This window comes from Narcine bancroftii, chromosome 5 (assembly GCF_036971445.1).
Source record: "Narcine bancroftii isolate sNarBan1 chromosome 5, sNarBan1.hap1, whole genome shotgun sequence".
Taxonomy (NCBI): Eukaryota; Metazoa; Chordata; class Chondrichthyes; order Torpediniformes; family Narcinidae; genus Narcine; species Narcine bancroftii.
The window spans coordinates 245,924,607-245,996,695 of NC_091473.1; the positions used below are offsets into that span (position 1 = coordinate 245,924,607).

Below are 72,089 nucleotides of genomic sequence, written 5' to 3' on the forward strand. Positions count from 1 at the left end.
AAAAGGTGTTAATTGGATATGATGAGAGGAAAGGTGAGAATTGATTTTGGTTCTATGAAAGGAGACAGAGGGAAAAGGAAAGCGAGAAAGTAAAAACAATGTTGGACAAAATCAGCAGGTCAAACAATGTACTTTATATAGCAAAGATAAAGATAAATAACCAACGATTTGGGCTTGAGCCCATCACCAAGGCATAGAAAAATGTTGACAGGCATCTGAACAAAATAGTAGGGGGGAGGAGCCGGTCCCAAAGGCAGGAGGCAATAGTTGGATAAAGGAGGGAGGGCACAGCAGCAAAGAGGGTGAGGTGAACTTGGTGAATGGAGAGGGAGAAGGGGGTGGAGAGCAAAGGGAAAGAAGATAGGGAAAAAGGGAATGGAGAGAGAATGAAACTAGTTAAGCAGAAACTGGAGAAGTCAATGTTCTGGTTGGAGAGTGCCCAGATGGAAAATCATTTATTTCTCCAATTTATAGATGTTCTTGGTGGGATAGTACATGAGGCCATGGACAGATATGTGGGACACAGAATTGAAATGGTTGGCCATTGTCACTGATCTGGACAGAGCGAAGGTGCTCAGTGAAGTGAACTCCCAGTCTGCACCCAGTCTCTCTGATATAGAGAAGGACACAAATGGAGCATCGGATGCAGTAAATCAGTCCCGCGGATTCACATATGACATGTTGCTTCACTTCAAAGGACTGTTTGGGGTCCCAAATTGTGGTGAGGGAGGTGGTGGGGGAGCAAGCCACAGGAGAAGATGCCCGGGTGGGGGTGGGGCGATTGGCCGGGGGGGATGAGTGGTGCTGTGCGCTCCCTCCCTTATCCACCTATTACCTCCTGCCTTTGGGACTGTGCTTCTCCCCCTCTCCCATCTTGTTTGGGTGCCTGCCCACTTTACGTCGTTACATTGATGAAGGGCTCCAGCCCAAAATGTTGGTTATGTATCTTGGCTATATAAAGTACACTGTTTGACCTGTTGATTTTCTCCAAAATTATATCTTTATTTTATCCATGGCGTCTGCAGACTTTTTTTTTGCTTAAGGAAGAGAGAGAATTGGGGGAAATAGAAGGGGGTTGGGGGTTTAATGGAAATTGCTGAAGTCGGTATTAATGCCATCCAGTTGGAGGGTGCCCAGGCGGAAGATGAGGTGTTGTTCCTCCAGTTTGTCAGTGCATGAGACCATGGACAGACATATCAGCAAGGGGTTGGGATGGGGAGTTGAAATGGGTGGCCCCTAGGAGATCCATGCTATTGCAGCAGACAGAGCCCATATTAACATCAACTTTTGAGTAAAGATTCTGATTAAGAATCCATTGGTTAAAATACATATTTTAACCCTCTGTTCTGCTCATTTTCCATCAAGAGGGAATTTTGCTGGCCACACGTTTGATTGACATTTGCAAGGAGAGCCATCGGCCTCTCGCGAGATTTCCCGAGAGTTGGTTTCCCTCAGGACGGGGAACATCTCGCGAGGTTTGCCTGGTGCCCGGTCGGCTTCTCGCGAGAGTTCCCGAGAGTTGGTTTCTCTCAGGACGGGGAACATCTCGCGAGAGTTCCCGAGAGTTGGTTTCCCTCAGGACGGGGAACATCTCGCGAGGTTTGCCTGGTGCCCGTTCGGCTTCTCGCGAGAGTTCCCGAGAGTTGGTTTCCCTCAGGACGTGGAACATCTCGCGAGGTTTGCCTGTTGCCCGGCCGCCCCCAAGCCAAGATGGCGTTAAGTGAGGGGCGTGCTGCCCACTGCATCGACCAGCGGAAACGTACCGGGGATGTGTTGCTGGACGAGGCCGAGCGGGTGGACTTCGGAGCTTTGCTGCTCACCCAGCCCGTGCTGGAGGGGCTGAGGGAGGCTGGCTTCGAACGGCCTTCTCCCATCCAGCTGAAAGCCATCCCACTGGGGCGCTGTGGGCTGGGTGAGGACGGGGTGGGGGGGGGGGGGAGTGAGGAAGACAAGAAGCGGGAGGGGCGGTGACTGGGGGTGTGGGGGGGGGAGAGAGAGAGAGAATGGGGGGGCAAGTGAGAGGCGGGGGGTGGGGAGAGAGAGGATGGGTGGGGAGGGGTGAGGGGTTGGGGAGGGGCGAGGGGGTGGGGAGGGGTGAGAGAAAATGGGTAGGTTGGGGGCAGAGGTGAATGGAGGGAGAGAGGCAGGCAGAGCTCTAGGGGGCTGGGGCAGGGAAGTGGGATGGGGAGACTGGAGGGGGGGTTATGGGGGAGAGAATGGTGGGATGGAATGGGGGAGAGACCGGGGGAGGTATGGGGAGAGACCGGTGGGAGAGTGGAGGGGGAGAGACCAGAGGGGGAGTGGAGGGGGAGAGACCGGTGGGAGAGTGGAGGGGGAGAGACCAGAGGGGGAGTGGAGGGGGAGTGACCAGGGGGAGAGACCGGAGGGGGAGAGACCGGAGGGGGAGTGACCGGAGGGGGAGTGACTGGAGGGGGAGTGACCGGAGGGGGAGTGACCGGAGGGGGAGAGACCGGAGGGGGAGAGACCGGAGGGGGAGAGACCGGAGGGGGAGAGACCGGAGGGGGAGAGACCGGAGGGGGAGAGACCGGAGGGGGAGAGACCGGAGGGGGAGAGACCGGAGGGGGAGAGACCGGAGGGGGAGAGACCGGAGGGGGAGAGACCGGAGGGGGAGAGACCGGAGGGGGAGAGACCGGAGGGGGAGAGACCGGAGGGGGAGAGACCGGAGGGGGAGAGACCGGAGGGGGAGAGACCGGAGGGGGAGAGACCGGCAGGGTGTCAGAAATAGGGTGGGGGGGCACCAATTAGTGGGGGATGAGACTGGATGCGGGTGGGGGATGAGACTGGATGCGGGTGGGGGATGAGACTGGATGCGGGTGGGGGATGAGACTGGATGCGGGTGGGGGATGAGACTGGATGCGGGTGGGGGATGAGACTGGATGCGGGTGGGGGATGAGACTGGATGCGGGTGGGGGATGAGACTGGATGCGGGTGGGGGATGAGACTGGATGCGGGTGGGGGATGAGACTGGATGCGGGTGGGGGATGAGACTGGATGCGGGTGGGGGATGAGACTGGATGCGGGTGGGGGATGAGACTGGATGCGGGTGGGGGATGAGACTGGATGCGGGTGGGGGATGAGACTGGATGCGGGTGGGGGATGAGACTGGATGCGGGTGGGGGATGAGACTGGATGCGGGTGGGGGATGAGACTGGATGCGGGTGGGGGATGAGACTGGATGCGGGTGGGGGATGAGACTGGATGCGGGTGGGGGATGAGACTGGATGCGGGTGGGGGATGTGAAAGGAGGGGGATGGTGAGAAGTGTTGCAGCATCATGGATGGAATATTAGCTAATAGATAACAGTAATTTTGAGGTTTTTTTTACTGTGAGGAATTCACTCCAGGTCTATATTTTTGTATTTCTCTCTTCTGTTGTGTTTATTCCAGTTCACACAGCAGTCCCACCTTTCCATCAATTTCTCTGTTGATTATTATCCCTACATTTCTTCCACCCACTTGTATAAGGTGCAATTTGCATGTCACCCTGTTTGCTTTTAGTATGTTGCAGGAAGCCATTGAAACTTGAGTTGTCACATCCATAAAGTACAAACTCCATCCAGGTCACATTGTAGCTGTGGCTGGAACTTTGGTTGTGAAAGTTGTGAACCAGTGTGTCTAGCAGCTGTGTTACTGCCTCACTTCTAGTGACCTGGGTTTGATCCTGACCTTCACTACTATCTATGGGTTGCACATGCTCTGTGGCTGCTTGGGTTTCATCCCATATCCCAAAGGCTTGTGGGTTGGTAGGTTAATTGCCAATTCTTAGTTGTCCCCAGTGTTTAGATGCGTGATAGAATCTTGTGGAGGGTTGGGAGAAGAGTTGGTGGAAAATAAAATTGGTTAGCATAGGATTGGATTGATAACACTGGACAATGAAGATTTTGGGCTGTATTTTATGGATTTTGGGCTGCTGTATTTTTCTAAAGATATAACCTATTTTGTGATTTCTTTTCCTATTTTAAGTCTACTCGTATATTGCCCACAAAGCTATCTATGGTCAGTCCAAGCATGGGCATGCACTCAGTGCAGGCACAATGCAAATATTGTCTTTGGCCTGGGCATGCTTAGGCTGTAAAAAGAGCAGACATATACAATGCTCTGCATTACATCGATATAGATTGAACACTTGTTGATGTACATGTTTTTCAGGCAATAGCATAGTGAGTGCATTTATTGTCTTCAGGAAGATTGAATACAGCAGAAATATCTTGAAAATGTCAACAGCTGTGATAAATTCTGTTACATTTGTGGCAGGTATATGGTTAATATTAAATGCAATACAAGTTAATTTAATGTTTCTTCAACTTCCTACGTGGTACAGCATATCTGAAATTAATTTGTGTTCATCTTGAAGTTGTCTATCATAATCCCCAAAATTTTTTTCAGGAAGCAAACCTTTTGGGGGAAAAAAAAATTCTTGTCCAGTGTTATCAGCAAGGACTCAGTGGGCTGAGTAGCTGGTTTCCGTGCTGTATATTTCTGTCCCTGTGAGTAGTTACATAGAAAGTCTTGTCACGTTTTGTATTTATTGCTCAGTTCTCTCAAGATGAGAGCACATTTGTAAGCCTAATGGCATGAGAGAAAGTTCTTGATTGATGAAAAATTTTGAGCATGGTAATTATTTTGCCCCATGACTTGTGAAAGGAGTAATTAATGGTTAGTTTCCCCCAGTAAAGGTGCTGGTCGAGGAATCAGTGGGTTGTGGCCATTGACATTAATGGGTGCACTTTAAAACTGAGTATTGAAGAGTAGTTATTTGGTTGATTGTAATACTTGTTACCATGATTCATCAAAATATTGATATCATGAATGCACTGTTGCACTTGGAATGCAGAATTGTACAGCGCAGAACAGGCCCTTCGTCCCATGATGTTTTGCCAACATATGTCATCCTCCATATTAATTGACCCGTCTTTCCCTGAGGCCATGAGCCTTTTTACATGCATGTACCTATCTGAGTCTTAAATATCTCTATTCCCTATTGCATTAGCCTTTACTACTATTCCTGGCAGTGTGTTTGGGGTGGGGGGGGTGGTGGGCTGGGGGGAGGGAACAAAAACCTTTGTCTACCCTAAGCTTACTGCCATTCACCTCAAATTGATGTTCTTAGTATTGGCCATTGCTGCCTTGGCTTGGGCGTGGCGGGGAGAGGATTTGGCTGTTCACCCTATATCCCTCTCATAAACTTGCATGTAGACAAGAACTATAAATTGTGCAGTGTTTTCCACTTTGAGGCAATTTTATGAATGCATTTTCTATTGACATATTCTGTCTTTCAGATCTGATTGTACAAGCCAAGTCTGGAACAGGGAAAACATGCGTGTTTTCTACTATTGCACTGGACTCTCTCATCCTGGAGAATCCAGCAACTCAGGTTTGTGTTTGTGTAAAATGTACAGGGATTACTTGTTTATTTATTTGACTGAAGTACGCAAATTGTAATGAGGAAAAATAGTTGAGTGACTATAATATTGTCACCAAAATTTGTATCTTCTGTTGAGCTTCTCTCTGAGATTCTGGTTTCTTCTGAACAATTCTCTTCTAAGTTTAAACTATCTGAACATCACTTTTTTTTAGATATTTTCAGATTAGGAGCTTTTTGAATTCCTTGGTATTGAGACTCCCTCAAGATCTGGAATTAAATATGATAGAGAAGAGTTATAATTTTAAACCTAATCATAAAATGTTGATATCGGTTCTTTGAGTCTAGTGGTAATTCCCTGGACAAGACTAGGAAATTATGGGAGCAAGATTTTCGACAATGATTTTCTAATGCTACATGGGACTCTATTTTGAAATTGGGAAATTCATCTTCTCTATATGCCCAACACTTATTAGTATAATTTAAAATAGTACATTGAACTTGCTTCTCCAAAGTTCAATTGGCTTAAGAAGGTACATTGTTTCATATGTTTTGGTGATGCCCTTCTCTTTCCATTAATTGGCAAAGTATTTTTCGTCGCTTGTCTTTAGTTCTTTATATTAATTTGATTTGTAATCCTTTTCCCTGTTTGGAACGAGTAAGCTAACTGACTTGCCTTTGCTTTCCTTATCGCTAGAAGAGCTATATTAGTGAGATGGAAAGATGTCGTTCCTCCTACTCGTATTCAATAGCTTTCAGATGTGATGGCATGCTTGACTTTGGAAAAAATTAGATGTTCTGCTACTGAAATGAATTTTAACTTTGCAAGTTTATGGGGTCCTTTTAATTATTTTCATAATTTATAAGATTATTTAGATCTTTTTGTGGTTTGGTTGTTTTCCCTTTTACAGTAGTGGAACATGTGTTCAACCAATAACTTCACAAGGGCGGAGTTAGATTAGTATAATTTTTACATGTTGTCTTTTTGTCGTAATGTATCATGGGTTATTTGTAACCATATGGAATAGTATATCTACTTTGTTGGATGGTTATTATTACCTATGTGCGATTTACTTATACAACTCAATTTTATTTCCGGTAATGATTTTTATCTATTCAAAGCAAGTTGATTTCACCATTATTCCCATTTTCTGTTACTTGCAGATTCTTGTTCTGGCACCCACCAGGGAAATTGCTGTGCAGATCCATTCTGTCATTACAGCAATTGGCATTAAAATGGAGGGCCTAGAATGCCATGTTTTCATTGGAGGGACCCCGCTGAGCCTGGACAAAGTTCGGCTTAAAAAATGCCACATCGCAGTTGGATCTCCAGGTGAGGATCTCAGAGAAAGGAAATCAATTAGCAAGGATGTAGAGCCATTGAACATTACAGCATAGAAACAGGCCTCTTCGGCCCTTCTAGTCTGTGACTAACCTTTTTTTCCCCTAGTCCCACTGACCTGCACCCAGTACGTAGCCCTCCATACCTCTCCCATCCATGTACCTGTCCAAATTCATTTTAAATGTTAAAATTGAGCCCACATTCACCACCTTAGCTGTTTTGAAATATAAACTTGTTTGATTTTGCACATTGCTTCTGAGACTTGTTGGTCAAGTCTAATCCCTGTGCCACATTGAAACAGTACATTTTATGAATCTCTTAGCTAAAAAATATATTTGACAACAAATAAAAAATCATGTGGATACCTTTTATGCTGTGTATTTGTGTACCAATTTGCTATAGAGTCTGACCAGTTGCAAAATTGTTGCAAGTGTATGTTACTTTTTACATTGGTGAAAATTCCCTAACTTGATGAGAGGGGTCGTTGTGGCTTCACTTTAAGATTTCACCCTGTAGATGGCTCTTGGACAGTGCACCTCCCTCAGTACTGCACAGAGTTTCAGCTTGAGATGCTATAAAACATTCTGCATTGGAATGTGCACCAGTGAGTTTGAAGGTTTGAATCAAACTATTTGGTACATGGGTCGAACCACTGCATATCTGGTGTTGTAGTCTTCTTCTTTCTTTGTCTGTCCTCTCTCTGATTGAACTTCAAGGGAGAAACAACACCAGTAGGTTATTGACCTCCCCATCCCTGAACCTGTTCATCTTTTCATTTAAGATCATGGCTGATAAGTTTTCAGTCTGTTTGCCTCAATATTGTACAAAGTATGCCATTGGTGAGGAAAACATTACTAGTCCCAGTCTTACAAAGATTTAAGAAGTGAAAAAGAATCTCTTGCAGCAGTGGGTAGGTTGGATTTTTAAAGAATGTTAACTTAAAGGTAAAACTTTTTAATCCCCTGCGGAACCTTCCAATTTAGAGTGATGCCCAATTTTACTAATTAATTACTTCTCTTATTTCAGGGCGCATTAAGCAACTGATTGAGCTCGGCTTTCTGCCAACGGCCAGTATCCGCCTCTTTGTACTGGATGAAGCAGATAAGTTGCTGGAGGAGGGGAGCTTCCAGGAACAAATCAAGTGAGCAAGCACTTATCTCTGGAGATTAAAAAAATATTCTTTGTGATTTTTATTTTGGGAGCTGGTGATTTAATTGGCAAAATGACTTAAAAATAAAAAATATCGAGCTCTCATTCTGTGGAAAATCACCCAACTTTAGCTACAACACCTAAAGAAAGAATTTTGCTCCTGGAATATATTTTTGAATTGAAATGGTGCAGATAAACTTGTTTGAGCAATGCATGTTTGTTGATAATGTGAAGCAAATAGGAGAATAGAATGACATGTTTAAAAGACTGGCATGAATCAAGTAGAATAATTGAAAATTTGTGACAGAAAAATAAACTACTGTATTTGATGGCATATAGATGTCGCCCCCCCCCCCCCCCCCATTACAGCAAGGAATATTTAATTTTTTAGTGTATTTATGGATAAGCATTTAATGTTATTGAAATATGTAGCTACTGTATAGCAGAAAAAAATCTTGGACAAAGCATGCAACTAGGGCAACAGGAAAAATCGTTTCAATAATAACGCTGTCATTTACAAGAGAGAACAAAAGCAACTTGGCTATAGCAGAAAACATTTTATAAAAACAAATTGCTGCTGTTGGTCCCCGCGCTGGTCTGGCAGTCACCCGGCGGCCCGCTGTCCCATGTTGGCCCTGCTCTCTCCTGGTTTTTTTTCGGGGGGAGGGAAGGGCGGTGGGATTAGTGTGGGGATGGGATGGGAGCAGGGCAGTGGGATCAGTGTGGGGACTGTTAGCGAGCTGCCGGGAGAGTCTCCCGACAGCCTGCCACCAGCCCCTGCATTAATCCACTGCCTGCTACCCCCAGCAGCCCGCCAATAGCCTCCGATGATGGACAGTGGTGATGCTAGTGAGCTATGCAGCAATGATTGATGTCGGCGTTACTCACCATTATCACCCTAATTTCAACTTCGCATTCAAGACCTGGGGCATATTTTTGAGCCATTTTTGGGGGGGAAGGGGGGGCGGGAAGTGGACCTTGTATGCCATCAAATATGGCACTCAATCCACTGTTACCAAAAAATATGTTAATCCCAACTTCATATTTGTGATCCATGTCCTTGTGATAATGCATATCTAGTCATCTTTTACAATTAGTAAGATTCTGTATCTTCTTAGTGATTTCCAGTCACATACCATAAAATGGATTTCTCCTCCCCCAACACGTTAGTCAGGTAGCACGGAAACAGGCCCTTTAACCTGCCCTATTCATCCTGTCATCAAGCGCCGATCTAGACTAATCCCATTCAACAGAACTTGCTCCATGGTGTTTATGCTTTAGTGATTCAATTGTCAATGTTGATGTTGTAAGATGTCTACTTCCACATGGGAGAGGGGGAGACTTAGACCCTCTAAGTTTTCTATCAATTACCTAATTATTGTGTTGTCAGTAAATTGGGGATTTATCAAAAAGAAATGCAGCCAGGAATCATAATGCACTTTATAAACTATTATATGGCAAGTTAACACTGGTCTGCACTGCGGAATTTGCCTACTACTTCTCGCACTAAAACTGATCCTTTTTAAGAGTTTCATGGGATCTTTTGATCCACCCAGTGAGTCTGAGATTTTCAACCCATTTAAGCACCATTGCTTTTGTTTTGTAGCTTGCTTCCATTTTCTCTATTCCTTGATGCCATTATCCAACAAAAATCCTCTCACTTAAAAATATAATTTGTTTCCCACTATCTAGTATTCTGGAGGATAGGTTAAAGGTAAATACAGGGTGGTGCGGTCAGCGCAACCCTATTACAGTGCCAGCGATCTGGGTTCGAATCCAACGCTGCCTGTAAGGCATTTGTATGTTTACCTCATGTTTGTGGGTTTCCTCTGGTGCTCCTGTTTCCTCCCACTCTTCAAAAATGTACCGGGGTTGGAGTTTAATTGGGGTATTTGGGCAGCGTGGGCTGGAAGGGCCTGTGACCATGCAATATGTCTAATTTAAAATAAAACTAAACCTGATGGATTTTTTAAATTCAGTAAATTTGTGCTGCTTTCTGGCTGAGGACTGACAAATGTATTGGCACTTGACAAACTAAAGCCACCATCTTTTGTCAGTGGACAGAATCCAAGTCGTGCCCTCGTGCTCTTTCAACGACAGTTCTCCAAAATATTCCTAGTGTTCGCCTATACCATTGGATTATTGGAGGTTGCTTCTGTAAAGTGTTGACCTGGCATTGTTACTTGTTTTTTTACACAAAACACACACTTGTTTACACAGGTTGGCTGCAGATTGAGTAGATATAAACAGTTATGTTCAAACATTCACTTATTAACTTTCAACAGTGGGGATCCTCTTCAAATAAGATCCTACATCCTGTGCATACATTAGTTTTCTAAAGAGTGACAGTGCATTGATGACATTTCTGAAAGCTTATAACCTTTTAAGTAGTTCTAAAGAAACTGCTGCTGGAGCATTCCTGTGTTAGTTCTTTAGTTGTTTGTCAGATATGTGATCATACATCCTCATGCAGAAGCTAAGATTTGTACAGATGACAGATTATATTTACCTAACAGATGTGCAAATTCTGGCCTTTGCCCCAGGCATTCCTACATTTTGGTTTCCTGATCACCACTGCCATTCCAGAAAAACTGCCAGTTTTAGACACTTACAAATGTCAGCTGTGTTGCTAGCTAGGGTCTGACCATAGCACCCTGCTGACTGAAGCCTGAGAAGGAATGAGGAGCAATTGGGTGAAATTTTTTTGTACAGAGGGAAGAGGCATGTCTGGGCAAACGAGATGGAAAAAATACTAGTCATCTCTTGCACTTCTCATAATCTAACCTTTCATCTTATTCATTGTTAAGTCTGAGTTACATTGTTGCACACTCCCTTCCTCTTGGATTCTCCACCAGCTACCCTGTGCACTTGCAATGCCTGAAAGAACATGGTGCAAAGTTTTTTTTGCTACCTACATATGTGGCCTTCAAAACCAGATCCACTGAATTATTGTAGATTGAGAGTGTTTATTGCTGTGATGAAACTGATTTTTACCAAGGCAGAAGGTGAGCCAGGATCGACAGAGCAAAGAACAACACTGTCACTTCTAGTGGTAAACTAAATAATCATGTAATTTAGGGTAAAGTTGGTAACAGTGCCAAAATGTTTGGCCTGAAAGTCAGCCTGAAGAAAACTGAGGTCCTCCATCAGCCAGCTCCCCACCATGACCACCATCCCCCCCACATCTCCATCGGGCACACAGAACTCAAAACGGTCAACCAGTTTACCTACCTCGGCTGCACCATTTCATCTGATGCAAGGATCGACAAAGAGACAGACAACAGACTCGCCAAGGCAAATAGTACCTTTGGAAAACTACACAAAAGAGTCTGGAAAAACAACCACCTGAAGAAACACACAAAGATCAGCGTGTACAGAGCTGTTGTCATACCCACGCTCTTGTTCGGCTCCGAATCATGGGTCCTCTACTGGCATCACCTATGGCTCCTAGAACGCTTCCATCAGCGCTGTCTCCACTCCATCCTCAACATTCATTGGAATGACTTCATCACCAACATCGAAGTACTCGAGCTGGCAGAGTCCGCAAGCATTGAATCCATGCTGCTGAAGACCCAACTGCGCTGGGTGGGTCACGTCTCTAGAATGGAGGACCATCGCCTTCCCAAGATCGTGTTCTATGGCGAGCTCTCCACTGGCCACCGAGCCAGAGGTGCACCAAAGAAGAGGTACAAGGACTGCCTAAAGAAAGCTCTTGGTGCCTGCCACATTGACCACCGCCAGTGGGCTGATATCGCCTCAAACCGTGCATCTTGGCGCCTCGCAGTTCGGCGGGCAGCAACCTCCTTTGAAGAAGACCGCAGAGCCCACCTCACTGACAAAAGACAAAGGAGGAAAAACCCAACCCACCAATTTTCCCTTGCAACCGCTGCAACCGTGCCTGCCTGTCCCGCGTCGGACTTGTCAGTCACCAACGAGCCTGCAGCAGACGTGGACATCCCCCTCCATAAATCTTCGTCCGCGAAGCCAAGCCAAAGAGAGATAAGATGGTAACAGTGGCATGATCTGCATATTCTGCAGTCCTTTGCTTGCGTTGAATACTGGATATAAGACTCGTGATGAGAGACCCATCAAGTACTTGAAGCACTGCTGTCCATAAATAGCAAAATGATCTTAAACGTAATGAGTGACCTGACTGACTACTTGCATGTAATTGACAGCTGGTATTTGAACTTCAGGTGTGTTTTTCCAGTGAGATCTCATAATACAATAGAAGTTCAAAAATTTAGATGCCAGAAATCCGGACTACCCGAGAATGCGGGCTTTGAAAATTTAGCGAGTTTTTGTGTGAGTGCGCAAGTGCCACAGGGTGCTCAACCACTTGATTGTTTAGATAAATGAAGCATGCTGTATTTGCTAATGAATGAACTATCAAAATTTACCTGTTCATCTCTTTATTCCTCAAATTTGAATTCTAAAAATACTGCCCAAAAATCTGGACCGACCCTGAGCAGTCCGGATTTTTGGGCTTCTCCTAAATTTTAAGATTTGTGCATCAAAATGTTAGTCAACTCAATGCTTTATGTACCAGATTCATTTTAACAGGAGAATATGCACCATGAAGTCAATTGCAATTGCTTCTTGACATTCAGCACCTTCAAAATAACTTGTAAAAATTTATTTTACCTGAGTTAAAGTTTAATTTGATGATTAAAAACTATCAACCTCTGTCAGCATTGTAAAACATCCTTTCATTAATTCTGGAGGCGAATTACAGGTGAGCTACAAACATACCTAAGGATTTGGTTTTGTTTTGTTTCCATGCAGTTGGATTTATTCCTCATTGCCATCAAACAAACAGATGCTGGCATTGTCTGCCACATACCCAGAGTCTTTGGCCCAACACTTAATGAGGTACATGCGGGACCCCAGTTTTGTTCGACTGAATCCTACGGATCCAGCTCTCCTTGGTAAGTTTTCCTCGATTTTCATAGCTTGAAGTGTAAAGGAATCAGTAGAAAGGCAATAGAAAGGTAAAGTTTGGAATCTCAAACTTATTGCAAAAGAGGATAACTTGGTGAGAGATCATTGCCCCTCATGCATTGCCTGTTATTCTCTTCAGCTTTGTTTTTGCCACTGGTGGAATGCAGTGCTTTTCCTTTTTTACCTTCTCCAGTTCAGAATAACAGTCCTTAATTCAACCAAATTGCAAGTTCAGGCCAGTAAATTTTCGTGGCTGCAGAATGCAGAATTCTTACATTATACATCACACTGATGGTATAATTCTATTTGAGGTGTTGGGCCATTGTGGTTGTAGCTTTACTCTGCATCCCACCTGCTCGTTCCCTTCCCAGCATTAATTCTTGGTGGAATTGAAGTACCTGAGGTGCATATCAGCTCATTAACCTTTGGGCATGTTTGTTGTCAGTTGATTTGTGTTTTAGCCCCATTTATTTGACTTGGTCTCATTAGTTGCTTTGAATGCAGAGCAGCTTCTATCTACAGAAGGGTGTCCAAAGACTCTTATTGGACGTGTAGATCTGTTTTTAATATTTGTGTAACTGTTGAGTTTTGGGGACCAACTTTTCAGGTGAAATTTAGCGGGTTGACTTTGCACGGATTCTACTTTTGACCATTTTGTCGTTTAAGGCGTTGGGAGCTTGGATGGGCAGGCGGCGGAGGTGAGGATTTGCGGTCGGAGCATCGGAAACTCTGGTGGGCGTGTGGGCGAGGATAGGATCCATGGTCGAGGCAGCGAGAGCCCAGTTGAGCTGGTTGGGTGGCCAGTGCCAAAAATAGGGTGGTTAACTTTTACACAGGATATATGGGAAATGCAAGATTTTTGGGCCAAAAAAAGGATATCCGCCTTTATATGGGATCGGCTATTACATGAGTATATACGGTATTAAGTGTGAAAACCAAAAGGGTGCATGTTTGAATGCCTTAATACATAGTCATTATGGGATTGGGACGTTTAATTTCTTTGGTTGGAATTGCTGCTATTTTTCCACTTTGATTTCCCAGAGGGAAAATGAACATATTCAAAATAGTTAGAATTTCTTACATTATCACATTGGCTGAAATAATTGCTCTGTGAATGTTGTTAATGCTTCTATTTGAGTCAATATAGTAGACTTTTTGCGAAAGGAACGCAGGGTAATTACTCTTCCCATCTGTGTCCCTGTGATGGTAGATTGTACGCTGAGATTATGGAACAAAATCCCTTCTCTGCTCTGATTAATGTCATGGGATTATTTAGCTGCATCTGCAGATGATTAAAAAAAAGATGAGTTTTTAATGCCTGTCTGAGAATGAAGCAATTAGTTCACTACCCCCCCTTGAAGGTGACGGGGAAGTTGAATTTTCCATTTTCATTTATTTCTGTGGCCCTGGCTTGTAAATCTCGAGTATTGATTCTTTTGAGTGAGGTTTCTGAAAGCAGTACATCAGTGAGGAGTGAAATTCCTTTTGTTTTTGAGGAGGAGGAAGTAAACTCGAGTGGAGAAGGGTAAAAAAGCTATTTCCATAATAGTCCTACTTAAAATGGTAACAATTAAATGTGATTTCTTGCAAGGCAAGTTGCTGGATTTTCCACTTGTGTGTCAAAACCTTTGTGTGTTCCTTAAGCTCTTGCCTGCTGTTTTTCTATAGTTCTAGTGACAGCTTTGACTTGAAATAGTTCCCTGGGTCACAATAGTTATCAATGGTTTTTAATTCACCCAAATGCTCTTCTTGCATTTAGTTATTGGGTGGTAGGGCATTTGAAGACGCTAGATCCAAAACTGAAATGTTAATTCTTCATTTTTTTTCCCCTGCAGTTCCGGATTAATTTTTTTGCTTTTTATTGATGTTGCTGAATGTATTATTCCAGTCAGATGTTAACTAAACATGATGCCTTGCACATTGGACATGGTTAAAACAATTTCCAAACATCTGCCAGTTCTTTTTGTCGAGCAGGAGCATGATAGTTGAAAAATTCATTTTGTTGAACAGGAGCATGATAGTTGAAAATTACTTTAAATACTGACTTGTATTGTTCCTATCTGAACTTCACTTTTTCATGAATGCTGAAGGAACTCAACAGGTCAGAGGTAAAGACATAACACATTTCAGTCCTAAGCCTTTTTCTCAATGTCTGAGTGAAAAGCAGACAGGCCTTTCTTTTAATTCAGGCACCTGCCTGCTTTTCACTCAGACCTCGAAGAAGGACTTGGGTCGGAAAGTTTGCTAATATATCTTTACCTCTGATGGATGCTGCGAGACCTGCTGAGTTCCTTCAGCTTTCCCTGCACTTTTGTTAAAATCACAGCATTTGCAGATTTTCGTGTTTCACCTCACTTTTTCAGATGGGCTTTGACTTGGTGTCAAGCAGCTCTGAATGCTTTACTAAGGATCAGTGCTGGTGATTTGCAATAAGATTGTGGTTATGAATTAAATATAAATTACTGCAGTGCATCAAACCTGACTTATTTAACTTTTATTTTCATGTCAATTATTGTTGATGCTTTTGAGCCAGTAACTTCCTTTAGTGACCACATTGAAGAAAAGGAGTGTTTTGATCCTGGTTAATATTTCTATCCAACAGGACTGAAGCAGTTTTATAAGATTATAAATTTCCACCCACTTCCACACATGATTTTTGAGGAGAAGGTACAACATTTACTGGAATTGTTCAGCAAGATCGCCTTTAACCAGGCACTTGTCTTCTCAAATCTTCACAGTCGGTAAGTGGATGTGTTGGCTGTTCTTCTCTATGAACTATAATGACATGTATATAAATGGCTATTATGTATGTTAATTTTCCTTGTTCTCTGAACCATCTGATATAGTCAAGTTCCTCTGCCCATTCCTTGTAGCCACTGCAAGATGTTGTCTTCCAAGTACAAGATCGATTCTCTTTTGAATTCTAGAGCTGCTAAAAATAGAAAAGGATTCTGGAAATCTATAACAAAATAAGGAAAAGAGAGGAATTGATTTTAATGTTTCAACAATCATCTTCAGAAATGAGAATAGTTTAACACCTAGGAACAGGGAGAATGGAATGAGGGAAAACTGAAAAGGAGGAGCTGGAAGGGAGGAAAGTCGGTGTTTTTACAGAGTTGTTGGTGCCTGGAATGTCTTGCCAGGGGTGGTGGTGGAAGCTGGAACAATAGTGCCTTTTAAGGTTCTTAGACAGGCACATGGATGAAAGAAAAATAAGGATTATGAGGTAGGGAGGGTTTTGTTTTTGTAGGCATATATAGGTCAGCATAAAATTGTGGGCTGAAGTCTAATGTGCTCTAGTGTTCAGTGTTCTAGGACAAGAATGAAGTTGATGGTAGAGGCCCAAGTAAAGAAACAATCCTTCTGTGCTCACTGAATCTTCAGACAAAATTACTTTGGAAAGATAAGACTATAAGGTGTAGGAACATGACTAGGCTATTCAGCCATTCAGTTTGCACTGCCATTCGAGGCATGGTTGAAATACTTTCATCTCCACCCCATTATCCTGCCATCTCCCTTCAATATTTGACACTACTAGAACCTATCAATTTTTCCTTTAAATATATCCAAGGACTTGGCCACCACAGCTGCTTGTGGAAAGGAATTCTACAGGTTCATCACCCTGTGCATAAAGAAATTTCTCTGTTTTTGTTCTAAAGGGATGCTCTTTTCTGAGAGTGTGCCCTCTGGTGCATGACTCCCATCACTGGATGTCTACTGCCACTTTCTGTCCACTCTATTCTGGCCTTTCAGTATTCAACTAGTTTCAATGAGATCACCCCTCCCATTCTTCCAAACTCTAGCAAATATAGGACTAGAGCCATCAAATACTTGTACATTAATCCTCTCATCAATGGGATCAATGCCATCACATCCTTCCTTAAATGAAGTTGCTCACCCCTTACCCGCATCTCTATATCCTGCACATCTACCCTGGCCCTTTCTGCCCCTAGATGTAGCAAGAATAAGATTCTCATTGTCCTTGCATACTGCCCCACCTGCCTCTGCATCCAGCATATACTGCAATTTCTGCCACCTCCAGTCTGATCCCACTCATCTTCCCCTCTCTTCTACTCCCTTGGAGATTCTTTCATCCCTTCCAACTAATTGCCCCCTCGGTGCCCACCTCTGTAGCTGCAGGAAATGTGACACTTGCATCCACACCTCTTCCCTCACCACCACTTGGGGCCCCAGACAATCCTAAGTGAAACAACACGTGTGAATCTGTGGGGGTCATCTTCTGCATTTGGTGCTCTTCTTGAAGTGTCCTCTATGATGGAGAAACTGGACACAGTTTTGTTGAGCATTTGTGCTTTCCCTCCTAAAATATGGCGACGTCTCAGTGGCTAACCATTTCAGACGATAGATTAAAAATCTCAACATTTCTTTTATTTTCCCCATTCATCTCCCCTCTTTTTTTGCTCATTGGTCATCATACTTCCTTCCAGTAGTGAGCAGATCAAACCTCTTCAGCATTTTGTGTTTGACTTCCATGAGAACATTCTTGGCTCTTTGGATTTTGTACATCAATGCTGTCTTACTACCTTGTCTGTATCATGAGTATGAGCAAAGCACAGATTTCGTGCACTAGATTCCCTTGGTTGATTGTTGCAATGAGGGTGATTAAGGTTGAGAGGAATGAAAGACAAGTATGGGGATCAGATAGATGCAAGTGAACTTGAAGTACTTGTTCGTTGATGATCTAATTCAGCCATTTTTCAGTTATGGACTCTGCTCTAAGTTTATGGGCCCCCTTCCCTGTGAAGCAGTCAAGTTTTGATTTCTTCCATCCTTCTATCTTTCCAGCTACACAAAAAAAATGAAGCGGGCGGTTCATCCCGAGGATGATTTGACCTCTGCATGTTAACCAGTAGATTGGCAGTTAATTTCTGGGTTAAAGTGCTAGTGTGAAATGGACTCTTTATGTATTAATAAAGATTTTATTTTTAATGTAATTGGATAGTTTTGCCTTGGTTTCATTGTTTTTCTAAAATAACACTTTTTGTTTGATCAGTCTTTAAACAAGTTCTGTGCTTTAGTTCAGAAACTATAAATTTTTAACCACCTTACTGAGAAAGTTTCTTTCACTTATGTTTTTGGATAGAGCCCAGCGTCTTGCAGACATTCTCACTTCAACAGGACTTCCAGCTGTCTGTATATCAGGTGGGTGAATTGTGTTGTAGGTATATAATTCAAATTTGAATTTCAATTAAGTCAAAAACCAAAGCCTGCATCTGATCAACAATTACTACTTTTGCCTAAAGTTACTGAAACTTTGGGGAGCATTTTCTAGTACTCTGGAAAATAACTCTCATCCCACCTTCATTCAAAATGAAAGTCTAACTGTTAAACAGATGTATTGATAAATTCATTCCAGAGTGCAGCCCATGGCTCGTAATATGTTACTTTGGCATTCATTCATGTTGTTGCTTCTATTTAGGAAGTATGAACCAGAATCAGCGGCTTGAAGCTATGTCGAAACTAAAGCAGTTCAAATGTCGTGTCCTCATTTCAACTGACTTGGTGAGTTTTGTAGACAAGATCGTAATAAGAAGATAAGAAATAGGAGCAGGCCATCTGGCCCATTGAGCCTGTTCCGCCATTCAGTGCTGATGGGTTCATCTCTGTCTCTCTGTCTTTTCCTCGTATACCTTAATTCCCCTACTATGTAAAAAATCAATCCACTGTTATCTTAATTATATTTACTGAGGTAGCCTCCACTGCTTCCATGGGCAGTACATTCCATAGATTCACCATTCTCTGAGATCATCCACAAGCTTTGTTTGTCAGAGCGGTACGTCTTGCCACCTGTGCATGAGTCTTCCCAAACCACTTCTCATTGCCCTATAAGCTAATTAAGCAGTGCAAGGTAAACTTTGGTCTGCATAGTATGTTGCATTGTTTATTGGGTTACAATCCTGAGGCATTGAGAAGTTGCATTAAAGGGGAGAGTTTGAACCTGAGTGAACAAGTTGTGTTTATTTAGATAAATGGTGCTCATCTGCAAAGGAGAAACTAGTCAAAAATTCTCATAATATAGATGTGATTAACCCATTTGACTCTATTCATTGTGCATGTTGTAAGTCAACTATCTGCTTCAATCCCATTCTTACCCTTTACGCTTTCCTCTTAATATTGTCATTTTGCCTTCTGCAAGTCAGACAAAAGCGCCTCTTACAATCAGACTTAGTCAGAGAGAAGCCCCGAGTGTCTGTAGATTCGCTTCCAGCGCTTCTGCTGCCCCCGCAGCTACACACAATCCAGTCCAAACCATTAGCAACTAGAGCTCAAGATCCCAACCTCCAACACGGTCAGGAATCCTTCAGCGCCCTCGGCATTTCCTCGCATTCCAGTTCCGATACTGGTACCCCTCCAGCCAATTCGAGCCAGTCTCCAACAGCCACAGCCTGGCACGAGTCTCTCAACAGTAGCCCACAGTTTACATGGGTTCCTTGCCTTGAGTCACCAGCAGCCCCAGAGCCCCCTCACTGGTCCCCCACCATGATCACCATCCCCTTCCTGTCCTCTGGTGCCCTGCTCCAGTCCTCCACTTCCTTGGAATCTGTAGCCCCTCGTGGCTGATGCCGATTAATAGGCGCCACCATCTTGGGTGCAGACCCGCAGTTGCAGGATTTCAAATAAAACTACTGTTGGCTCCCTCAACCGGCTGTTCAAAGCCCGTGCGGAGCTGAGGGCAGTCATCTCGGCGGCTGGACCCTGTGGCAGCGTTGCATCTCTGCTCCCTTGCTCCCCGTGGGTCTGCACCAGCATCAGTTTTGCCACTACAGCTCCAGCAGTGTTGCCAATTAGGTGTCAAACTAACAAGTTGCATTGACTTGGAATCCTAACAAAACTCTAATAAACTTTGTATTAAAAGAACAATGTCCCTGCAGGGAGCCAGTGTTAATCATAGTTGTTAATGCCTTGTTGCCACACAGGACTGAAACTGGTCTTTGCATTTGTATTGTGCATTTCAACACTTTGGAGTGCCAGTCACTTTACAATCAGTGTAACATTTTTGCAGTTCTTTATAAAAAATATGGGAATCAATTTTTGAACAAAGGTCTCAGAAATATACCTTTTTGGTATCTCAATAATGGCTATTATTTGCTTTTGAGTTGATTGAGGGGTAAATATTAGTAATTTTCTCCCATTCCTCTTCAATTTGTGCAGTAGATTTTTTTTAAACTGTTCAACTTGGGAGAAGAGACAGATGTTTAGGCGAGTTGGTGCTGAACATCAAATGTGATTTACATGTAAAATTAAGGTGATGATGGTTGGGAGCTGCCACTGTTTGAGCCCGAAGGTGAGCGTTACTTTGATGGTGGGTCTCACTGCTGTTACGTTGTGGAGCACAAACTGCCTTCTCTTATTGGACAATGTTTACAAAGCTCATGGGCATCCTCTAGTGGTGGTGAGTGGTTACTTTAATATTCATTGCCCTGAAAATTCATGCTCTTCTGTGGGCTCTCTGATTTCCTTTGGCAGAAGCAGCTTGTGGGGAGGGGGGAGTGCGAAGCTGATGTAAAAGGAGTGCTCCAAGGAAATCTCTGGACATTTTGGCTATAGCTGACTTCAAATACAGTTGTCCACTTTATAACAAATTGAGCTGGCTAACTCTGACCTTAAGTAGTAATGAAGTACTCTCACCTTAAATATTCATTTGCTTCACTGGTGTACCAAGTCTGCACTGTAGACAGTTAATAAAAAGCACTGCAGCAACTTTATCAGCCTTCCTAATGATGCTTATTAGGGTTAAGGACAGAAAGTACATCACCTTCCACATTGCCTTTACTCGGATGTATGTTCATATTGTTGAATGTAAAAATCCTGGAAGTTTCTACCCAACACATCTGACCTTCATATAATGATATCAGAGATTTAAACATTTGAGAAACAAAAGCACGAGTAAACCACTTGAGTCTGCTCCATAATTCAGTAAAGTTGTGGCTAATGTTGGAAGTTGACTCTACCACTTGATTGCAGTGTCCCTTGATTTTTATCTGGCTGAACATTTGTCAATCTGCATTTTAAATATTCAATGAACCACAGCAGCTTTGCAGAGGCTGCCAACTTTTTAAAGGGTGCTTGGTGCTGAGACTTGTCTTTCTGTACCTCTCCTCGTCCAAGTGAGTGAATGGTGCTGAACACTTCCAGCATTTTGCTTTTATTTTAAATTTCTAGCACCAAATTATAATTTGCTTCTGTCTTGATGTTTCCATATGTGACTTTTTCCAAACTTCTAGGGGAATTGATCCTGAAAAAGTGAATCTAGTTGTTAATCTTGATGTTTCTATATGTGACTTTTTCAGACTTCTAGGGGAATTGATGCTGAGAAAGTGAATTTAGTTGTTAATCTTGATATTCCCCAAGACTGGGAAACGTACATGCATCGAATTGGAAGAGCTGGTCGTTTTGGTATGACTTTCTATTTACCACACGGAAACTGGGTTTTGTTCTGGTTTCAGTGCCAGTAGTCGAACTGACTCCATGTTTTGCTATCAGTGTCTGCTTTTAAGCTTTTATTTCTTTCTCGTATGTATCGAAGGCATACTGTGACTTTCTGAAATTGTGCAAAGGGTGGTTCATTAAAACCTAGCTGTAAAATGTAGCTCAGGGCTTCTAAAGAGATGAATTAAAGGAATTAATTTATGGTCATGAATGTTGAAAAATTTTTTTGATGTTCCTTTTAAAGTGCCTCTTGCTCTAGCTTATACTTAATGGAATTTGTTTCCCCTGGCTAGGGTATTTAGAACTGATGAGCAAGAAAAAAAATTCACTAATAAAAAACTATTTTTGTTGTGGGGGAGGTGAGCGAAAGGCAATGGAATTGGCATTGAAGCTCCAAGGTTCTTTGTTCATTCTTGACTAGGTGCTCTCAGTCAAGAGTTTATTCAATTTATTTGTGTGTGTCAGGTTCCTCTCACATCCCCAAGATGTGCTGGGATATGATTTGACTCTTTGAAGCAGGGTTTTCACCAGAAGTGTGGACTGTCCATTTCTCACTATGGATGCTGATTCCCTCAGTAGTTTTGTGGTCTAGATTCCAGCATCTGCATTCTCTTGTATCCTCTTTAATGCCTTGTGAGGCATTTCCATTTGCACAACCTTGTTCTTCACATTTGCAAATTGTGGAATGAGCACAATTGGTCGACTGGAAGGAAAATAATATCATTCATTCCTGTAACAAAAAAGTGGGAGTAAAATTACAAGGTGACATTTTAATTTTAATAAGGGTGAACAGCAGAGAAACCCTTTTGCACTTTAATTTTATTTTGCTATTCATTTAGGCACTCAAGGTATAGCTGTGACGTATTGTTGCCGTGGTGAAGAGGAGAATGAGTTGGGATTGATAGCACGGCGTTGTAATCTTCAGCTTCTCTCTCTCCCTGGTAAGTGAAGACTCCATTTTGATTCACAGACAGGTACTAAATGATACCTATCCGTATCCAATTTGTAATTTGAACGTGTCAGTTCCTTCTTGCTATTAACAGCCAAAATACTTAAGCGGATTGTTTCCAATCTTACTAGCATGAGAATTTGTTTCCGAAAAAACTGCATATCACACTAATACATAAACATTTAAATAAATTTCCCAACTATATGATGTCATCTTACTCTTTTTAAATAACAATGTTTTGCACTCCAATTCAATATTTTAAGACTTAACCACAATATAAAAACTAAAACAAATTCCTGTAGATCATATGAAGTGCCTGATCTTCATAGCATCAGCCTACAAAAATAAACTAAATAAACTAAATGTTTTTTTCACAGATGCTATGCTTGAAATAAAATTAATGCAGTATTTTATCTGACATAGTGGTTAGATAGGGGAGCTACGGTATAGTTTAAAAAACACAGTTCGAACCAATTATCACCTATAAACTCGTGAGGACTTGGGGCTCGGATTCTCTCCTGCCAGCTGATGCAGCGAACCTGTGATCAAAATAGCATCAGAACCCAGCCTGCCAAGTTCAAGTTTCTTTTTGCGAAAAAAAAAAAAAGAAATTTCTTAATGTTCAATACAGGCAAACCCTGTAAGAATCAATGGGAATAATTATGATAAATCCTCATCCTTTCAGAATGTCCATCAAGACTTACAAAAAGGTTTTTTTAAAAACAACATTTAGCTCCATATAATGGCAAAACTATTAAGGTTAATAAAAATAATTGATATTTTTCATTTATTTCATAATCATAATTACATCATAATTAAACTATTTTTTAGAAAAATATTTGTCCAAAGTTGTGATGTACTTTAAAAAAAAACTTTATTTAATACTTTCAAAACAAAAACTTTTACAAAATCCATAATATAAGAGAGCTACAACTACCCCAACCCTCCCCCCACCCTCAACAGACCCCACAAGGGGAAAAAAAATGCATACAGCAGTTTATGATATTACTAAATTCACACATTTTAATTAAGACGACCACATCTTAACAAAAAAATCATAATTATCATGCAAATTGTTATTTTTTCCATATAAATACAGGACCTCAACTCATTATGCCAGTGATTTACATTTATCTTACTAATACAGTAGTAACATAATTGCAAGCATTGTTTTTTTCCAATAAACATTGATAAATATTGGTCAATCACTTTTAGTTCAGTCGGAAAGCTAGCAAGGGCAGTGGGATTAGAGTGGGGGACTGATAAAGGGCTGTGGGAGAGAGCAGGGCAGTGGGAGCAGTGTGGGGACTGATACAGCGCTGTTGGGAGAGGGCAGGGCAGTGGGATCAGTGTGGGGACTGATACAGGGCTGTGGGAGAGGGCAGGGCAGTGGGATCAGTGTGGGGACTGATACAGTGCTGTTGGGAGAAGGCAGGGCAGTGGGATCAGTGTGGGGACGGATACAGGGCTGTTGGGAGAGTGGGGCAGTGGGATTAGAGTGGGGACTAATACAGGGCTGTTGGGAGAGGGCAGGGCAATGGGATCAGTGTTGGGAATGACAAAAGGTCTGTGGGATGAAAGTTTGATCAGGAACCAGATTAGGATGGATTTTGACTGAATTTCATCCAAATGTTCGCTAGTCATTACTAAACCAGGAAAATAAGTTTAACATTGCGGGAATACAAACACGCCCAAAACAGGAAATGGTCGCAGATTTTCAAATCGTAGTGAATGAGGTTGCATCTTGCAGCGTTTGCCTGTATTTTTGATGCTGAACGAGAATTCTGCCTGCACAAATAAGGATTAAGCAAGTTTACTTATTTCTTGTGGAGTTGTTCATAAGTGACAATGGTATTGTGCTTTTAGGCACCAATTCTTTCTATTACTTATTCTGTACTGATGATGAGTAAGGGAGATCTGTTCCTGGTCCCTTGCGCACAATTTCTTCACCACCACCACTTCTACTGGCTCCATCATAATTGATAGTTGTTCTTTGTCCTTTTGAACAGCTTGTGAACCTCCAGAATTTCATTGAATATTGGAGCCTTTAAAGCAGTGTTTTCTCCACCTATTTCCCCCACTATATTATGCCACAGATTCTCTGTGGTTAGTAAGGGATTATCTAAGGTTGGGGGTGGGGAGGTTGAGAACCACTGCTTTAAAGCAATGATCTACTACTTCCAACATCAATTATTTTAAACCACTTACAGTATTTAAAGGATCACTCTTGGGTTTCTAGAGAAGGGTCCCAGGAAATAAATTATTTCATATTTTCTTATGACCTCGGAGTCTGTTTATGCTATTCAGAGCCAATCTCATTCCTTCACTAATTTTACCTGTAATCTGTTCTCCCACATTACCCTCAATTCTTGTACATCCCTCCTCCCATCTTAAATGTGCACATTATGTTCATTAGGCATTATACAATTTTTTTTTTACAAATTAAATATCTCTGCTTTTCAATTTTATTCTAGAGATTGGAACAACCTATTGCTATTTTGCTTGATGATTCTGTACCCATGACTCCATTTCACCTTTTCTTCCAGACATTTCCACCAAAACTTACTGCATTACTTCCCAAGTTTTCTTCCACCTTGCATTTGACATGGGCTATTTGTTACCTTTTATTTATCGCCACTTGATTACATAATGCAACTCTTCCAAATGGCTCCAAACCACATAAGACCACAGTGAGAAAACTGATCCTTGTCATAGGCTGCTAGCCTGACAATGCTAGCCTGTGAATCAATTGCTTTTGCAATTATCTGTAACACGAAATCTCATTTTGAAGGGCAAGGATGGAATGGCTCATGAAATAATTAAATTCCTAGTTGATCTGGACATTTACAGCGCCGGCGATCGAGACTGGACTGGGGTCTATAAGGAGTTTATACCTTCTCTCTGTGTCTGTGTGGGTTTTCTCCGGAGGCTCCGGTTTGCTCCCACCATTCAAAATGTACCAGGGGTGTAGGTTAATAGGGTGTAAATTGGGAAGCATGGACTCATTGACTGAAATGGCCAGTTACTGTGCTGTATGTCTAATTTTTTTCTTTTTAAATATTTTTGTTGATTTTCACATATAAGCTTCCGTCTCTCCCCCCCCCCCCCTTACCCGCCTGAATTGTGCTGCCGTCTACCCCCACATCCCCCCCCCCCCCCCCCCCAAAAGCTGTACCAGTCCCAGGAGAACAGCCCCCTTGGTTCCACTGTGCTGGATTATGGGAAGCATTAATGGCCATTGAGCCCCACCGGGCCGACTAAAAGTGCTGCAACACTGGACGGGTGTCAGTAGAGGTGATTTGGAGGCCCTTATAAAGTAACAGAACGCGACGGGATACAGGGGAGTTGAGCTAAGGTTATGTTTGGTGATAAATTCCATCTTTGAGCAGACGTCATCTGCAGAAAAAAACGTTTCAGTTTTTGGAATAATACATACAAAACAATAATGGAATGCATAATACTAATGATAAATGAGAAATTAGATAACTCACAAAACAATGAAGCATATAAAACAACCATAATTCAAAATTATATCAAGTAGAAAGATTTTCCACGTGCAGCATGGTTCTAAACCCTATTCCCTAACCCAAGGTTTATGAAATAAAATGGAAAATATTAAAATTTGAAAATAATGTCTTGAGGTTATGAAATTCAAGAGTGGTCCCCACAGCATTTGAAACCCTGTATTTGAATTATTAACTGAATAATGTATATTTTCTAAATGTATGTCTACATGTAAAATTTAAATAATTTACATTACATGTATTTTGACAATATCTGGCATCTTGTTAATTTCCTTTGCCCTACTCAGCTGGTTGAATCTGTGTAGTGAGGGAAAATTGCATCATTTATAGAGCAGTGCAAAATTATTTGGAACATTTGGCTGCAAAGTGAATGAAGGTATCTGAAGCAGAAAGGTTCAGCTGCAATTCCACAGGCATTCAGCTGGGACTGAATTTCCTGGCATGTAATGTGCTGGGTCTTGTGATTGAAATATTTTCTGACTGAGTTCGTGGGTGACTTCATCCGGAAAACATCTTGCTCAAATGAAAAGCTTTGATTAAGAAAAGTTAGAGTAAAATCAGTTTCCTCTTATTTAAATATTTTATGATAGTATCAAGTTCAATTGGAATTGAACTTATATAATATATAACATCATATAACACTGGACAACTAAGATTTTACTTCCTGAACGCTTTTGGATGTATTTTACGGATTTTGAGCCGCTGATCACAAAATTCACCATAATATTTTCCATTTTTTAAAAAAAAGATACAACCTATTGTGATTTTCTGCCATACTTTAAATCTACTAGTATATTGCCTGCAAAGCAAACTGATTTGGTCAGTCCAAGCATGCCTGGGTATGTACTCAGTGCAGGTGCTAATGTTGCCTGAGATCTGTGCATGCTTAGTCAGGATAGATGCAGACAGGCTATAAAAGCAGCTCACATGTACGGATGCCATGCATAAGGTTGAACGCATGGTGATGCACATGTTCTTCGGGTAATAGCCTAATGAACGTACTTAACAATAGCATTTATTGCATTTGTACCTTGGACTTCTTTCCTGCTGATCTTGGTGCAGTCAGTGATGAACATGGTGAAAAGTTTCACCAGGATATTGTGACCGTGCAAAAGCGATATCAAGACCATTGGAATCCATTAATGCTGGCTGACTAATGTTTGACACTGACACAAGAGGCATCAGATGCCGAGTACAAATTAAATTCAGCGTCAAAACATTTTTAGGTCATTTGAACTGTGCAGCGTCAGCATCATTATGCAATTAAACACGCTAAATTCAATAAAAGTTAATGCTTCTCCAACTTCCTACGTGATACAGCAAATCTGAAATTATCTTTGTGTTCAGCTATCATCCCCAATTTTTCAGGAAACAAACCTTTTCAAAAAATTTGTTGTCCAGTGAAATTATTGTTCTCCAGTGATAGAATTAGAATAATAAATAAATGCAATGATGTGTAGATAAAAGTTTGATTCATAAGTTAATTATTTCCATCAGTTCACTTGGATGAGTGGATGGCAACATCAGCCAGTATTAATGTTGCTGATTTTCAGTATGACACTTCCTTTTGGTATTGGTACCGACATTGTTTGATTAGTATTCCTATTTGGGTAATACGGTAGTTCAAGAGCCTGATAGCTGACTTTGAAACTACAGGGAGTGGGCTTCAGATTTCTGTCCCTTCTGCTTGAAGGTAACACTGAGAAGAGATCATGAACATGATGTTGGGGGTTATTTGCGACGTTGGCAGCACTTTGTGTTTGTAATGGACCTGGTTAGGTTTGCCACTTCTGCAGCCTTCTGCATTCCTGGGCATCTCAAGATGAAGGGCTCCAGTCATTAAAGAGCCCTTCTATCCTTTCTCTACCTATCATCTTCTGCCGTTGCCACCGCCCACCCCTCCACCTTTTTGTTCAGACGCTTGCCGGCATTCTCTCATACCTTGATGAAGGGCTCAAACCCGACACGTCAGTTATGTATTTTTACTTTTGCTACATGAAGGACACTGTTTGACCTGCTGAGTTTCTCTTGCATTTTGTTTTTACTTCAACCCTACAGATTTTTGTGATTTATTTCCATCACACCTCAAGACTCCTCTACTCTGTCTGCTCTGCCCATTAAGAGTTTTCAGAAATATAAGGTTCTACTTGGGCACTAAAAATCCTTTACAACTTTTTGTTTTTAAACAGATCCAGTTCCATCGGGGTTACTGGAAGAGGCGGTTGAGTGGGACGTAAATGTTAAGATGCAAGAGGCTGAAAATTCATCCCTTACAACTTTTGAAGAACCTTCAGTCATTGCAAAACAGCAGGTCACAGACCCAGAGCCCCTGACCCTGTCCAGAGTTGAACTTGCTGGAAAGAAACTCACCAAGAGAAAAGTTCTGAAATTGAGGAAAATGCCAGCTGAGAAAGAACATCAGGATCTATTTGAGGGAGGTACAAGGAGGCTGCCAGATGTCGGTGGTGGTTATGTACCTGACAAGGACATCAAAATGAAAGTGCAGTCAAATCTCCGTGACGGCCTATCCAGTGAGGAGTTCCAGTCATCCAGTAAAGAGCCCAGCATCACACTTCAAGAGAAGAAGGCTCTGCAAGAATCACTTCCAAAAATCTCACCATTAACGTTGTTTAAGAAAAGACTGAAACGTGAAAAGAGGTTGTTGAGTTTCTTGGAAATAGTGAAGGATTATGAGAGCTTTCTCACTGAGCGGAATGAGAACCCAGTAGAAATAGTAAGACAATGGGTGGGTTTTCCTGGCATTTTAAAGGAGAAGTCGTTGATTGAAGGTGAAAATTTGGGAACCCCGGAGGTGATAGTGAGGGAGCAGATGTCCAGGGAACAGAACAGTAAACTATTTTTAAACAAAAGGGATATAGTAAGTTTGCATACCTCTCAAAACAGGGCACAGTCATCTGGGTTAGATAGCCAAGACTGCAGTGATTCTAATCGCAGTGTAGGCTCTTCCAGGAGAAGCAGTTCCAGCAGCAGAGAATCTTCCCCTGAGACACCAGTGACTGCACAAGTCCCAAAGGAAGACCTGCTGGCACAAGTCCAGAGCCCAGTGACACAGGACTTTCTCTACCCGAACCAAAAGAGCTTCCCAACTGTCCAACATCCTGGTGAGCAAAGTATGTCTCCACATTCCACTTCTTTCACCAATATATCCTCTAAGAAACGACCTGACAGTGGTAAAGGATTGGGACGTAAAAGCAGCTCACCTGGGAGCTGGTCTGCTAAAGGCGTTGTGAAAAGATCGAAAGGTGATCCCAAGTTTGGATCAGCCAGAACAGCCAAAGTGCCTGGTGTCATGGAAGCGAGTCCCAAGGATGCATCATTTCCTTGTCATCAAAGTGAGCACTTGCCCGCTAACTTGGAAAATGCAAGTGATTATTGGAAGGCTTATTATCATGCGTGGAGAAATTACTATGCTACTATTGGCTATCCTTACTATGGAAGCTCAGAGAGGAATTCTAATTGGCTCAAAGCTTACCAGATGAACTCTGTGTATCTAAAAGAGCTATTTAAACCATAAAAATTCAGCTTTGATGCAAAAGTTTTGTACTACACCTAAGCTACTAGAATAAAGGTTTTGTCATTATGATCGGTTTTGGTATTTTTCTTAGCTGAGGAATTTCGGTGGCTTTGGAACAAGTAAAATACAAAATTTGTGGGCAAGTAAAAGCCATCTGAGCCCCAACAAATCTGAAGAGTTGGGAGCAAGTGAAAGTTTCCCCACTGACCCCTGCATACAAGTTGAATTGGTTCAGGTAATCACACACCAATTAATATTCCATGGATTGGTTGAGTCTGGAATTGCATTCACTTTAAATAAAATGCTTACCTTTTAAATGAATGGTTAGAGTCAAGATTATACTCCCATTACAAGGGGCATGGATTTGAGATTTATTACAATTGTTATGACCACAGAAGTGAAATAAAAGCTAAGCCTCGTTCATGTTGAAAGTTTCCTTTGTGCCAGATCATTTTATTGATCGACTTGTAACTTGATGTGTGACCATGTTGCAAAATGTATAACCCTCTCTGGTCATGTGGGTGGATAGGAAAGGGAATGGGGTAGTAATGGGTGCTCATGATGTTATGAACGATAATAGAGCTTTCCTTTCTACTTGTAATTAAATGGTTTGTTAGAAATACCACTGCACATTGACTTTGGATTACAACATCTTGTCTTTCCTCTTCCCCTCCACCTGTTGCCACTGCAAATTCTTTCGTTTCAGATCCTTATCCAGCTCCGTATAGAATGCGACAGTTGAATTTTCCTCCTCTTCTATCCCTGATGGGTTATCCCAGTCAGGATCTCTTTGCTGAGTTTGAAAACACTGTTTCTCTACCTACCATCCTCATGCGGTGTATTTCTAGTCCTTGACTGTTTTAAGGGCGCAGCTTCTTTATTCATTATTTTTGGACATGTCTATTAAATTTCTTCAGAACCTCAATTCAACACTTGCCAAAACCTCATCCTTCCTAAAGTTTGACACCCAGTACTGATGTGGCTGAGCCCGTATTTCTAAACATTCGGCATAACGTTGCACACTATAAATTCAAGCACAATATCTATGTGAGATGAAGACATTGGTCTGTAGATCCCCCCCAAAATATTTATATTTTAATTTTTTTTATTTAGACATTCGGCAGAGTAACAGGCCATTTCACCCCATGAGTCTGTGCCGCCCAATTTGCCCTCAATTAATCTACACTCCTGGTATGTTTTTGAATGGTGGGAGGAAACCGCAGCCCCCGGAGAAAACCTATGTAGACATGGGGAGAATATAGACATGGGGAGAATCCCTGGTCCTGTCCCGATCGCTGGCGCTGTAAAGGTGTTGCGCTAACTGCCCTGCCAACTGGATCTGTTTAAAAACAAAGTTGTAAAGGATTTTTAGTAGATACTTTTAGTGCCTATATTCTGGCTCCTGCCTGGACTGTCAGCTTGCATTTGATAGATGGCTACAACCTGAGAATATTCAAACTGGTCAGGAAGTTATAACAAAGGAAGCTTTGACAGGGCAAACGCTGACCTCACCAAAAGGACATTACCTGCATCTGACAGGACTGATGTGGCAGAGCCTGCAACAAAAGACGGCTGCTGAGTGCCAGCTACAGGTAAAAGCTAAACGTTCACAAGCTGAGCTCAACCATCTTCAGTTGGAGAAGGTGTCCTGACCCACTCAAGAATGGGTCTCCTGATGCCACAAACATGCCTTATCACCAAATCCAAGGACAACATAGAAATGGTGGAGGAACAGCAGGTCTTGCAGCATCCATAGGAGGTAAAGATACATAACTGAAGTTATGGACTATGGACGCTGCGAGGCCTGCTGTGTTTCTCCAGCATTACAGTGATTTTACTACAATCATAGCATCTGCTAAGAAAAGAACGGAGGGCAAACTTCCCAAATGCTGATTATATAATGCTAACCATCCTGATGTGCTGAGTATCTTCTATGTTTTTGAAACAATTGGTTAGTAGATGGTGACTTTTGGAAAAGTAAATGATGACAGGGCTTTGGGGAAAAGGGTGAGAAAATTGCCAAGCACTTTCAGTGAGCTGCATGTACACATTAGGTCAATGACAACTTTTTTATTAATCTATTTCTTGCCTATTCATATATGTCTTAAATGCCTCTTCAATGATGCTATTTTGTCTACTTCCCTCACCTCTGGATACCGTATCAAGAAATTTAGAAAATTACAGATTAAGTAGAGTCACTGGATTTGTGAATGACAAACTCTGGGAAATAATGTCATCGATGCCCTTGTACAAAAGTTAATGAAAGCTAAAAATGCAGATGGAGTAAGCAATTAAGCAAACAAATGGTATGTTGACATTCATTAGAAGAGAATTTTAATGCAAGATCAAACATCTTAGTATATACGGCATTGGTGAGACCACTTGGAATGCCGTGTGCATACCTACACTCCTGTTCGGCTCCGAATCATGGGTCCTCTACCGGCATCACCTACGGCTCCTAGAACGCTTCCACCAGCGTTGTCTCCGCTCCATCCTCAACATTAATTGGAGCGACTTCATCACCAACATCGAAGTACTCGAGATGGCAGAGGCTGACAGCATCTAATCCACGCTGCTGAAGATCTAACTGCGTTGGGTAGGTCACGTCTCCAGAATGGAGGACCATCGCCTTCCCAAGATCGTGTTATATGGCGAGCTCTCCACTGGCCACCAAGACAGGTGCACCAAAGAAGAGGTACAAGGACTGCCTAAAGAAATCTCTTGGTGCCTGCCACATTGACCACTGGCAGTGGGCTGATATCACCTCAAACCGCGCATCTTGGCGCCTCACAGTTCGGGGGGCAGCAACCTTTGAAGAAGACAGCAAAGCCCACCTCACTGACAAAAGACAAAGGAGGAAAAACCCAACACCCAACCCCAACCAACCAATTTTCCCTTGCAACCGCTGCACCGTGTCTGCCTGTCCCGCATCGGACTTGTCAGCCACAAACGAGCCTGCAGCTGACGTGGACATTACCCCTCCATTAATCTTCATCCGTGAAGCCAAGCCAAAGAGAGAGTCTCTGCAGAGAGAGTTTGATAAAGATTATCAAGATACGTCTGTCATATGAGGGGAGATTGTGCAGGATAGGCAACAATTCTTCAGAGTTTAGAACAGTGGCTTTCAAACTGCCTCCCTAAACTCACATTCCACCTTTAGCAATCTTTATGCCATAGGTGCTCTATGATTAGTAAAGGATTGCTTAAGGTGGGATGTGAGTGGAAAGAAAAAAATGGAAAACCACTGTTTTAATCGTACCTAATTGACTCATGTGCACAGTTTCACAACTCCAAAGGAAATGGGCCAATGACAATTTTTCTCAAGCAAAACATTTCAGTAACAATTAGGTCAAGAACAGTGATTCTCAACCTTCCCTTCCCACTCACAGATCACCTGAAGCAATCTCTTACTCATCACAGAGAACTTGTGGAATAAGGATTGCTTCAGGTAGAATGTGAGTTTAGGTGGGGGCAATTTGAAAACCACTGGTTTGGAACAATGAGAGGTTACCTTTTTGAAATAAAATTGTTTGATTGCTCAGAACTGTAGAACTTTGGAGGATGTTTGCTTGGCTGAGGAGTCGAAAGTGAGAGTTGCAATCTGCAAAATAAAGATGAGGTCAATAGGCTATTGTAAATTGACCCAAGAATGAAACTGAGTTAGATTCTGGGGGAAAGGAGTTGATGGGAATGCGCTGAGAATAAAATTGTGGGATTAAGGTAGGAGTTGGTGGTCACTGTAGACGAATGGCTGAATGCCCTATTTCTGTTTGTTGGGCACTGACTAGAAGGTAAATTTTGCTTCACAAAAGGTGTCCAGCATTGAAAGTAAACCAGTGAAATAAATGTTGGGGTTCTGAAATAAAACAAAAAAAACACTGGAACAAGCATCTTCATCAGGGTCAAAGGGGAGAGAGTGGTGATAACTCATTGTACTGAAAAAAGTTTGAAAATAAGTTTTAATTTTAATTTAGACATGCAGCATAAGCCTGTGCCGCCCAATTGACCTACACCCCTGGTATGTTTTGAAAGGTGGAAGGAAACCACAGCACCCAGAGGAAACTCACACAAACATGGGGAGAACGTACGAGACATGGGGAGAACATACTCCTTACAGTTACCACTGAATTGCAACCCTGGTCACAGGCACTGTAACAGACTTGTGGTAACCGCTACACTAACCGAGCTGTCCCACAGTTTTAAACATTTGATACAAATCGGGGAAGGTGGGGAGGTGAATGAAGATCAATTGGGCAGTCAGTGACAGGGTGGATGCAAGGGAAGCTTAAACAAAAGGTTTAATCTGGTACAAGGCAAAATAGGTGATAATCATGAATATAGAAATGTTGGATTTCGAGGAACTAAATTATTGAGCTTTTAATGTGTTGAGTTGTACTGCATTTAATCAAGAGATGGGACATTACTTTGAGTTTATGTTGAGCTTCATTGGAACATTGGAAGGAGGTGAGGACAGAAGATGGAGGGGGTGGTCAAGAAGAAATTCGTCTTGCGAAAAGAAATGGAATCTGGAACACTGATTTAAGATGCTGCGCTAGAGGGTGGGATGAAGAGAGCAGCTTAAAATTTCAGATTAGCACAGATAAATCCTGTTAGGCGAGTTTACAAAGGTAAGATGACTATCTCGGTGAATGAACTCAAAAGTGCAAATGATCTTCTGTTTTTGTGTGTTGGTCATTTAAGATCCATGGAAGATATTAACACGTAACTTCCATCAGAGTTGAGCAAGTCCTTTCTAAGTGCTTGAAATGTTGGGATACCTTCTGGGATGGAAACTAATTCTATTTTGTGAAATGGTCAGTCAATATTCCACCATATCTTGATAATCATAAATCATAGTGGACTGTGAATAAGGTTGCAAGAGGATGTAGATCCACTGGGAAGTGGGCAAAGGGTTTGCAGATGGATATTTAATTCAGTGAATTTCAAAGTGATGAATTTTGGGAATTTAAACCAGGAGAGAACATAGTGAATGGTTTGGCCCTGGATACAAGTAGATGGTTGCTTGTAAGTCAAATTGGTGAAGAGATATCATTTGAGGTGCTGAGTATATGTCATGTTGCAATTGTACAAGATGTTGGTGAGGCTGCACTTGGAGAATTGTGCACAATTCTACTCACCACGTGATGGAAAGGATGTAATTAAATTATAAAAGATTTAAAGGTGATGCTGAGAAAGGCTTTCTTTTTTGTCAGAAGAGCCAAGCTAGGTTGGGATAGTTTTCCCTGAAGTGAAGGAGGCTTAGGGATGCTTTATAAATCATGAAAGGGCATAGATACAGTGGACAGATTTTTTTCCAGGGTTGGGAAGTCTTAAAAACTGGAGGGGTACAGATTTGAGAGAGGGGAAAGATGAGGGATTTGAGGGGCAGATTTTTCATACACATGATGAATATGCGGAACTACTTTCCAGAGGAAGTGGTAGATGCAGGTTTAGTTACAATGCTGGAAAGAAATGTGGTAATTTAGAGGAATATAGACCAAACACTGGCAAATGGGTTAGGTTAGCACCTTGGCTGGCATGAATGAATTGGGCCAAATGACCTGTTTGTGTTGAATGACTTCGCTTTGCCATTGTTTGCAAAGTGTCATCTGAGAGCAATGGATGCGGTCTCAATCATGACCTTAAATTAATTCAGCTAAATATTTTGGGGGTGGGGTGTGGGGTGGGGGGGGTGGAGGAATATAACTGGGATGTGGGAAGGTCTGGATCGGGAATAGCAGGATTGTTCCTTGAAGGAGCTGGTGTATTTCCTTCTGTGCTGTTTCACGATTGTAGATTCTTAGTAACAAGCTGCTGGCAGTACACGAGGCAATATTCTTTACAATAGTCCAGTTGACGTGATTGTGAGATGATGCATAGAAATGGATGTCCTGTGTAAACCCTGACTGCTCTCTTGCTATATTTAGTCATATTTATAATTGTTAAAATGTGTCACATTTGCCATTTTGGATGGCGACTCAAAGGACACTTTAAATATCGAAGATTTGTGACAAAATCACTACTTGAAGGAATTTTTAGTTTTGTGTTGAACTATTCATGAATACTGCCTTGGGAGGACTGACGTGACTGTCATCTGCAGAGTGCACAACAGCAGGGGGCCACTTCAATGACAATATAGAAAAATATCAGAATAAATTGGTATCAATAAACAGCTCAAATCTCTTGTGTTCCTGAAGTGGGTTCATTACACATGCCTCTCATCACCATCTGTGCTTTGGCTGGAGAGAGAGAGAGAGATTCTGAGATGTAACTAACCTTGTACACATTTCAAAATTTCCTCATTCATATGGAGTAATCTGATTCACCCTACCAGTTTAATTTTGTTTGTTTTTGGAACCTGCCAGCATTTATTGCCCATCCCTAATTATGTTCTCCCTATGACCTGCATGGATTTCTTCTGAGAAGGTGGTGATGGCTCTCTTCATGAACTGGGGAAAATACTCCCCACCGTGCTCTTTGGTGTAGTTTCAGGATTTCGATCGGTTCAGGGCCAGCAATGCATTTCAAGTGAGGAGAATTTGAGATTCCCTACTCATGGTATCCCTGCCCTTGGATGGAGGAGGTTTCTGGTTTGGAAGCACTTTTGGAGGGGCTCAAGTAAACATAGAACTGTTTTTGAAATATTTGGATCATTCATAATCATTCACCGGCAATTCCTATGTGCGTAATGTGCACCATTGCCTTAATACCTCCAATTTTATTATTTGTCACTTTTCAGGCATATTTAATTTTTTTCTGATGAAAACAGCAGGTTGCATGATTAAGTTCAGAATTAAAATATGACCTGATTCTGACCTGATCAGGGCCTTCCCAAACCGAACTTGGCATGGAGGATGCAGATGATCGGGCCTGGTCAAGAAGTTTGGGAAACTCAAATTGTTCCTCTAAAATTGGGAACAGCAACTGACCTCCACTCTAATATCTCATTCAAGGCCAAATTATTTTGAGCTTAAGGGGGTGTTCATTTGAAAAGGGCCTCACACACTCCATGTCTTCATCCACACTCCATGCCTTAATCTCCACCCCGCAGCCTGTTTTCACTGTGGTGATTTTAAGCTTCCTTGACTCCGTAAGGTATTCCTTAAGCAGGCAAAGAGAATTCTAGTTGAACAGCTAATCAAAAAGATGTTGTCAATGCTAATTACCGGTAATACCCAAAAGACTTGGAAATACATTTTCTTTACAGTCGCGAGAAACAAATACATTTTTAAAATTTAAACATGCAGCACAGTAACAGGCTCTTTTGGCCAACAAGCCCCTGCCGACCAAATACGTCCAATTAACCTACAACCCCAATATATTTGGAAGGGTGGGAGGAAACCCGAGCACTCAGAAGAAATCCATGCAGGTCACAGGGAGAACATACAAACTCCTTGCAGACAGTGCAGGATTTGAACCCTGGTCTCTGGCGCTGTAACAGCTCTGCACTAACTGCTACGCCAACCATGTTGATGAAGAGAAGTGGAGAGGTCTCAAACAGAATTAGACCAAAATTCATGGAGTTTTATAAGCATAGAAACAGGCCTCTTGGCCGAACCTGTTAAGTGGTCTGCACAAGTTAGTCCCATTTAGTTTACCTGTCTATATGTTTTTAATGAATAATATCTTCAAAAGAGTAAAGATAATGTGAATGCAAGATTTGGAACTGCTTTCAATTCCTGTGAAGGGCAGCTGTCAATTTAAACTTTGCCACCATCTGGAAACTTCTTGTTGAACTTGTCAGAGTGATGAGCATTTAAGACTGAAGGGTAAATTAGCATTTTTTGCTACTAATTAGCCTACATGCTAATTGCTCTCCACTCCCACCAATCTTAACATCCTCACACTTGATATTTTAATGAAAAAGCAGAGAAGGTCGCCAGGTCAAAGTACTGAAATTTAGCAAGAAATGCTATCACGCCCTCTGACGAGTGTTTTGGATCATTTCCCTTCACCTTGAGCCAAGGATCTCAAGCAGGTTCTACAGACTATCAAGGCTATGTAATATATGGTTTATAATCTGCTTGATGAGGCATTTCATGGTAGTGCAACATGAGGAGGAAGTAACAGGCCAGGCAACAAAAAAAAACACGGTTAAAGAGCTAAGGTTTGAGAGTTCTCACATCGGTTCTCTAGTTCAGCGGGCCAGTGTTCAGCGGGCCAGTCTTCAGCGGGCCACTACCTATCTAGTGTTCAGCCATTCCACTGCAGTGGCAGCACAGTTAGCGTAGAGGTTGGTGCAATGCTGGTACAGCGCCAGTGACCAGCAATTTGTACATTCTCTCTGTATCTGTGTGAGTTTCCTCCCACCTTCCAAAAACGTACTGGGGTTTTAGGTGAATTGGATGCAATTGGGGAGCTTGGGCCAGAAGGGCCTGTTACTGTGCTGTGTGTCTACATTTTAATTTAACGACGAAGAGTGCAGGCTCAAAATGTCGACCATTCTTTTTCTCCCTCTGATGCTGCTCATCTCTCTGAGTTCCCCTAGTTGATTGCCTATTTTTTCCCCTTTGCAGTTGCCCCTTTGCAGTAATACCTGCATGTAGTTAGGCGTAGACTACATTCAAGCATGAGCTGGAAAGCGACCATGTTGCCAGATAATGATTAGCTCCAACAAAAGCAAATCTAACTACCTACCCATGACATTCAATGGGGTTTCGTGTTGCTGAATCCTCCAACTATCAACATCCTGGAGGTCATCATTGACCATAAACAGAAGCAGGCCATCTATGTAGATAGGGTGGCTGGAAGAATAGGTCAGAACAGGGGTGGGCAACCTTTTTTTTAAATTAAAAACTCACATTCTAAGTATGTATTCTAAGTATTCCCTATGCCATAGGTCAGTGGTTCTCAACCTTTTTCTTTCCACTTGCATACCACTTTAAGTATTCCCTATGCCATAAGTGCTCTGTGATTAGTAAGGGATTGCTTAAGATGGGATGTGAGTGGGGAAAAAAGTTTGAAAACCACTGTTTTAATCATACCTAATTAATTCGATATGCGCCCGGCTTCATCACTCCAAAGGAAATGGGCCAGTGACAGTTTTTCTCAAGCAGAATATTTCAGTCACAATTGGGTCTGGCGAGTGGTTCTCAACCTTCCCTTCCCACTCACGTACCACCTTAAGCCATCCCTTGCCAGAGCCCCAGTGGCACAGGGATTACTTGAAATGGAATGCGAGTTTTTTAAAAAAAAGATTGACCACCCCTGAGTCAGAAGCTATTGATCCTGCAGAGAATGACTCACCTTCTGGCACCCAGTGCCTTTCTCTCCACAAGTGCAGCTTGAGAAGTATCAAAGGTCAGGACTGAACCTCGGCAGCAGCACCACTTGTTGCACCATTGTGACACTCTATCATCTTCCATCTTCCAATATGACCAAGCTTTTGGCAACGTATTGATGTTTTCTTTTGTTGCTGTATATAAAATCTTATTTGATAATAATTTCTTGGGACATATTAATAGCAATGATGTTTTATGATGTGAATTACACGAATGGCAAACAGAGGGAATCTTAGTGGGGGGGAGGATTAGATTTAGGCGAGAGGTGTGAGTGGCAAAGATGGAGGGGATGGGTACAGAATAGAGCAAAATACGGGAGGAGAGGATGGAGAAATGTGAAGGTTAACAACGTGATGGAGAATGGGTACAGGGACCATCATAAGACAAGGTACAGTGTGAAGGGCAGTGGGATAAGGAAGTGTAGAATGAGGTGAAGCGAGCAATGGAGAAGTAGAACAAGGTGGACAGAAGAAGGGTGTTTTGAAGGAAAAGCATACTGGAGGTGAAGGGGCAGAGAAAATGTTAATGGGGTGGGAGTGCAGATTGGGAACAGATGAAAGATGTCAGTAGATAGAGATAGACAATACCAACAGAGTGACATAAAAACACATTGCTGGAGAAACTCAGCAGGTCAAACAGTGTACTTTATATAGTAAAGAAAAGGATACAGAACCAACCTTTTGGGCTTGAGCTCTTTGTCAAGGTATGCAAAAATGTTGGCAGGCGCCTGAACAAAATGGTGGGGGGGTGGGGTAAAGGAGGAGCATAGGGCCAGAGGCAGGAGGTAATAGGTGAATAAGGGAGGGAGAGCACACCAGAAAATGGGGAGAAGGAAGAGGAAAGAAAACGGAGTGATGGGGAAGAGAGGGGCAATGGGGAGTATGAGCTCATCCTCCAATTCGCTTTATCCCTGCATCATTCCATAACTATCTCCAAGATCTTTTATTCTGTATCCCTTCAGTTCTTCAGCAAAAGAGATATGGTTGTCGTAGTGGTGAGAGGAATGCCTTTTCAGTGCCACCGATCGGGACCAAGATTCAAATCCCGTGCTATCGGTAAGGAGTTCTCCCCATGTCTGCGTGGGTTTTCTCCGGAGTCTTTGGTTTCCTACCTGTTCAAAATGTACTGGGGTGTAGGTTAATGGGGTGTAAATTGGGTGGCACAGACTTGTGGGCCAAAATGGCCTGTTACTGTGCTGCAAGTCTAAATCTAAAAAAAAACTTGCACCAGTGTTAATGTACTGAAACATTTATCTTCTGAATAATGATACGTATTTATTATGTACACAATATATTGCATTATTATTCAGCACATTCTTAATGAGCTTAGTTATTAATTTACCAGGTTAATAAATCATTTTATTAATTCATTGGGTTAATTAAATGAATGATCAGCCAGTGCCACTCATATTTGAAGGCAGGAACCAAACTTGGATCTGGCAATTGAGCACGTTATCTGGGCAATGGTTCATGATATCAGCTTCCAGCTCAGGATGATACATTGAGAATCTAAATGTGAATAATTTTGTCATAGGATGAACGATAATCTCTTGATCTCACAAACCCGACCTCAGTATTGGACCTTGGAATTATGAGGGTGCTGATCGGAAGCTGGGCCCCCCGTGGGCCTTGGATGCTGACGGCTTCCTAGTTGCTTCAGGGTTTTGGAATGGAGGGCTGAGGAGGGTGACGTGGATGCCTTGAGCTCTGGTTCTTCGCTGGACCGGACAGGAGGTCCTGCGGCTACGGAGGTTAAATTGTGCGCGAGGTGGTGGGATCCAAGGACACTAAAGTCACTGGGGGGGCTCTCTTGCTTCTCTTGAGAATAGTGTTGGAGTGTAGCTCTGTGTGTGCGTTCGCAGGGCAAACAAGAAAAAAGATTTTTGTGTATTTTGTGCACTTGACAATAAATTGGATTGTCGTGTACTGTATTAGCTGTTCTCTGGAACATTATACTCGGCACTTTTATATTTGGACTACCTTTTGCTCTTATGTACAGGATGGTTTGCCTGAATAGGGCCCAAAGCTATTTTTTTTATATCATTACCTGTGACAATAAGTAAATAATTCAACAATTTACCCGAGGCTGTCTCATTCTGCCAAGAGACGATGAATCGACTTCACACCAGTGAAATGTTGCCTTTCCTCTGCTCTATCTGATCTCTTTGTACTGTTTTACATGTATGGGTTGAACAGAGAATATTACAGCACAGTACAGCCCCCACAGCCCAAAATGTTGTCCTCACCTATAGAAACCAGCTCAAAAAAAAACCCCTCCCTACCTCATAACCCTCTTTTCTTTCCATCCATGAGCTGGTCTAAGAATCTTTTAAAAGTCTCAATTGTACTAAACTCCACTACCATTCTGGCAATGCATTTTAGGCATCCACTACTCTGTGAAAGTCAAGAAACTTACTCCGGATTCTCCCCTAAACTTTCTTCCCCTCACATTGTACAGATGTCCTTTGGTGTTTGTTACTCTCACCCTGGGAAAAAGGTGCTGGTTGTCCAGCCGTAGCTCTGCTAACCTTGCTTCATAAGGCACGTTCTCCAATCCAGGCAACATCCTGGTAAATCTCCTCTGCACCTTCTCCATAGCTTCCACATCATTCCTGTAATTCCAGGTAAATCTTGGTACCTGCATCAGCCAATCCTGTTCTTGCAACCAGAATTGAACACAATATTCCAAGTGTTACCTAATCAGAGTTTTATAGAGCTGTCACATTTCCTCTTGGCTCTTGAACTCAATCCCCTGACTAATGAAGGACAGCCTACCATAAGCCTTCTTAACTACCCTATCAACTATGCACCAACCTTGAGTGATCTATGGATTTGGACCCCAAGATCCCTCTGTTCTTCCACTGTTACAAATCCTGCCATTAACCATATACTCTGCCTTCTCATTTGACCTTCCAAAATGCAGTACTTCACATTTATCAGGAAAGAACTCTATCCTATCCTTATCCTGTTGTAACCTATGACAACCTTCTACACTGCACCCCTTATGTTCATGCCATCTGCAAACTTACTGACCCATGCCTCTACTTCTTCATCCAGGTCATTTATAAAAATCACGAAAAGCATGGTTTCTGGAACAGATCTCTGCGGAACTTCACTAGTCAGTGACCTCCAGGAAGAATACCTTCCATCCCCTACTACCTTCTGGCTTCTGCAGGCGGGGAATACTGAATCCACACACCCAAGGACCCATGGGTCCAATGCTTCATGACTGTTTGAATGAGTCTACCATGGGGGACCTTGCCAAATGTCTTATTAAAATCCATGTTCATTGCATCTACCATCCTACCTTCATTAATTTCTTTTGTTTCTCAAAAAACTCAATTAGGCTTGTGAGGCATGACCTATCCGTCTCAAAGCCATGCTCACTATCTCTAAGAAGTCTTGTAAATCCTGTCCCTAAGAATCTTCAAAGGTTTGCCTGCCACTGACCTCAGACTCACTGGTCTCTAATTCCCAGGATTCTCCCTATTAGTTTTTTTCAAAATAAGGGGACCACCCTTGCCATTTTCTAATCTTCCTGTACCTCTCCTGTGGCCAGGGAGGACAAAAAGATAATTGCCAAAGTCCCAACAATTTCTTCTTTTGTTTCCTTTAGTAACCTGGGGTATATCTTGTCCCAGAAACTTATTACTCCTACTGTTTTTAAGAAGGTCCAACACTTCCTCTTTCTTAACCTTAACATGCTCCAGCAGATATGCTTTTCTATTCGGACATCCCCTTGACCAAGATCCCTCTCTCCGCTGAACACTGAAGCAGAGTATTCATTTAGGACCCCTCTGCCTCCAGGCACATTCCTCCTTTATCCTTAAGCTGACCTACCTTCACTCTGGTCATCCTTCTGTCTGAATAGAATGCCTTGGGGGTTTCCTTTAATCCTACTTGTCAAGGCCTTCTCATGCCTCCTTTTAGCTCTCCAAAGTCCTTTCTTATTTCCTTCCTGGCTACCATATAATTCTCATGAGCCTTTCTAAATCTTATATATGCTTCCTTCTTCCTCTAACTAGCTGTCTCACCTCTCTTTTTGAACAATGGTTCCCTTATCCTACTACCTTTTCCCTGAATCAGTGGGACAAACCTATTCAGAACTCTGCATGTGAGCCCTGAGCATTTCTCTACATTTCGTCTGTGCTTTTCCTCAAGTGCATATTTCCAATTTACTGCCCCAAGCTCCTGCCTAATCCCCTTCCTAATTAGCCCTTCCCCAATTAAACACTCTACCATTTTGTCTGCTCTTATCTTTGTCCATAGCTTGCCAAAGGTCAGGGAGATGTGGTCACTTTCAGTGAAATGCTTCCCCACCGAGAAGTCTCTCTCCTAACAAGATTCATTACCCAGGCTATCATGGTTAGCTGGTCCACTTATTCTGCTAGAAATCCTTCTTGGACACACTTGGCAAATACTGCCCCATTTATCCTTCTTGCAGTAAGGAGGTGCCAGTTAATAATTTGGAAGTTGAAGTCTCCCATAACAACAACCTTGTTTATTTACTTATCTGCTCCTCAGTGTCCTGAGGGCTATTTGGGGGCCTGGAGACTACTCCCAATCCAGTTATAGCTCCCTTCCTGTTTCTGACTTCTACTTGCTCAGTAGACAATCTATGCACAATGACCTCCCTTTCTGCAGCTGTGATAACTATCCTTCATTAGTTCTGCTTTCCCCTCCTCTATTTTTGTCCCTCGCATCCTATCCCTTTTAAAACACCTAAACCTTGGTACCTGCATCAGCCAGGTCTCTGTAACAGCCACAACATCGTAATTCCATGTATTGATCCATGCTTTAAGTTCCTTTCCCTTGTTCTTAATACTTGCATTGAAATAAACACATTTCAAACCTTCCAACTGACTATATTTCTGCTTCCTTCACTGCCTGCCCTTCCTCACAAACTCTCAACACATTGCATCAACTTTTCCATCATCTCCTCTATTCTCTGCCTTCAAATTCTGGTTCCCATCCCCCTTCCAAATTAGTTTGAACCCTCCCCAACAGCTCTAGCTACATACCTGCCAGGATATTTGGCCTCTCTACAGTTCAGGTGCAATCATACATTCCTTAGAAGAGTTCCACAAATCTGAATCCCTGCCCCCTCTTCAGCCACATATTCTTCTGCCATTCCTCCCCTCAATGGCGTGTGGCACAGGCAGCAATCCAGAGCTTACCAGCTTTGAGTTCCTGCTTTTTAGCTTCCTTCCTGTCTCCCTATATTCCCTCTTCAGGACCTCATCCCTTTCCCTTTCTATTCTCATTATTACCAACGTGGACCATGACATCTGGCTTTTCACCCTCCCTCTTGAGAATGCTGTGCCCTTGATCTGAAATGTACCTGACGCTGGCACCTGGGAGGCAACATGCCATCTGGGAATCACAGAATTTCCTATGGTCTATTTACTACAGCTCTTCTTCTCCCCACTTCCCTTCTGACCTCTACGACTTGTTCTCTGTAGATGGTCTCACCAACAGCATCCAAAACAGTATATTTATTGTTGAGATGTTCTCTGTGTTGACTGCCTATTCCACTTCTTTCTTCTAACATTCATCGTTACCTTCCTCTCGGGTGTGACCATCTCCCTATAGCTTCCGACTATCACCTCCTCAGCCCCTCAAATGATCCCGAGTTCCACACTCTGTAAGGAATTGCAGCTGGATGCATCTCTTGCAGGTGTAGTCAACAGGGTCATTTTTGCTTCCCCAGATTTCCCACATCCTGCAATTGGACTATACCACTATCCCAGCTATCACTTCCACTACCTACTCTGGGGTTACTAATGAAAGGTCTTACCTGACTTTGCCTGTACCTGTAGCACGTCCTCAGCCTCTGATCACCAAAGCCTCCAACTCACCACTATCAAACCGGCTGCTCCAAACAACGGCCGCTCCACTCGAGCTTCCCTTTTTATTTGCCGATGACTCTACCTGTATCACAGACTCCAACCAATCATCAAGGTTCTTGCTCTGCTTCAATATAAACTTCCCTGAAACAAAGAACAGTTCCTGACACTCACCAATCTAGCTAGACTGTTCACAAAACCAATGTTCTCACTGTAGCTCAGTACATGTGCCAGTAAACTTGATCTTGAACGTTTTCTATATGTGGATCTATTGGCTTTTGATGCCAGTTGGATGGGATGGTGGGTCACCATTGACCGATGGCTTTAAAAAGCCTTCAGCTGCAGAGGATGCATTTTAGCGACAAACAATCAGAATGAGTGGGGTTAATCTACTGCACAGTGGTTTGAAGATTAAATTAGCACTGCTGTAATTAGGACTGTCTATACATCTGCATTAAGATCTTAAGAATTAGTAATCAGTAAAGGATTGAAGAGCCTCTTTAGCAAGAATTGTTTGCTTAAATGTCACAATTTGCATAATTTCCCAAAATGCCAGTGCTGGAGGTGGGAGAACGTGCTGATTTTTAAACCCTCATCAAATATGATCCATTTGTTCATATTGTTTGGACGCTATCATAAACCCAAAGTTTTCTTGCACACATTGAGGTTCCACTGGAACTGGCTATGGTGATAAATCATTGGTCGAGGCCATTTGACTCCGTATTCTCTCCTTATTCTTTGAACAGAGCTGCTCTCAAGATGAGGCCTTCCATTCCAGGATATTTAAAGAAAATATTCAATTTGGAGATGCATCGTGGTATGAGACCCTTCTGGTCTATGAGCCTGTACTGCCTGAGTACACCCATGTGACCAATTAACCTACCATCACTCTATGTCTTTAGAAAGTGTGGGGAAACCAGAGCATCCACAGGTAAAACATACAAACTTGTTACCGGCAGCGGCAGATTCGAACCATGGTCACTGGTGCTGTAATAGCTCTGCACGAGTAGCTATTATTCAACCTTTGCCATCGAATAACTACTATTCTGTATGATCATATATGCATGCAATAGTCAATCCCCTAATTTTGGCCCTGACTGCCTGCCCATCCGAGCTCCTGACACCTCAACCGCTAACCCTCTCATCGGCCATCTGCCCATCCGAGCTCCCAGCGCCCCGACCACGGAATCTTGCCTTGGCTGTCCACCCATCCAAGCTCCCGATGCCCCCACCATGGACTTGCCACCTGGTCTTGGCCATCTGTGTTCCTGATGCCTTGAACCGTGCAGGTATTTACCATGGTCAAAAGTGTGACCCGTGTAAAAGTTAATCCCCAAATTTGACCCAAAAAATTGGTCCAAAAAACTCGACTGTTACACAAGTGTATGGAGTAGTTGTGGAAAGAGATAAACAATGGAATCTTCTTCCTCTTGAATACAAAATAATTAGAATTCCCAAGAAATAATATCAATTTGGATTTTAAAATTGTCTGATGAAGAGCCTAAAAGTTTTCCAATTATTGAGTTTTTCCAACATTCTCTGCTTTGTTTAAATTTCTGGGATCTACATTTTTACATTTTTCATTAGTTGATGTAATCTGTTGATAATTTACTGCTTTTGTAATCCAAATAATACAGTACAGCCAGTAGATAAAAAGCATGGAAGGACTGGCATTGACATGTGAATGATATGCTGATGTTAAATGTGTTTAGAAAATTGGTTATAATCACCAAGAAATCCAGGGTGGAATCAAATATTGGTTCAATGTTGACTGTTATATTTCACCATCATTTTCATTGAGAAGCATAAAAATTGCAGTTCTCTAAATGCCTTCAGATTCAAGGACACATTCTTTCCCGACATTATCAGAGTCTTGAACAGACCTCACATTCATACAATAATGTTGCCTTTGCTCCATTCTAACATCTCTCTCTCTCTCTGTAACTGCACTCAGTACTATATTTTTACTGCCATACTAAGTGTGGGTTGTCGGGCTGGACTGCTCACAAAATGAACTTTCTTACTGTTTCTTAGTACTTGAATTCAACATGGATCAACATTGTGACGCAGTTAGCACAACACTATTTTAGCACCAGCAACCTAGGTTTGTCAGCCAGGAGTTTGTACATTCTCCCTGCATCTACATGAGTTTCCTCTGGGTGCTCCAGTTTCCTCCCACCCTTCAAAATATACAGGGGTTGCAGGCTGATTGGTCTATTTGGGGGGAACAGGCTCATGGACCGGAAGGACCTACTGCCACAAGATGGAGGTGCAGAAGTAGGCCCATCGAGTCTGCTCCGCCATTCTAATCATGAGGTGATCCATCCTCTCACTCAGCCCCACTTCCCGACTTTCTCCCCATAACACTTGATGCCCTGACTAATCAAATACCTGTCAATCTCTGCTGTACCATGCTGTATCTCAAACGAAAAGGTCAATAGAAGGTAAGGAAAGAAATTATGGATGGGATCAGCACATGCCAAGATTTGGGGTAACTCCTGTGGTGAGACTGAGATTTGAGCAGAATGGAAATTTTGAGACCCAATTTGCTCAGAACCAACATTTAACTGGTGGTGATAAATACAAAGGGCCAGCACCTGTGGAATTGGGGCTTCTGTGCCAGTACAAAGGAACCAAATCTGCAGGCTGAGTCCAGCGTTGGGCTCTTCACAAAGTAATCACTCGCTGAATTTCTCATCAGTTACATTTGGGAATCTGCCAACTGAACCTGAGCCAGGAAGAAGAGCAAAAAGTCCTTTCATTTGAATGGAAGAGGAAAGCCACAAGGGAGCAGTGGAAGATAATGATCTGCAATATATGTTTACATTTTAAAATCGTTTACAAGCTCATTAAAGTGAGTTTTATTACTTAAATTATAATTTATTAACTTTAAAGAAATTTTGATTGCTTCTGAATATTCAAAATTTAAGGTTGTTTTGACAGGTAACAAAGTGTATTGACATTGACTCAGCCAACTATCAATGTGTTACTTGGCTGTTTCATGGACAGGATTTTTTTTCTGGTCTTCTCAGGTGAAGGAATTAAAGCATGGAAGGGCCATGTCATTTTGAAGTGAAAAGTGCACGTTCAAAAATGCTGTGATTGTAGTCAAAGCACAGAAATGCTGGAGGAACTCCAAAGATTTTGCAGCGTCCATGGTAGGTAAAGAGGTATAACTGACGTTTTGGGCTTGAACCCTTCAAGGTACGAACAAAAGCAGGTTGGGGGAGGAGGAAGACAGGCCAAAAGGTGATAACTGGACATGGAAAGGAGGACAGAAGAGGAATGATTGGGGGAGGGGGTGGCTCTTCATACCTTGACGAAAGGCTCAGGCCCGAAATATCAGAACTATATCTTCACCTCTTTTAGACGCTGCAAGATTGGCTGAGTTCCTCCAGCATTTCTGGGTGTGTTTTTAGTACAATCACAGCATCTGGAGACCTTTGTGTTTCACTCAACACCTAGGATGCAGAGTTAGCTGCTGGCAGCGACCTCTGGCTTGAAGTTACAAACCAGAAACAGCCAACTCTGCTAAACCAGTTTCAAGAGCATCTTGCTCATAAGAAAATGTCACATTGAACCTTTTCTGTTCTCATGTTTTTTTATCAATTGTCCTATGAAAGCCTGATGTAACTTCCAGTTCCAGATTTAATCCTGGGAGTGAATTTCATTATCCAGAGCGCTATGAAAAGATAAAAAAAAATTTTCCTTGATGAAACTTTCTAAGTCTTTCTGTGTCTATCTATCCTATTTTTCCATTAGTGCACTGTGAAATCTTTGAGATACGTAAAACTGCTAAAATTTGTTCCTGTAAAAGAATGAGTCTTGAACCATCATTGCCAAATAAATCTGTTTCATCATCAGCTGTAACTATTTATGCTGGGTGTGATGTCATAGAATTTGGTACATTTTAAAATTTGCTCACCTTCAGCGCCCGAGGATCCCGAAGGGCCCGGGTGCTGAAGGCCTCCTGATCGTGTCGGAGGTTTAGATCTGGAGCTTGGGTTGTCGATGAATCGATTAGGAATCTGTGTGGCTGAAGAGGCTGGGAACGAACTGGGGGAGAATCTATGGACATCCAGAGACTCTGAAAGGACTCTCTTTTGCTTCTCTTTCTCTCATACTGTAAGGACTGCCGGGCGACACTATTGGTGATTCTTTGTCCGCCTTACAGCAGGCAGAAGACAACTTTGTGCATTATTTCATGTTCTGTACTATTACATGACAATAAATGAATCTTGAAAATAAAAATATTTCATTCAGCCCAACTACTGCATCTTCCTGTATCTATATTACTGGTGCCAGAAAGTGATACACAGCCAAGGTCTCAGAGCTCTTTCAAGTAAAGAGGGAAGATATAAAGGGGAGGAGTCAAGGGGTGATATAAAGGGGAGTCGAGGGAAGATATAAAGGGGAGGAGTCGAGGGGCGATATAAAGGGGAGGAGTCGAGGGGCGATATAAAGGGGAGGAGTCGAGGGGCGATATAAAGGGGAGGAGTCGAGGGGCGATATAAAGGGGAGGAGTCGAGGGGCGATATAAAGGGGAGGAGTCGAGGGGCGATATAAAGGGGAGGAGTCGAGGGGCGATATAAAGGGGAGTCGGGGCGATGTAAAGGGGAGTCGAGGGGCGATGTAAAGGGGAGTCGAGGGGCGATATGAAGGGGAGTCGAGGGGCGATATGAAGGGGAGTCGAGGGGCGATATGAAGGGGAGTCGAGGGGCGATGTGAAGGGGAGTCGAGGGGCGATGTGAAGGGGAGTCGAGGGGCGATGTGAAGGGGAGTCGAGGGGCGATATGAAGGGGAGTCGAGGGGCGATATGAAGGGGAGTCGAGGGGCGATATGAAGGGGAGTCGAGGGGCGATATGAAGGGGAGTCGAGGGGCGATATGAAGGGGAGTCGAGGGGCGATATGAAGGGGAGTCGAGGGGCGATATGAAGGGGAGTCGAGGGGCGATATGAAGGGGAGTCGAGGGGCGATATGAAGGGGAGTCGAGGGGCGATATGAAGGGGAGTCGAGGGGCGATATGAAGGGGAGTCGAGGGGCGATATGAAGGGGAGTCGAGGGGCAACAGTCACATAGACAACAATGCTCAAGTCAGGTAGACAGATACATGGATAGAAATGATGTAAAGTGATATGGCCCAACTCAGGTAAATGGGACTAGCTCAGGTAGGCAACTCAGAGGGCACGGTGAAGTTAGGCCAAAAGGTCTGTTTCCATGGAGTGAAACTCTACCTCCCAGTTGAGGTTCGGTGAGTTTTGATCACCCCGTGTGGAACTGTATTCAGTTTGTAACCACCATATTGGACTATACAGAGCTCTACAGTGCATTAGGCTGGGCCATGGTTCTGAGAGAGCAGATAATATTATTATCTGATAATAATTGCATCAATAACTCTGTCGTGAAGAGAGCGCCAAGTTCCTTGAAGTCTTTTTAATTAATGACATATCCTGGACACATAATCTCCTCACTTGTCAGGAAGAAGGAACAGCGACTGCACTTTCTGAGAAGACTGGAGCAGGTAAGGCTACCAGCCACCATTATGTCAACCTTCTACAGAAGTTCTATCAGTATGGTACAGTTGCTCCAGATAATTGGATTGGAGGTCAATTCACAGGACAGCGAGTGGCAGAGAGGATTATTGGAGTCTTCCTCCAAAATCATCGACGTAATCTACTGGGATCGTTGTCTGAAGAGGGCGTGCAAAATCATCGAGGACCCCTTCCACCCTGCACACAGCATCTTTCAGTTACTCCCATTGGGGAAGAGATACAGGAGGATCAGAGCCAGCACCACCAGGCTGAGGAACAGCTTCTTTCCACAGACGAAAGGAACTGCTCACACTAATCCTCTGAGACTCTCGTATTCATGAAACAATAGTTATTTATTTATTTGTATATGTGAATATTTGTCCTGCATCTGTATTGTTTGTCTGTCTGTATGTGTGTAACGTCTGGTTGTGTGTTTGCATATTTTTCACCAAGGACCGGAAAATCCTGTTTCATTGGGTTGTATGTGTGGAATCAGATGACCATAAACTTGACTTGAACTGACCTGATAAGATTACATCGAAAGCAACACAACACTTGGGCAACATTCAGCTGTCCACTTGCACTAATTCTAAATTGATCTCCTGTTTTATTTTTCCCACATTACTATTAAAACCCCCTCTTCCCATTTGGTAATACATGTGGCCAATTGACCCGCATGTCTTTGAGAGAAAACTGGAACACCCAGGAAAGACGCATGCAGTCACAGACAGAACATGAAAACTCAACGCAGACAGAGCACCCAAGGTCAGGATTGAACCTGAGACTCTGTTCTCTGAACTCCCTCATTGTATAGCTCATCCAGTATCCATCTATACTGATCCCATTTGCCAGCACTCTGCATTGTCAGAGTTTTGGCATCCCCTCACTTCCACCTCCTTTGTGGTCCAAAGTGTATTTTTAATTCATTCTTCACCCTCCACTTTTGTCTCTGAGAAGTGTATAATGGGATTTGATCCTTCTAGAACAATGTTCAGATGTGGAGAGTGTAATTGGCAACACCAATCAGGATTAGCCTTCAAGTACATTAGAAGTTTCTGTTCTGAAAGGCAAAGGATTTATTGTTTCATTTTAAGTTGAGCTTCACTGAAACATCGCTGGAGGAAGTTGGTGATGCTTTGCTATTTATTGCATGTGGAATCCGCTTGCTGATCAGAGTTGTAATTTTCTTTATTTCATTAGATAGAGATCCATTGGAGGGAAAGTATAACCCTGCTGTAGGTGCTGTTTCTGGTCAAAGGCACGATTTGATGAACTGAGGGATAAAGATCCATCTTCAAAGTATTTCTGATCAAAGGGAAAGAGACTTTTAAAATCCAAAGGGCATTTCTTTCCAGCTTTTGTATCATTATTGTCAAGCAAAGTCAGTGAAAAGAGAGAAGTTAAAGTGAAGTGACACTATCCTTGAACGACTGTTGCCTGCGGAGTATTGGCTTGTTAGAATTTTCTGCAATTTTTCTGTTCCCCCCTCTTGCTTTCGTTCACCCAAACCCAACAAGTTCCATGACTGGATTAAGTGCAGCCTTGTCCAATACCTGCCATAGTCCTTTTGTACCAACAGGAAATGTTAACTGCAGGTTAAGAAAATGCTTTACAATTACTTTACAAACATAGTTACAATGTACAGGAAGTTAGGCTGATACAAAAACTGACTTATGAAATATTGAACACAACTGGTTTGTAATTCATGTCAGCAAATAGAACTGCCAGAAACTGAAAATAGAACTGCAGATGCTGGAAATCTGAACTAAAATCAACGGAAAAAGAAAATGCCCAGCAGGTCAGGTAGCTTCTGTCCCACTACCTCTTCTGGAAATTCAGTTTTGGATTTATGTGCCATAATTGAGATCTTCTCAATCTAAATTCTCACTGAAAAAAGCTCAGAGGAGCTCCAAATGCAGTTGATGCAAGGTGTGAGAGACTCTATTCAATTAGATGGCCTTTTCATTAAAATGTTGTAGGTTATCGTGCCCATCTGAAAATACTTGGCTGTTTCACACTGCAGTGTGAAATTTCTCAGGAACCCTTTCGTGAACCTGCGGTGTGAAAAGGTCGGCCCAGAATTTTGAATGGGTCCTTGGCCCCAGGAAATTTTCCTGGACCACCGTCTCCGTGCGACGTGTAAAGGCCGAGCAGCGGAAGCCTCACGACATCAGTGCTTGCGTGCTGCGTCACGTAGCCAATTAAAATGAAAAGATACCTGCCCCCTGATACAGCGGGCCGCTTTGGCATGTTGCGACAGCAGCACATTGCGGGATGAATGGCCATCCTAGTTAACTAGAGTGGCTCCAGCTGTGTGAGGGATTATGGGAGATGAAGTTGGCCATTTATCCAGTATTGTGATGCCGTTGCAACATGCTGAAGTGCGGAGGGAGTGAGGGAGCTAGCAAGCAGGTGGGCAAGTGACAGATGGAGGGGGTGGGTGAACTTACCCTTACTCCTGTGAATGCATAGCATATCATCAGTTGGGGTTGGCGGTGGGAACCCCCCTAAATTGCCGAGGAGGGCAAATTCCCGGGAATTTGGACTATGGTGTGAAAAGCCTGGGAGGTCCTGAATTCCCAGGAATTTCTCCAAGACAAAGTAGGGTTACTGCTCACCTGCGGTGTGAAAATGGTTACTAACTCCAAAACCTGAAGTGCTTTGGAACTTTGAATAATGTGTGAACTTGCTTAACATAAGAGCAACTGCAGATGCCTGAGAGCTTCAAGACATGAATATATAGAACAAAAATGTTGCATAAATGGTTTTACTCTTGCACATTTTGTTACAAAAATTTTAATTATTAAGAAATATATGTATGTAGTAATATTTATTCATATATGTAGATTTTAAACTGATAATCTGTATTTGTTTCAATAATCAAAAAGTACACGCACTGTGTATGTGAGTGCAAGAGTCAAATTTTGTGGATTCAATTTTAGTGTTAAATTTGGGGGGGGTGGACGATTACACACATTCTAATTTTGATCGTAGTAAAATTACTACGATCCTCTGATCGTGTGCTGTTTGGGACATTGAGAGCTCAGGTGGTAAGTTCGTGTTTGGGATGTCAGGAGCTCAGATGGGTGGGCGGATAGCTGGGTAAGTCCATGTTTGGGGCATCGGGAGCTCGGATGAGCGGCCAACTTGGATCTCTCACACTGCTAATTTCTCAGCCACGTGTGCCAGAATCACATGATCGCAGGCCACGCCCACCAACATCACCATTGTAAGCACCAGCTCGTGCAATTCCTGCCTCAGCCAACATATTTCTGCGAGCCGCACATTATATGTCAAAGGGCCGCATGTGGCTCGTGAGTCACAATTTGACCACCTCTGCTCTAAATACAGGGCCTTTCCTTTCCCTTCAGAATATTGCTTTTTTTTAAGCATTGAGGCACTTTTCACTATTTTAAGTCTGCAATCTAATCACTGAAAGAGTTTTTATTTTATTTACAATGGATCTGTTCTGGAGAAGAATGGAAAAGAAACATGTTGTCACCATAAGGAGTGCCATGCTCTGCGGAAGGAAGGCTAGTCCTCAGCCAAGAAGGAGTTGTGCCTTCAATCATTGTTGTACAGTTGGCGTAGCAGTTAGCGCAATGCTGTTACAGCGCCAGCGATTGGGACCGGGGGGTTTCAATTCCCGCGCTGTCTGTAAGGAGTTTGTATGTTATCCCCGAGTCTATGTGGGCTTTCCCCGTAAGCTCAGGTTTCCTCTCACCATTCAAAAAGTATTGGGGGTTGTAGATTAATTAGATTTAACAAGGCGGCGTGGGCTGAAATGGCCTGTTACTGTACTGTATATCTAAAGATAAAGACATTAAAATAAGCTGGAAGAGCCTAGTGGGTTGGGTAGCATGGAGAGATAATCAGATGGGGACCCTTTGTCTCAAAAAAGGGACCCACCTAAAATATTGACTGACCATTCCTCTCCATAGATGCTGCCTGATTCGCTGAGCTAAGTTCTAGCCTCTGCAAATCTTATGGATTTTCTGTTGTAATATCATTGACTTGTTTGGGGCATTTGATTGGTGGTAAGATTCATCCTGTTTGGTAAGTCTACCTTTCCTTGACACTAACTTGCTTCAACTGGTAGAACAGCTTCCTCCTTGGCTCCTTAGATACAAACAAAGTCCAGATGTTTAGATCGGCCATTCTCAATGGGAGCCCTACACCTCCCATCCCCCAAGGACCACAGCACTAATAATTAAAAGCCTTGTTTTCTGTTCACATCATGCAACATGAACACTTTTAAAAATCTTTTTTAATCTCATCGGTAGAAGTATAGGAGAAAACAAAACTTGACTGCTTCACAGGGAAGGGGGCCAATACACTTTGAGCAGAGTCCTAGGGGTGCCATAAAAGAGTTGAGAAGGGGTGTCCTGTGGACCAATGCCCTGGTGGCATAACATTCCAAAATAAATAAATGCTCATTACCAAAAATTCCACGAGGAAATTGCTTGAGATTGCTATTGGGCAAGCTTCATATTTCTGCTAAAGATCATTATTTTTAGTTATTGAACTGGGAACGGTGATAAAATTCTTCACTTGCTCTGGAAGGGACTTGTTCTTGTTCCCTGATCAATGTCGTTCTGTGTTTTTGATGTCCTATCCATTTGTGGTACATTTAAGCTTGAACATTGCAGGTTTGAGCTTTACCCCAAAGATCTGAGTAGAAACATTTCTGCTGTGGGTGCTCTGCAATGGGTAGAGGGAGTCTTCTGGAAGAGACATTAAACCGAGGCAACACTCTCTCACGTCAAGGACTTTTTGAAGGAAGAGGTAAGATTTTCTTGGCTAACAGGCATCTCTCAAAGGGCCTGTTGCTGTGCTGCACAGTTCAATGTCATTAAAATGGATGGCCCTCTCCATTACTATGATGTTATTCTGAGAGTTAGTTGTCAGAGAATTATCTGCCACATTTCCTGCATTACACAATAGCAAGCAAAGGTTGCTGCATGGAGCTGCGATCCTTATGGGATGTTGGGAGGATATGGAAGGAATGGTAAGAATGCATGTTATTGTTCAATTATGAATGCAATTTTTTTTGAACAAGTGGGATCAGACAAGGTCACATGCAATTTTTTTTTTCTTTTCCATTAAATACTTATTTGTGTATCTATAAGTGTGATTATTTGGTGTTGTTTTAATAATCAGCTTTTAATGCATTGAAAATAAAACGACTTGCAAACAAAACTGGACAATGAAGATTTTGCTTCCTGAACACTTGGGTGGTCTTTATGGATTTTGGTGCTGATCTCAAAAATCATCTTAAAATTTTCTTGTCACGTACTGTCTTTTAGATATAACCTATTTTTGTGACTTCCTGTCATATTTAAAGTTTACTGTTATATTGGATACAAACAGGCTGTTTTGGTCAGTCCAAACATAGCTGGGCACGGCCTCAGTGCAGGTGCTAAGCAAATGTTGTCTTAGGCCTGGGTACGCTTAGTCAGGAAAGATGCAGACAGGCTATAAAAACAGCTCACAAGTAGAGATGCTGTGCATTACATTGATATTGATTGAACGCATTTGATGCACCTGTTCTTCAGGCTATAACATAGTGAGTGTACTTAACAATAGCATTTATTGTCTTGAGGAAGATTCAATACAGCAGAAATATCTTATCAATGTGGCAACAACTGTGATACATTCTGTGGCGAGTATATGCTTAAGGCTCAAAGACACATCATGTCTGACAATTGCTGATCGACAACATGCTTCAAGGATACAAAACCATGAAGTGCAACATGCTGATGAAAAATAATTTTCTACATTCAAATTTGGACTTCTTCCCTGCTGAACTTGGTGCAGTCATGTGTTCAAGAATAGGTTTGATGGGTTCAAAGAGAATCAAGGCTGGACACATGTTATTAACAAACAGTGAGCTTCATTTACACACAGGGGAATCCACTCACATAGATTAACCCAGAATAATACACAAATTGCTACACGTCGGGTGTTAATAAATCACTAAAAATTCTCAACATCTGATTGGGAACACGAGGATTAGACACAGAGTACCACCAACTCTCTCTATCTCTAGCAGGCACAGCACCCTAACAAACAGTAAATTAATTACAACTAACAGCTATATCCAATGAACCTGATCTCCAGGCCCATTGCATTCGGGCCTCCGGAGCTGCCCGTGGCCTGCAGCCTGGAGTTCAGAGATGGTCTCCATGCAGCAACACCAGCAAACAAAAGAGAGAGAGAGAGAGAGAGAGAGAGAGCAGAGACTGGACATACTCCACTTTTTCAATGCAAGACCCATCTACTGTAAGGCAAACATGAGCATTGTCCAGTTCCCCTAATATCATGACAATTGTTTAAGCAAGATGGCAAGGGGAAGATACTGGGGGATGTGGAGGAGTGATTGGAAATGGCCAGATGAGCATGGATGAGCACTTAAATCATCAAGGAAATAGGAAGTTATCCTCCATTACCTGCACATCTGCCCAGGACCCCTCTGCCCCCTCTCATAACAAGGACAGGATTCCTCTTGTCCTTACCTACCACCTCACCAGCCTCCATGTCCAACATATCCTACTCCGCCATTTCTGTCACATGCCACGTAATCCCACTACCAGACACACATTCAGGTTGGCACGGTTAGTGTAGTGGATAGCCCAACGCTGGAACAGTGCCAGTATTCGGGACCGAGGTTCGAATCCCATGCAGTTCTCACCATGTCTGCATCAGTTTCCACTGGGGATTGTAAGTTCATTGGGTGTAATTGAGCAGCGGGGGCTCATGGGTTGAAATAACTTGTTATTGTGCTGTATGTCAACATTTTAAAATTTACATATAAATTTTAAAAAAGAAATTCCCCTCTTCACCTTCCACAGGGACTGCTGTCTCTGTGACTCCCTTGTTAAGGCTTCCCTTCCCACAAGGACCCCTTGGCACCTACCCCTGTGACCATGGGAGATGCTGCACTTGCACCAACACCTCCTCCCTCCCCACCATTCAGGGCCCCAAACAGTCCTTCCAAGTGAAGCAACATTTCAGGTGAATCTGCTGGGGACATCGACTGCATCCCCCACCCCGGTCTCCTTTCTCCTAGTTCAAAGTCTTTCTCCCCTTTCCCCCTCATCTCTCCTTTCACAAAGGCAAAATCAATTCTCACCTTTCCTCTTATCATATCCAATTAACACCTTCTGCCTGTTGGTATGGACCCCTCCCCCTCCTATTCTTTCCCCTTTGCCTCCCTACTCTTTATTCAGGTGCCTTCCTTTATTTTTGCTTGTTCCTTGAAGAAGGGCTCAGGCCCGAAACCTCAGTAATATATGGATGCTGCGAGACCGACTGCAGTCCTCCTACATTTCTGTGTGCTTTCAATAGAAAGTTATGGACCAAGTGCTAGTAAATGGGATTGATATGGGTTGGTACCTGTTGGATGTGATGGATGAAGGACCAGTCTCTGAGCTGTATCATTTTATGGTGGGTGAATCTGTTCCTGATTCTATGTAATGCCACACAACCACCACATGGTGGCACTCCAGTCTACCAACGTTGTGGGGGGTGGGGGGGGGGGGAATTGTGGGCAAAGTGACCAACTTACCATAATCACTCATGTTGTTGAAGAGATACAGTATGTATTATCTTGGTACTCCGTTATCAGATTTTAACATATAAATTCAACAGTACCCATACAAGAGGCAGAAAAAAAATTAACGTTAGAGGAAACTAAAATGGAAATGGGGCATTGACAAGATACTGTGGATGTGGAAATTTGAAGAACCTTTGTGGAGGAAATAGTTTCAGGTCAATGACCTACCATCAGAATCATGTGATCCTACACTTTGGAAAGGGTACAGAAAAGGCTTACCAGGAAGTTACCTGATTTAGAAGGTATGGGTTACAGGGGCAAACTTGAAGGCTGAGGAGAGATCTGCTAGAGATGTGTAAAATCACTGGAGGCCTCGATGGGGTGGTCAGTCGGAACCTTTATTTTCAGGATTAAAGCACCACATGCTGGATGATGTGTGTTTAAGGTGAGGGGGATGTTGGAGAGGCATGTATTCTCCACAGACTTATAGGTGCCTGGAATGGGCTGCCCGGGATGCCGGAGGCGGTAGAAGCAGATACAATTGTAGAACTTAAGATGGTTTTTAGATAGAGACATGAATGCAAAGGGGATGGAGGGATATCTATCGAGTGCAAGCTGCAGAGTTGGAGTTTGATTTGGACATCAAGCTTAACATAGACAGGTGGGCCGAAGGGCCTGTACTGTGCTGTACTATTCTATGTTCCCAATGTTGAGCTGACTGAGATACAGTTGTATAATTGGCCTCTTTGATTTACTTGTTTCAAAGTTCTTCTAGTTTTCTTTTTCAAATATTTTTATTGAGTTTAACATAATCCTACATACAAAGTCTACTAATATAACAAAAAGCATGTCATATCATATACCTACCATAAATTAATATAAACATAATTTTAAAAATCTATGCATATTTGTTGATTTAACATTATTTCTTAAAAATAATTCAGGAGTTACATTATTCCAACCCTTGGTCAAAACACAGTGTAATATCTGTCTAATTTGATGATATAATTTAGGGCAACCATAATTTAACCTGTATATAATCAATTAATCTAACAAAAGGAATAAAAATGAAAAAAAAAGAAAAAAGAAACAAAAAACCTAAAACTAAATCTAATCTACCCCCCTCTAATCAGGGTTATCTTGTAGAAAAGGATGTAAAGATATGGATCAAATAGCGACCTTCAGAAACTAGACAGAGAATCACTGGTGCATCCAAATTAATTAAATCTGCCAATCATGATGGTATTTTATGAATGGGTCCCACATCTTTTCAAATTAAAACTTTCTGTCTTTAATGTTGTATCTAATTTTCTCTAATCTTAAATAGGACATTACATCTTGTAACCACTGTGTTTGGGTAGGTGAGGAGTCATCTTTCCAATTTATTAAAATTGCTCGTCTGGCTATCAATCTGATAAAAGCTAAAACTTTCCTTGAGTTTGAGATAAAGTATATCCAGTTCGCGAGAAAAACCAAACAAGGCAATGAAAGGGCATGGTTCGATTTTGATCTAAATATTCAAACAAAGTAATTTTACAAAGATTTATATATAAAGAAAAACAAAACACAACAAACATAAAAAATTTAAAAAAAAACAAAAAAAAAAAATTAAAAACCCTTCCTCTCTCTCTCACCCCTTCTAGCTCCCTTAAGGGGAGCCAAAAATATAAATCATATATATAATTTTTTTAAAAATAAATGTTAATAACAGTTCAAAATACATCCAATTGCATATATTTCAAATACGGAGACCACTTATCAACAAAAAAGAATAATTATCATGTAAATTATAAGTAATTTTTTCCATAACAATACAAGCTTTCAATTCATTATGCCAGCATGTTATATTAATTTCTACATCACCTTTCCAAGTACTAGCAACGCATTTATGCGCTACCGATAACACCAAACGTACAAAAGCAATTTGAACTTTATCCAAACCCATTCCCCTTAATGAATGCAAATCTCCCAACAAAAAAATAATTGGATCCAAAAATAATTTAAAATTATACAATTTTTCCAAAACTTTCTTGCCAAAATGTTGGACTTTCACACAAGTCCAAACAGCATGTAAAAACGTACCAGTAAATAAACCACATCTAAAGCAAGAATCTGAATTACTAAATTCATTTTTTAAAAACTTTTCTGGCGTCAAATATAATTGATGCAAAAAATTATAATTGACCATACCATATCTTACATTAGTCAATTTAATTACATTGTCCTGACACATGTTCTCCCAATCCTCTTCAGGAAAAGTAAATACTAAATCAGTCTCCCATTTAAGTTTAGATTTTTCCCAACCTGGTTTATTCATGTTGTCCTGTAATAAATTATACATAACTGAAACATAACCCTTCTTTGGAATAGTAAAACTCAAAGATTTAAATTTCGACAAAGTAGGTAAATACATCTCTCTACCATAATTATCTTTTATCAACCCTAAGATGATAATACACAAATAAAGAATTTAAAGGAATTTCAAATTGTTCTCTCAAATGGATAAAAGAAAGAAATTGTCCCTCAACAAAACAGTCCTGTATTGTCTTTATACCTTTAGAATTCCAAATCTTTAAATAACTATTAAACATTGAAAAAGGAATAAGCCGATTATTGTATAATGGAGTTAAAATTGATCATTTATCTTTTGACCCTAAAATTTCATTTTTTAAAATCCAAATCTTTAATAAATGTTTCAGTATTGGCATATCATATTCTTGTCATAAAATCAAATTCCAACAGAATATAAATTCATGTATCTCCGTTCTAGGTAAACATGATATCTCTACCTGAGTCCAACTAGGAGGTTGATCTAAATCCATCAGTCTACTAATAAACTTCAACTGAGCTGCCTCATAATAATTTTGAAAATGTGCCAGTTGTAAGCCACCAATGCATATTTCCAAGTAAGTTTGGGCAACGCTACTCGAGCTAATTACCTTTCCACAAAAATTCTCATACTGCTTTATTCAAATCCTGAAAAAAACTCTTTGAAAGTAAACAAGGTATTGATTGAAATAAATATTGAATTCGAGGAAAGATATTCATCTTAATACAATTAACGTCTAATTAGAGTTAATGGGAGATCTTTCCATTTAGTTAAGTCTGCTTTAATCTGTTTCAATATAGGTACATAATTTAATCGGTATAATGATTGATAGTCATTGTCCACAAGCACACCTAAGTATTTGATTTTATTTGTCCCTCTTAATTTTGTAATATTTTAAAATTCAGAATAATCTTCTACTCCAACTGGCAAAATTTCACTTTTATCCCAGTTAACTTTATATCCCGACAATTCTCCAAATTTCGATAAACACTCCTGTCATTGTTTCAACGATCTCTCAGGCTCTATCAAATATATCAACACATCATCTGCAAATAGATTAATTATATATTCTTCATACTTAATCCTCATCCCTCTAATATCCTCATTTTGTCTAATAGCCTGTGCTAACGGTTCTATAGTCAATGCAAATAGGGCTGGTGACAATGGGCAGCCCTGACGAGTTGATTGAGTCAATTTAAAAGGTAAAGATGTCTGTGCATTTGTCACCACCCTAGCAATTGGATTCATATATAAGGCCTGAACCCAACCAATAAAGAAAGGGCCAAATTTAAATTTCTCTAATATCTTAAATAAAACATCCCATTCAACCCTATCAAAAGCTTTTTCAGCATCTAGTGCAACTACCATAGGATGATTAGGTTGCCGGTGATATGCATTGATCAAAGTAAGCAATCGAAGTATATTATCTGAGGCATTTCTATTCTTAATAAAACCTGTGATCAATATGTATTAATTTAGGTAAATATTTAGCAAGTGTATTAACTAATACTTTTGTCATAATTTTATAGACTACATTCAATAAAGAAATAGGTCTATATGAAGATACCTGTAAAGGATCTCTGTCTTTCTTTGGGATAAGAGTTTTTAAAGTATTCAAACATGTTTCTGGTAATTTCTGATCTTCAGTAACTTGATTTAACACTTCCCCAAATATATTAGAAAATTCATCATAAAAAAGTTTATGGAATTCCACAGGAAACCCATAATCTCCTGAGGACTTACCATTAGCCATTTCCCGAATAGCTTCCTTGATTTCAAAATCCATAAATGGAGATTTCAACTCCTGAATATCTTTCTGATCTAGAAGCAGTAACGTTAATTTAATTAAATAAGAATCAATAGAACCATTATCCTGTTTCTCCTCAGAAGTATATAATTTTTGATAAAATGAATAAAACTGGTCATTAATTTCCTGAGGCTTATAGGTGATTATTAAATTCTTCTTAACAGCATTAATAGTCCGAGATGTCTGTTCCACTTTCAATTGCCAGGCAAATACCTTGTGAGCTCTTTCCCCCAACTCATAATAACATTGTTTAGATCTATTAATTAAGTACTCAAACTGGTAAGTTTGTAAAGTAATATGGCATAATTTTAACTTCGCTTATACGGCCTTTTTTAATCTTCTGTTATATCTTTCTGAAAATCTTTCTCTAGTTCAGCAATTTGATTTTCCAACTGTAAACTTTCTGCCATATATTGTTTCTTAACTTTCGTAGAATAGCCTATGATCAAATAAGCCTTTAAAGCATCCCATACTACAAAATGACTCTTTACAGAATTAACATTTTCGGTCAAAAATAAAGAAATATGCTCTTTAACAAAGGTAACAAACTCTTTTTTTTCTGTGAAGGCATCCACACCGACAGAAGAAGAGGAATTACTTACCTTTGCAGAAAACATCCAGCAGGAGGAGCCAGCAACCTATGAAGGTAAACCTCAAAAAGTGGAATTGGAACCTGGAATGGATTCAGTTTTACAGTTCTGGAAGGGATTGCCTATCAGATGGGTAATATGTCAAAACAAATATCAGATCAAATGAATCAAGGATTTAGGGAGGTGAAAATGAAGATGCATATTTTATGTGAAGAAATGTCAAATATGAAGCAAGATATGAATGTAATCAAAAGTGACATTAATAGATGTATAAAATTTGTTGATAATTTACAAGAATATTTTAAGAAAATTGAGACAACTTTTTCTGAGTGTTAAAGTCAAGTGGAGCGTAATAGAGAAAAAATAGAGAAAGTGGAAGGATCTTTCGTAGATCGGGGAATTAAAAAAAGAGACTTATTGAAGAAGATCGTTGATAAAGATTGAAAAATGTTTTTCCAAAATCTTTCTACATTGGGACACTTCCAAACATATGGATCAATGAAGATTCAAAAATTTTGCACTTCTCACACAGTGGATCAGCATCTGCATAAAAATGAGATAATTTGAGTTTGGACATGTGTTCTAGATAGCATCTTAAATTGTAATAAACAATGCCTTGCCCAAAATGAAGAATCATTAATCATTAAGAGAACCAATCTTCATCTGAAAATGTTATATCACGAGATCACATTTATGTTAGATCACATTCCCAATCATTCTTAATCCCAACCATTGAGACTGATCTTAAGTCTAATAAATTGTTATAAATACATGATATTAATCCACTGTGAACAAACTGTAAATGAAAAAAATATATATCAAGAATGTTTGAATTTGCTATTTGGGGAAAATCATGTAATTTTGACTGAACATAGAAACATAGAAACATAGAAGATAGGAGCAGGAGTAGGGCATCAACCCTTCGAGTCTGCTCCGCCATTCAACGAGATCATGGCTGATCTTAAAGTTCAGTACCCCGTCCCCGCCTTCTCTCCGTAACCTTTAATACTCTTATACTGAAGAAATAGATCTAATTCCCTCTTAAATATATTTAATGAACCTGCCTCTACTGCCCTCTGTGACAATGAATTCCACAGGTTCACCACCCTCTGGGTAAAGAAATTCCTCCTCATCTCGGTCCTAAATGGTTTGCCTATTATCCTCAAACCATGGCCCTGGGTTCTGGATTTTCCTGTCATTGGAAACATCCCATCTGCATCCATTCTGTCCAGTCCTGCCAGAATTTTATATGTCTCTATGAGATCCCCTCTCAATCTTCCAAACTCCAGCGAGTTCAATCCAAATTTGCGCAATCTTTCCTCATAAGTCATTCCTGCCATTCCAGGTATCAGCCTGGTGAATCGCCTCTGCACTCCCTCCATTGCAAGGACATCCTTCCTTAGATCAGGTGACCAAAACTGCACACAATACTCCAGGTGGGGTCTCACCAAGGCCCTGTACAGCTGCAGTAAGGTATCCTTGTTCCTATACTCAAACCCTCTTGATATGAAGGCCAACATACCATTTGCCTTTTTAACCGCCTGCTGTACCTGCATGCTCGCCTTCAGAGACTGATGTACAAGTACCCCTAGGTCTCTCTGCACTTCCCCATCTCTTAATCTATTGCCATTCAAATAGTAATCTGCCCTCCGGTTTGTATTACCAAAGTGGATAACCTCACATTGATCCACATTGTAGTGCATTTGCCATGGATCTGCCCAGTCCCTCAATTGATCCAAATCACACTGGAGCTTCCTGACCCCCTCTTCCATGCACACAACCCCTCCTAGCTTAGTGTCATATGAACAAAATGCCTATTTGTAAATATCAAAAAAAAATGTCTATTAGAAAGATTAAATTTAGCTGACCATTGTCTAAAAGAGGGAAAGTTATCTTGAATAAAAAGATCTTTATAACTTTTGACACCTAATCTGTACCATTCCTTAAAACCTGCGTCTAATACAGAAGGCTGAAAAATATGGTTATCTATAATAGGGCTGGCAAGAGAGATTATTATAACCAAAAAATTTCAAGGTTCTCCTAGTTGACCTGCCATCCACAAAAGATGTAAGGTTGCCCAAGACTTTACATCCTTCTTCCCTCTTCCCTGTCTCCCTGATTTCCCCCTCCCCCTCGACTTTCAGTGACCCCAATGGATAAATATTCTTGCTGAGAACACAAGGATTAGTAATAGGCCACCTGACTCTTTGAGCTGGATCACGGGTAATCTTCTAGCCCAGGGTCATTTTATTGTACTACCCTTAGAATCCAGAAGTCTGTCATTCTGTGTTTTGAGTGAGTACTATGACTACATAGGCCTCTGGTTCAGAGAATTCCAAACATTCAGATCTCGGTACCAAAAGGCCCATTGTTCATTCTGAATCTTTCATCTTTTTTTAAAGAATCTCCCCATGCCCTCTATCCTTAACCTTGTCACAACGCAGTATCCTCTGAGATTCCTGCACTTCTCCAAATCAGGACACTTGTTCCCTCTTGATTTTTCTTACTTTCCCAATGGTCACCTTGGTCTGAATCTCTGGAAAGTCTTCTCCAAGCCTCTGGGCCTCTCTGTAACTCTCTCTCTTCTTTGTACACAATTCTTAAAGCCATCTTCTTGACCCAAATTACTGGTCACCTGAGCATCTGCCCTCTCGTACGGTTCAAACGCAAATATTATCGGGGATGTTGAGCTACGTTAAAGGCACCTTTCAGTTGTTGTGCTGGAAGGTGCATACCAGTTTTCACTGATGTTCCAAAAGCATGTTGGTTTTCAGCTGATTATTGCAAATTGCTCCTTGAAGTAGGTGGTGGTTTGGAGAATTTGGGAGGTGGGGGGGGGGGGCATGGGAAAGAAACATTAAAAACAGGAAATACTGGGCATACTCAGCATGTCAGGAGGAGGGAAACAATTAATGTTTTGGGTCAAACACCTTTCGTCAGAATTTGGGTAGAACCAGAGGAGTGAAGAGCATACAAATCTATCCTATTAGCCCACCTTGTCCATGGTGACCATGATGCCTATGCTCATCCCATCTGCCTGCAACAATCCATAGTCCTTTCTAAATAAGACCATAAGATGTAGAAGCAGAAGAAGGCCATCATTCCACTCCATCCTTGCATCAAAAGACCTGTCCAAATGTGGAGTTAAAGCCGATTCATTGTGGAAAGACAATTAAAGTGAGGGAAAGGCAAAAAAAAAAGGCGAAAGCAAAGAAAAATTGAAAATCACTAACAAGTTTGTTCATGCAAGATTGACTCTCCATAGTTAAATTGTTTCCTTTCTGATTCAGAGAAGGTAATTTGCAGCCATCAATGTCCCAGTAAAATGATCTTGTGATCTTAATTCTTCAGGTAGGTTTTCTGTGCTTGAATTTGTCCATCAATTAGTTCTTGAGAAACTTGAGGAGTGAGAGAATGTATGGTCACTGAGTCTGTGTGGAACTGTCTCGAGGCAACACTGCATGTGTGTGTGATGTGGTGTGCCCATTTGACACCGTGTGTCTGTGACACAGTATGTCCATGTGACATTGAGTGACACTGTGTCTATGTTACACGGCGTACCTGTGTGACACTGTTTGACACGGTCTGCATGTATACCTGTGCCCCTGTGTGACAGTTTGACACTGTGACACCGTTTGACACAATGACAGTTTGACATTGACACTGTTTGACTCTGTGACACCATGTCAATGAAAGATCCTGCAGGTGAGGAATTCTCAATGTTTCTCTTTATCACCCGACAAGTGTCCAGTTTGTCCTTGTGTCATTCACAGGCGGTTACAGTTCAACATGATTTAGCTCATCATGAAAAGAGATAGTCACTGAATTTTATCTGAAACAGTTAATTTTGAAGTCTGTGGATTTGAACACAAACACACAATTCACCTGCCTTTGGATTCTGTTTCATTCTGAGAAGTAATCATTTGAGAAGAAGTTTGCTTTTCCAAAGCTTTTCTCATAACCTGGGGTGAGAGATGCTATGAAAATGTAGCAGACGATGATGTCCTTTTGAGGTGCAATAATATGTGTGGCTTGGGGATTGCAATGGTCCATCTGGGGTTAGTTCTGCCCAGGACCTGTGTTAATGAGAATGGAGCAGCAGGTTCTGCTAAGAGATAAATTGAGGACTCTGCCAGGGAAGGGTAGGAGTAGAATGGTAGGGAATCCCATGTAATCCACCAGCAGCATTGAGATACTGACATGATAACCTCTTTCTAATCTCATGCACTGAGGGATAGACTGTGGAATACCCAGAAAGCTTTCCTGCTCCTCTTGGAAATAATGTCCAAGCAACATTTTTATCCATCCTAGAGGAAAGATGAGACTCATCTAAGAAATGGTATTCCTAGCTGTGCAGCACCTTCTTAGCCACTGCCTAGATCTCACCTCCTCTTCGGTGCTGGATTCCCCAGAGATATTAATTCTCTGATCTTTCTCAAATGTATCCTCCATAAATTCACCCAGATATCCAGCCTCCACAATCTCCCCCCATTAAGGAATTCCAGAGATCCAACATTAAGATTTATTTATTATTGCCAGCGTTCTTTCAGCTTGGTTCTGTGGTCTGTGACTGTGGATCACTTCTTCTCCCCTCAGACTTTCAGCCAGACGGGGGTGAATCTGTGGAATTGGTAGCCACAGTCGGCTGTTTTAAGTGGAATATTTACAGTGCAGATTGATAGGTCCTTGATGAGTAAACATGTCAAAGGTTATAGCAAGAAGACAGAAAAATGGGTTGAGAGCAAAATGAATGATTTGAATGGTGGAGTAGACTTGATGGGCTGAATGGTCCAATTCTGCTTCTCAGTCTTATGGGCTAGACCTTGGAAACTTGATTTTTATGATCTTTGTGAATGGTACTCCAATTTTGAAAAGAAGGTCCTCCATTCCAAACATGACTCTTATGTTATCCTTTTATAAATTAGCATCCATTACCTGCGACTCCCACCTTGCGTACACCACCTCTCTGATTGGCTGTAGTTTAGGGCAGCATGGTTGGTGTAGCAGTTACCGCAGCGCTGTTACTGCACCAATGACCTGGGTTAGAATCCTGCCCTGTCTGTAAGGAGTTTGTATGTTCTCCCCGTGTCTACGTGGGTTTTCCCCGGGGGCTCCAGTTTCCTCCCACCATTCGAAATGTATAAGGGGATGCAGGTCAATTGAATGTAATTGGGCGGCATGGGCTTGTGGGCCAAGAGGGCCTGTTACCGTGCTGTCTAAGATTTAAAAAAAATTAAACAGCTGGTATTGCAAGTTGATTAAAATACTTTCTTAGTGGAATGAGACACTCCACTGTGAACTTCTACGATCCCTTCCTCGAAAGTGAAAATGAATTCTGAGAACTTAGACGATGTAAAGTGGTAATTTCTAGTCATTTTGTTAATGGTCCATTAATGGTGAGGGATGCAGTGGGCAAATCAGTCATTAAAATGTAACTTTGAATTGTGGAAATGCCCAATATAATCAAATAATTACTGAATGATTTGCCCTTAAATGTCCAAAGGCTGGAATTTACAGTTAGTGATAATAATTGAATGATTCAATACTTTCAACTGTTCCCATGATTGCACTTTATTGAAGCACAAATATCAGGGAGCTTCAGATGCACGTTGTGGAGATGTGGAGTTTCAGCTCACCACATCTATGCTGAATGTTACACTAATCTACACTAATCCCATTTGCCCACATTGCCAGAATCCTTCTGTTCCTTTGCCAATTTAAGAATCTGCGTAAATGCCTCTTAACTGGAGTGATTGTATCTTCTTCCACCACCCTATCTGGCCTCGAGTTTCAGGTTCCAACCACTCTCTGTGTGGAAAGCTTTCCCCTTAGATCCCCTTCAAATCTCCTCCCTCTAACCCTAAACCTATACCCTCTTGTTTTTGACACCTCAACCAGGCAGAATACAGAATTCTCGCTACCCTATTTATGGCCTTCATGATTTTATATAGCCTTGTTATTTCATCCTCCACTCCAAGAAAAACAAGCTCAACTGATCTAAACTTCCTTTTAACTTATTTTCTGATCCAAGCAACAGGCTTGTGAGTCTTTTCTGCATTCCCATCATCATCGCTCCATCCTTCGTGTGGTGTGGTAACCAGAATTACACACGATAAATACGTTCCTCACCTGATGAGGTGCTGGATATATCCCTTCCACCTGTCTCTTGAGTCCCAAGCCTTCCCTGAATCTGGGCTTCCTTCTGATGACAAGGAGAAGCCCCTTTCAGCCAGATGGCAGACAGGCAAGTGGATCCAGGGCGAGGGGCCTCATGACGGACTGGAAGACCATGTTTCTGCTCCCTCACTGCGCCTGGGTCTGAACCAGCAGCAGTACCGCCAACATACAAGCCAAAATCAGTGCAACCAAGGAGGTTTATGTATCCAAACAGAAAGATTCTTTCCCTTTTAGTTACCAGTCTTAGTTATTGACTCTGAGGAGTTAAATGATAAACTTTAACCTCTTCTAGATTTTGATTATTTACAGTTCAAATGGTTTTGACAATGGCAAAATAAAAGCAATTTTGTTTTTGGGAAATGAAGTCTGAGAACACGGCAGAATAGTCCATAATAATAGACCATAATGATCATTGCAAGATTCTAGGCAGAGTTTGATGTAATGGAGAGATTGGCATGTGATTGAAGGAGTAGTGCTGTTACAAAATAATATTTTCATGTTAGAATGTAACTTTGGCCTCCCCGATAGTTTGGATGCCCTCTATCCATTGGATATCCATTCACTTTGACAATCGCCTACGGCAACCCTTCTCAATGGGGGGCCATACAGCTTCTCCGTAGAGCCAAAGCACAGAGTTGGCAGGAGAGGAGTAGTGAGAAACCAACTAAACTTGACTGCTTCACCAGGAAGGGGGCCCATAAAATTTGGGCAGCATCCTAAAAAGGCCACAGCCTGGCTGGCCTGGAGAGCCAAAACTGAACACACTGAGAAGAAGCAGTTTTTCTTTGTCATAGAAAAAGTCGAAGCACACAGAAATGCTGGAGTTTTGCAGTGTCCACAGGAGATAAATATATATTACCAATGATTCGGGCCTGAAGCTTCTTCAAGGCAGGAAGGAGTTTTACCAGCTGAGTTCCTCTAGCATTTCTTTGTGTTTTTACTACAATCGCAGCACCTGTGGACTTTCATGTTTAATTTCCTTTGTCATATAATGTGATCTCAGGAACAACTGTATAAAACTATGCAGTTATTTTAAAGCTTTTTTTTTGTTTAAAATCAAGTGGATTGTTGTAGGACTGATAACCTTTGTTGCAACCACAAAGTATATACAGATTTACCACCAGAGACCTAACCCTTCATTACTCTTCTGAAGGATACCATTGTCTTCAGAACCAAGAAATCCACTAAAGGTTTATACATAGTGTCCAAATTATTTTACTTATCTTGTTAGGTCAGCGCCCTGTTTGGTTCCCACAAGCGTCAGAGGCATCCTGAATTAATTTTACTTTCCACGGCCATCTTTGTTGTTGTGCGCATGCGTGGTTCCAGGAGCATGTGCAGTGGGTCTTTGGGTGTTGGAGTCCTGGCTGGGGCATGCATGGTGAGTTCGGGTGTTGGAGTGCTGGCTGGAGCATGCGTGGTGAGTTCAGGTGTTGGAGTGCCGGCTGGAGTGTGCACGGTGCGTTCAGGTGATGGAGTGCTGGCTGGCACATGCATGGTGAGTTCAGGTGTTGGTGTGCCAGCTGGAGTGTGCACGGTGCGTTCAGGTGATGGAGTGCTGGCTGGCACATGCATGGTGAGTTCAGGTGTTGGTGTGCCAGCTGGGACATGTGTGGTGGGGCAGATCATGAATTGGTAGCTTCAGATAGTATATTAAAAACATGGTGATATAGAGAAGGGTGAGTGAAATGCTCATAGCTTTAGTTGACTGTGATCATAAATGTTACTGGAAGCTTATACAGATATTATTTATGGATATTTCATTTCAATGTTAAAGATGATAATTTCAAGTTTATGTGTTAAAATAAAGGATTAAAATACATCTGGACTTGTATTGAAACTAATTGAAAGCATGTTACTAATAAGCATCTCACTTAACCTTCAAGTCACTATACTATGGCCTTAATTTTAATTTTGTAAAAAATTAGACATACAGCACGGTAACAGGCCAATTTTGCCCTGAGTCTGTGCTGCCCTATTTTCTCTCCACTAAACCGACATTAACTATTTTATTGCTCTTAGATCTGGAACAGTGCAATCATGAAACTTTCAGGTAAAGTGTTGGAGGATGAATTTGGTTTTGTAGTTCAGAAGCTTTGGACTAATAATCCTCTGGCCGAGGAATTAAATCTAGCTTATTAGCAAAAAAAATCTGAGCATTCTGCAAAAGAGACCGTGAATGAATCAGCTCAATGCTCTTTTTGAGTCCTTTAGGCATTAAAACCTCATGGGTAAGAAATGATACCATTTGTAAAGGCATGTGGCAAAGCATTGCTGGCATTGTAGATATGGCTGAGATGTTTTACAGTGATGTTCACAAAATGTTCAGTGGAGCAAGTCTTGCACACACAAGTGCACAGAAAGACAAGAAGGCTCCGAATTGGTGTGTCAAACCAAGTCAATAAACTAACCAATTGCACGATTCAACCCAGTTGTAGATGAAACAAAAAGCTAGTTGGAAGAACTAAGTGGGTCAAGCGGCATCTGTGGGAGGAAAGGAATTGTTGAGGATTCAGGACGAGATCTTGATTTGGACTATTTCCTTCGCCTCTCTTGGCTTTAGCTTCTCACATCCCCTTCCCTCTGAACTCCGAATTGAATTGCTCTCAAGACAAGGTTTCCCATTCCAGGCTGGTGGCATGTTTAGTGTAGAGCTAATACAGCGCCAGTGATCCAGGTTTGAATCTGCCGCTGCCTGTAAAGAATTTGAACGTTTCCCCCACCCCCCCATAATCACGTGAGTTTTATCTGGTTTCCTCGCAACCTTCAAAGCGTATGGAAGTTGTAGGCCATTTGGGTGTAATTGGGTGGCTTGGGTTAAAATGGCTGTAACGTGCTTCTTTTTGTTGTAAATAACATTTTAAAAAATTAAATTTAAATATATCAAATGCTCTTTTTCATGAAATATGGCCCCCCCTCCTTCTCTTGGAATTCTACCTCCATCCCACCTCCTTCCAAATAGGTAGTTGATGAACTTCTGTTGCAATGCTCAGAAGCAATTCCGGCTGTCAGGTAGAATGTCTCAGTCTCCTTCTGCATTTCCTTTCTGACAGTTTGTGATTCCAGATCCACATCATAGTTTTCCTCTGAGAAAGCTGAGGGTCTTCATCCATTTCTCTGCAGATGACACCTGCACTGTTGAATTTATCTGTTTTCACGTTAGGAATATTTAACCTCATCAAAGTGATATAGAAACGGTGACATTTTGAAGTCGTATTTTAAAAAACGTACCTTTAATTTTTACACATTGAATGTTTTTACACCTTAATTTGAAACTATTCCCCTTGACCCTAGAAGTGTTAATAAAAACATTTTGGAAAGCAGTGGTTTTCAACCTTTTTCTTTCCACCCACATACCACCTTAAGCAATCCCTTACTAATCGCAGAGCACCTATGGCATAGGGATTGCTTAAGGTGAAATGTGAGTGGAAATAAAAAAAGTTGAAAACCACTATAAGGATAGGTTTAGAGCAAGCACACATTAGCCATTGGTGGCAAGCTTCCAATGAGTCTTATCATTTCATTGTGTAGGTTTTAAAATAAATCTTGGTCTCATATAAAACCCACCTTTAAAATATCATCATGGACTATGCTGATTAGGCTGGTATTTATTGTCTGCCTTTAGTTACCCTGTGGTGGTAACTGCTGCATTCCATGCAGGGCAGCGGTTTGTGTGACTCAGTAGTGCCGTCAGCTGCCTC

The 72,089-nt window shown here is 41.7% G+C and overlaps 1 protein-coding gene across 1 annotated transcript; it reads left to right on the top strand.

Annotated features, from left to right (window-relative positions):
- The first annotated feature begins 1,664 nt into the window (after window positions 1-1,664).
- On the top strand, window positions 1,665-29,342 carry ddx20 (DEAD (Asp-Glu-Ala-Asp) box polypeptide 20). The gene is made up of 11 exons (XM_069941959.1): window positions 1,665-1,912; window positions 5,300-5,394; window positions 6,547-6,715; window positions 7,751-7,865; window positions 12,659-12,801; window positions 15,417-15,555; window positions 17,919-17,977; window positions 18,255-18,337; window positions 21,127-21,232; window positions 22,105-22,206; window positions 27,928-29,342. Exons 1-11 carry the CDS (start codon window positions 1,711-1,713, stop codon window positions 29,271-29,273), a joined length of 2,559 nt encoding a protein of 852 aa, XP_069798060.1. The 5' UTR covers window positions 1,665-1,710; the 3' UTR covers window positions 29,274-29,342.
- The last annotated feature ends 42,747 nt before the right edge of the window (window positions 29,343-72,089 follow it).

What these genes read in the sequence shown, in the direction of transcription:
- ddx20 (XM_069941959.1), top strand. Translation starts at nt 1,711, where the DNA reads ATGGCGTTAAGTGAGGGGCGTGCTGCCCACTGCATCGACCAGCGGAAA. An exon ending in TACGGATCCAGCTCTCCTTG is followed by an intron (nt 12,802 to 15,416) that starts GTAAGTTTTCCT and finishes TCTATCCAACAG; the next exon opens with GACTGAAGCAGTTTTATAAG. An exon ending in TCAGCTTCTCTCTCTCCCTG is followed by an intron (nt 22,207 to 27,927) that starts GTAAGTGAAGAC and finishes GTTTTTAAACAG; the next exon opens with ATCCAGTTCCATCGGGGTTA.